Source organism: Engystomops pustulosus, chromosome 2, assembly GCF_040894005.1.
Source record: "Engystomops pustulosus chromosome 2, aEngPut4.maternal, whole genome shotgun sequence".
In the NCBI taxonomy this organism is placed as follows: domain Eukaryota; kingdom Metazoa; phylum Chordata; class Amphibia; order Anura; family Leptodactylidae; genus Engystomops; species Engystomops pustulosus.
The window spans coordinates 33,462,521-33,525,065 of record NC_092412.1 but is presented as its reverse complement, the minus strand read 5'-3'; the positions used below and the strand labels follow the sequence as shown (position 1 = coordinate 33,525,065).

The window sequence follows — 62,545 nt, the reverse complement described above, 5'->3', positions numbered from 1 at the left end:
TGAATGGACCGGGTAAGTAAATCTGCCCCATTGTGTCCCACCGAGGGGTCCAGTAATTATCCAAGTTCTGGTGTTCCTTGTGTAACCAGCTGCAAGTAAATCTGGATTTTTTTTCTGCCTCATCACCCTCAGTCGAATGGACAAGTAGAAAGGTCGAATCAGACTTTGGGCTATTACATCCGGCACTCCGTCTCAGCCCCTCAAGATAACTGGACTGATCTGCTACCATGGACTGAGTTTTCCTATAACACACTGGACTCTAGGTCTGCTGGAGCAGCTCCGTTCTTTATTGTCAACGGACGAATTACCTGACCTCCTCGCCCACCGTCCACTCCCTCTTATGTCCCTGCGGTAGAGGACCTGGTGCAGGAGCTCAAATTCATTTGGAAACAAACCCGCCAGTCTCTCATCCGAGCCACTGATCACACCAAGACCCAGGCTGATAAGAAGCGTAGGACTCCTCCTGTCTTCTCTCCAGATGACAGATACGTCCACCTGAAGATACCTAGCTACAAGCTTGGTCCCTGATTCCTTGGTCCCAAGTAATGCCTTCCTCTATCTATGCGCATCCCGAACTCCTTCCGTGTCTCCCTCCTGAAACCATCTTGAACCAGTTCTCTCAACATTCTCCTTCTCCTGCTCGTGAGGGTGACTCTACTGATGTCTACGAAGTCAAGGAGGTATTGGACATGAAGACCGTAGACCATGTAGACTGGAAGGGTTTCAGGTCTGGGGAGATATCCTGGGAGCCCAAAGAGAATATCTTGGATCAAAGTCTCCTCCAGAGGTTTCTTGGAACCAAGAAGAATGGTAGGCCGAAGGGGAGTACTGTCACGGGTGCCTCTGTGATCCGTCATGAATGGTGGGCACCCTTGTGCCCCTCTCTGTGGCGCTGCCCTGGTCCCCACTCCTAACTCACTTCTCCACGTGCCCATTTTTGTTCTCCAGGACGCGCGCGGTGGCACTCGGAAGTTTAAAGGGCCAGCCCACCACTTCTGGGTTTCCCATGAAGACTAGCGGCTCCCTTCACTCCCCGCAGGATCTTTGCACTCATTAGCCCTAGAGAAAGCTCCCCTGTGTGTTCCTGCGTTCCTAGTCCCTGTTTCCAGTTTCCTGCCTTTCCTGATTTCCTGTTGTGACCTCGGGCCTGACCTGTGACCTTGCATCTCTGCCGCCAGCCCTGACTACGTGCCTGTACCTGACTGTGAGCCTGAACACTGACTCTGTACCTCGACATTGGCTGCCACCCTGGGCTAGTCGCACCTGTGGAAGGACCTGGTGGCCCTCTGCCGCACAAGACCATCCCACTTTGCGGCGGGCTCTGTTGAAGACCAGGTGCCACTTAGATTCTGGTCCCAGGTGTCGGCTAGTATCATCTCCCGCGGTGGTCCAGCGGGTTCACTGACCCCGAACCCTGACAGTCAGACAAAAAAATGGTGCAGGGGCTTTATTAAATGTGGGCCAATGTTGCCCAGCAACAGCTCAAACACGTGAAAGATCTGGAGAAGATTTGTATGGAGGCATGGGTAAAAACACAGCTATAAGAACTACCTGGGATGTCTCATCCCTCTTAACTGACAAGTAATCTGGCAGCATAAATTGATTATCATAAACCTCAAGCAGTATGTTGTGAAGCCACTAAACACTTTCTAGAACATTTTTCTTTGATGGTCCAGAGATCATACAGAATTTAAAGTGCAATGTAAACTGGTTGCATAACATCAAAGAGGATGAGAGATTAGCACTAAAGTCACGCTACCCCTGCCTCAGAATACCTCATTTACCATCTGATGCCTCCAGGACCATCAGTAACCGTCTCTCCAGAAGTCTACCACACGATAATCACAACAGAAGAGGCATTCTGAGGCAGGGAGAGCTGAACTTCAGTGCTATACTCTCCAACCCTCCATGCTTTTGTACAACTAATTTACACCTCATTTTATAGTTGATATTCTTGTTGATTCCAACATGCTAGAGTGTGAAAGAAACATCATCTTTACAACATACTGATAGTGGTTTATTAGGTCCATTTATGTTGATAGGTTTCTTTTTATCTATTTTATTAATAAATAATAAAATGCTAATTCTTCAAAAATCATACAATGTGATTTTTTGGACTTTCTATATTCTTTGAGGGGAGAAAAAATGTATCACATGCTAATTTTCTCCTCTGTACATATTCTCTATAAATGTAGGTGATATGGTCATCATAACAATCAGTCCCTTTGGCGGAGATTAGTTAAAAGTGTCTGTGAGCAAGATTATTCCCATTGTCCATGGCAACCAATCAGAGCTCAGCTTTCATTTCTTGCAGCAGTTTATAAAATTAAAGCTGAGCTCTGATTGGTTGCTTTGAACAGTTTTAATAGTGTCATAGTATATAAGGCTGGAAAAAGATGCAAGTCCATCAAATCCAACCTATATGAATTAAATAAATGTTTTTTTCCCATAACCTGTGATATTTTTTCTCTCCAGAAAGGCATCCAGGCCTCTCCTGAACATGTCCATAGAGTCTGCCATTACAACCTTCTGTGCCAGAGAGTTCCATAGTCTCACTGCACTTAAGACTGCTCATCCCGACCCCTCTCCTTAGAGGAACAGGGTGCACGTTGCCCCCATTGCTGTCTATGGAGGACTTATATATGTCCCCCATACAGCAGTGTCAATGCAGCCTCAAGTTAAGAATCCCTATCTATGGCGATGGTTTTTCTCTCAGACACTTTTGATAAATGAGGCCCATTGTGTACTTTTCAAGGTTTATTTTACAAAATTATTTTAAATAAACATTCCTGAACTATACTGATATTAGCTATACGATTATATTTTTAATTTAAAAATGGCAATTGATTTATTATTATTCCAGGTATTAAAACTTGTCTGCAAAAATGCCTTCCTGTATAATCAAAGGCTGTCAGCATACATGGAAACAAAAAGATGCAAATGTAATTATGCATGTGTGTCCTAAAGAGAAGACCACTATTAGACGTTGGCTTTCTCAAGCACCAGAGAATTTTCATAATCTTGAAGAATTGTTTGACTTATTCCATGCCAACAAGGCAAAGCATTTTTCAGACGACCAATATTTTCATAAAAATATCAAACGTCGACTGCGTCCAAATGCTGTGCCATCGATATTCCCAATAAAAGTCACCTGAGTTAGATGAAGATGTTTTAAATAAAAGAGCATTAAAACACAATTGGATACATTATTACTAGAGATGGGCAATTGTTTCAAAAATTAGATTTGCTGAGTTCGCCGAATTTTGCGCTAAAATTAGTTTTGAACCAAATCGAATCATGTTGAATCATGACAGGCTGCAGAGAGCTTATAGGGTGTTGTAGAACGTTGTGCCATGCTCAATTATGCATTGGGAGCGTGGTTTGGTCTTCAAACAATGCTGTGTTTTAGTAGGACATGCACATGGCAGCCGCCACCCTTAGAATCACTTCACTCTTCAATTCCATGGGCAGCTAAAGGTAAGTGAAGTGACCAAATATGTGAAGCGGGAATGCAGCCTGACAAGGTAACGTCTGTGCCAGCTCCAAAGGACCGAGCTGAGGGCCAAAATCCCACTATAACATCAAAGAGTGCACTCCTTTTACACTGACATCAGATGATTTCATAGATTACGACAGAACCTGTTCTGTTAAACGCAGATACATGTAGAAACCCCCCAAAAGAGTGGAGAGGGTATCGACAGTAATTTTACATTGACGTCACTGATCATTTTGCACTTCTTTTCAACCGTCAAACAGGAGTTGATCCAAAACAGAGATGACCAGTAAATGGGATATTTGCATGTCCTCTGTATCCACTCCTGCTTTTGGCTATCAATCCTGAAGCTTTTTAATCCTTCTGACAGATGAAATGAAGGGAAAAACCAATCATAGTGGCAACATCATAGAGTGGTGGGAGGTGAAAACAGCATTATGGAAATCACAGGGTGTTCCAGGGGGACAGCGGTCAGTTGGCAGCACCATGAGTAGGCTGCAGAGTGACGCAATGACAAATTATGGAGGTAGCATAATGAGTGTGGAGGTGGTGGCAGCAGCAGGAGGATACGAGAGTGGCACAATGACAGCTTCTGGAGGTGGCAGCAACATGGTTTGCCACAGAGTGGCACGATGACAAATTGTGGAGGTGGCAGCAACATGGTATGCCATAAAGTGGCACAATGACAGAGTGTGGAGGTGGGTGACAATTCCAGTCCTTGGTTAAGATGGTGGGAGGCAGATGTGTGGCATCAGGCAGATGGCAGCATCAGAATAGTGGCTGAGGCAGGTAGTTAGAATCCAGACTCATTTCTCAACATTTGGAGGAGGCGTCATGGCTGATCTAATCTGATGCATAAGGCATTAGTGTGTTGAAATCCTGGCTGATCCACGCCTGATTCATCTTGACAAAGGTTAGTCTTGCCACATTATGGCTGGACAAGCAGGTTCTCCTTGGGTAACTATGGCCCCCGCTGCACTGAACACCCACTCTGATGCCACACTACGGACAGGACAGCTTCTCTACTGCAAACTCCGCAAGTTGCATCGACACATAAAGTTTGGTTGCCCAGTAGTCAAGGGAATCCTCTACCTGGGGTGGTAGAGTCCTGTCCAAGTAAGCCACCACCTGCTGATGCAGGATCTGCTGCATGTCCTGCTGCTGCTGGTAGCGGCTACCCTCCTTACTAGGCAGGTGAAGGAAGCTGCTCATTAAGGACTCCAGACTTAAGCTGTTGCTGATGGAGCTGCTACTGCTCCTACCCCCCCCCCCCATCTCCCTACAGCAGCCGTGGCAGTAGTACATAAGCGATGACTCCAGGAATCACCTGGTCAGACCTGACAGAGGATGGACAATGGCGGACATAGGCAGCTGCCAACTGTCTGCACAGTATTTCTCTATAGTATGGCAGTTGTTGCTCCCTCTCAGCAGCAGCAGCAAAAAAGGCACCCATTTTGGACCGGTAGCGAGCGTTGTAGAGGGTGGAGAGCCAAAAGTAATCCCTATGGCGGATGTTGACTATTCGGCTGTCACTAGTTAGGCTAAGCAGCATGCTGCGGGCCATCTGCACAAGTGACTCTGAGGGACTCCCGCCCTCCATCTCCAATCTGTCTTCTACCTCCTCCGAATGCTCCTGCTCCTCCTCTCCTTTCATCTGAGTAAACAAAACATTAATTTCACTAGACTCTGCTTGTGCTCCAATGTCCTCCTCCTCCAGTTCAGCCTCCACTGGACTCATGTGGCCATGAGATGTAGTCGCCACTTCTCCAGTGCCCTGACTAGACAGATTTTGCTGCATCTGTTCCAGGACATGAAGCAGTGGATGACATTATTCATCCCGTAGTCCTGGTGACAAATAATATGGCTTCTTCAAAGGACCTGTGCAAACTGCAGGTGTAAGGCATGAGCAGCTAGTGGCTGACATCTAAGTTACACGGGGGAGTACTCCTGTCCGCTTTCATCATCAAAAAATCATTAATGGCTTTTCTCTGTTCTGGTGTCTTAACAAAAAACTGCCACACCACCGAGTAGGTATTTTTTTCGCCAACACTATGCACTGAGTGACTACTAACACCGCTGCTTTGCTGAGCCCCTGTGCCATTCCTTACTTCAATCTGTGAAGCGGGTTTTGTACCCCACGGCCCTTTGGCTCCCATCCTTGCACTGCTGCCACCCTGCTGACTCACGTCCACAGTAGCGACTTTCTGACTACCTCGCTGCCTGACGCTCAAGCTGAAACCCTCTTCTCCTGACGTTGTTGATGAAGCCCTGGCTTCACCCGGCTCCCAAGTGCGATTGGCTACATCATCATCGATTTGTGTTTCCCTGTCACTGCTATTCTCTTCAACGGTCTCAGTAGGCACAGCCTGACTACATGCAAGTGCAACATAACTTCCTGTACCGCTCTCCACATCTCTACTTTCCTGCCTACTGCACGAAGCAGCAGATGTCTGCCCCACCTCTTCACATTTAAGCAGCTGCTGACTGTCCTCAAAGAATTTGTCCTCACTGTATAGTGGGGCTGAGCCCAGACCACCTAGTAGATCTCTGACTGAGGGAAATGCACAGGATAGAGGCTGGTTGAGGACAGGTGAGGACCACTGAACTGCTCCTTGTCCATGCCAACTAAGGATTGTATCTGCCGAACCCACGGACTCTAGGCTGGGGTTGTCATGTTTGGGAGGAAGTGGATGACCTAGTCAACCAATCGAGAACCTTTGGGTGGTTAATCAACACACTGCCGCTAGATGACACCCGCAGTTCTGGCCTCACAGAGTCATCCCTTCTGCGACTTCCCCTTACTGTGCTGTGACCTATGGCTGCTCCACCTGCCACCTCTCTGTCTGACATACTGGTTAATCAACTGTGTTGATTTGACACTGATTTCTTGATATCTACTTTATCAACAAAAAAACACTTGAAATTTGGGTAATTCAGAACCCCAAAAACTGACACCGTGGACTTTGAGAAAAAATTACTCTAGCAACTATGTGGAGTTGACACGGATTTCTTGATATCTACTTTATCAACAAAAAACACTTGAAATTTGGGGAATACAGAATCCCAAAAGCTGACACCCTGAACTTTGAGAAAAAAAACACTCAGGCAACTATGTGGATATGACATGGATTTCTTGATATCTACTTTATCGACAAAAACACTTGAAATTTGGGGAATACAGAACCCCAAAAACTGACACCCTGGCTTTTGAGAAAAAACACCAGAGCAACTATGTTGATTTGACACAGATTACTTGATATCTACTGTATCAACAAAAAACACTCAAAATTTGGGGAATACAGAACCCCAAAAACTGACACCCTGGACTTTGAGAAAAAATCGCTCCAGCAGCTACGGAGTACAAGAAGCTAGACACTGGAAACAGATATAGAAAAAAAGAGTCGATACGGGCGCCGCAATGTGTGAAAAGTGTTTAACAGTAAAAACAAGGTGTTTTTAGAATGGTGCTCACCTTTCTATGTTGTACGATCGGTACAACACGTTTGAGCGCAGTCTTTGGTTGAGTTTTTTCGGCGGCCGTCCTGGGTAACGAGGTGGGGAGTCCTCACCCCGTTCGGTTTATCAGTTGGTTGTGGTGTGTTCCAGGTTGGTCATCGGCGCCAATAACTCCGTTTAGTAGTATTATTAATACAATTAGTTTTATTGTTAAGCTGTGTAAAACGCGTTTCGAGCCTGTACTAGGCTCTTCATCAGTTACATATAGCTTCAGAGTAGTGGAAGAACATATGGTTTATAAAGGTAATTTTTGGCGCGAGATGCTGATGCTCTGACGTCAAAGATGTAAACATAAACATTGTAGTATTGTGGTTCATTCATAAAATCATTACTAGGGTTCTATGGCTACACTTAAAATACATTTGGTTCTACATGTGGTTGTTTTTTTAAAACACAGGTCAGTTTTAAAAAAACAACCACATTGACTGTATCTTGTAGTTTTTATGTATTTTTTATTCATCGTCTTTTAATATATCTTACTTGCTGTAACTTATAAAATCCCCTTTTCCCCTTTCCCTCAACTTTATTATACTAACGTTATTAAATGAACTAATAGAACTGTATTTTATAGAACCAAATGTATTTTAAGTGTAGCTGATTGGCTTACATGTCTGCACATGTGATCAAGGGTGTTCCTTTCACCTTCCCAGAGTTCTCTGCCTTGTGCTCGCGGACATTTTGCTAATTTAGGTGAAAAAAAATATTCACACGAATCACCGTAAATTTTGGATTTGTGCATAACTGAAGTTTTCCTGAATTTCTAAATGAATTCTGATTAGTTAGAATTAGAGATGAGCGAACATACTCGTCCGAACTTGATGCTCGTTCGAGCATTAGCGTACTCGAAACTGCTCGTTGCTCGGGTAAATACTTCGCCCGCTCGAAAAAATGAAAATTCTGCCTGACACAGCTCGTTTGATAAGGGGATGATGTGCTGCATATCCTCTCGTGTTCCAGCGTCTGGGGTATAGAGAGTTGAAATGAGACATTGGTGGACGCTGTAGAGGATCGTGGAGGCAAAATGGACGGGGACTCGTGGTAGAGCACTGTTGAGGCCAGAACAGTGCGAAGAGGTGATGTCGTGGATTGCGGACAATGCTTCTAGCCATTTGTCCACCAGTCAGTCTTCCACGCAGTCCACCCATGTCACCGAAATCAGCACTCCTCCAGCTCCTCCACCTCAGCCTCCTTCCCCCCAGTCTGCCCCCTCCCAACAAAATTTGGCATTTGAACCGGCATACTCTGAGGAACTGTTTTCTGGACCCTTCCCACAGTCACAAACCACTTGTCCGGTTGCTGCTGAGCTATTTTCCGATGCCCAGGTTTTCCACCGGTCGCAGTCTGTGGGTGATGATGACATTATTGACGTAGTGGAAGAAGTGTGTAAAGAGGTGTCGGGCGATGAGGAGACACGGTTGTCAGACAGTGGTGAAGTTGTTGTCAGGGCAGGAAGTCCGAGGGGGGAGCAGACTGAGGGATCGGAGCATGATGAGGTGACAGACCCAAGCTGGGTTGAGAGGCCGGGTGAACACAGTGCTTCTGAGACGGAGGCGAGTCCTATAGCAGAACAGGTTGGAAGAGGCAGTGGTGGGGCCAGACGGAGAGGCAGGGCCAGAGCTGGTGCATCAGTGCCAAATGTTTCCCGTAGTCAAGCTCTCGTGGCGAGGGCTAGATTTTCAGAAGTCTGGAGGTTCTTTAAAGAAACACCGGATGACCGACGGACTGTGGTGTGCAACCTGTGCCAAACCAGGATCAGCAGGGGTTCCACCACTACTAGCTTAACTACCACCAGTATGCGCAGGCACGTGGACGAGTGCTGCCGGGCAGGGCCACTATATATCGCTGACGGCACATTGGGTTAACTTGGTGGAGGCTGGGACCGAGTCTGACCCTGAGGCTGGTCATATACTGCCGACGCCGAGGATTGCGGGGCCTACCTCGGTCCAGGTCTCAAAGGCCTACTATGCCTCCTCCTCCTCCCACCCCTCCTCCACCTCCTCCTCCGAATTACCATCCGTGGGCATGGCGCCATCAGTCGGTAGCTCTAGGCACAGCAGCAGTGCCGTCGCTAAGCGACAGCAGGCAGTGCTCAAACTGCTGAGCCTAGGCGATAAAAGGCACACCGCCCAAGAGCTATTACAGGGCATCATGGCGTAGACTGATCTGTGGCTGGCACCACTGAACCTGAAGCCAGGCATGGTTGTGTGTGACAACGGCCGTAACCTGGTGGCGGCTCTGCAACTCGGCAGACTGACATATGTGCCATGCCTGGCCCATGTGTTAAATCTCATAGTTCAGCGTTTCCTCAAGACATACCCCAATCTGTCTGATTTGCTCACGAAGGTGCGCCGCATCTGTGCGCATTTCAGGAAGTCCAGCACAGATGCTGCCATTTTCAGGGCATAGCAGCGCCGCCTCCAACTGCCCGCTCACCGACTGTTGTGCGACGTGCCCACAAGGTGGAATTTAACATTAACCATGTTATCCAGAGTTTACCAGCAGCGCAGAGCGATTGTAGAATTCCAGATGTCAACTTCCTCCAGAACTGGTAGTCAGGTCAGTCAGCTTCCTCAAGTCTACAATGAGGAGTGGACGTGGATGTCTGATATCTGTCAGGTGCTTTGAGGAGTCAACACAGATGGTCAGTGGCGATGCCGCCATCATCAGCCTCACCATCCCGCTGCTTGGTCTGTTGAAAAACTCTCTGGTCAGCATGAAGTCGGAAGCTTTGCGCTCGTCACAAGAGACGGGGGGAAGAAGATTCCCTTGTTGATAGCCAAAGCACCCTCAGGTCTGTTTCTCAGCGCATATCAGAGGAGGTGGAGGAGGTGGAGGAGGATGAGGAGGAAGAGGAGGAGAATGTTGGCGAGACACAAGAGGGGACCATTGTTCAGTCCTTCACTGTTCAGCGTGTATGGGCAGAAGAAGAGGAGTTGGAGGAGGAGGGGAGTGAATTCTTGCGCGTTGGTACTCTGGCGCATATGGCAGATTTCATGCTAGGCTGCCTATCCCGTGACCCTCGCGTTCAAAGAATTTATTCCAGCACCGATTACTGGGTATTCACTCTCCTGGACCCACGGTACAAGCAAAATCTTTCCACTCTCATCCCTGGAGAGGAAAGGAGTGTGAGAATGCATGAATACCAGCAGGCCCTGGTGCACAAGCTGAAACAGTATTTCCCTTCTGACAGCGCTAGCGGCAGAGGGCGTACTTCTGCGGGACAAGTAGCGAGGGAGAGTAGGCGAGCAGGCAGCTTGCCCAGCACTGGCAGGGGTACGCTTTACAAGGCCTTTGCCAGTTTTATGTCACCCCAGCAAGACACTGTCACCTGTCCCCAGTCTCGGCAGAGTATGGCTGATCTTTACAGAAAGATGGTGAGGGAGTATGTAGCTGTCCATACCATCGTCCTAAATGATCACACAGCTCCCTACTACTACTGGGTTTCAAAGCTGGACATGTGGCACGAACTGGCGCTGTACGCCTTGGAGGTTCTTGCCTGCCCTGCCGCTAGCGTGTTGTCCGAGCGGGTTTTCAGTGCAGCTGGTGGCATCATCACCAATAAGCGTACATGCCTGTCGACTGACGGCGCTGACAGGCTGACGCTTATCGAGATGAATAAAGCCTGGATTTCTCCGGATTTTCATTCTCCACCAGGTGAAAGAAGCTCAACCTGAATAATGTATGCACTCCTCCTCATTGTCCTCCTTCTCCTCCTCTTTGTACACTAAAGCATAGGAAACTGGCTATTTTTTTCCAGGGCCAACTGGCTCTAGCTATAGTACTCTATGTATTTAATTTTTCTGGAGGGCCACTTACCCGGTCCTCTGTTTTAAGCAATTTTTGGGAGTGCCACATACAGGCACTCAATCTATTTAATTTTTCTGGAGGACCACCTACCTGCTCCTCTGGTTTGAAAACTTTTTTGGACTGCCACATACAGGCACTATCCAAATTAAATTGTCTCCATAGCAGCCTCCACACGTCGTCTTTTTAGCTGCCTCCACACGTTGTCTCCATTGCTACCTCCACACGTCATCGCCATAGCTGCCTCCAAAAGTCGTCCATATAGCTGCCTCCATACATGGTCCCCTTATCAAACGAGCTGTGTCAGGAGGAATTTTGGGTTGTTTTCATGGCTTCCACATCAAACTTGTTAACTTTGTCGCCACCCTGCTGTGTAATTCACAAAATATACTGGCAAACTTTTATCATTTACCAATATTATTTCAGCGCTTCTCGCGCATCTGTTTACATTCCCCTCACCCGCCATAACCCAAACTTATAAGAATACTACTACACTTGATCTTATACAGGTTCTTAGAGGTGCTGTTTGGGGAGGAGCCGAGAGACAGGGGCTTGGATTGGCGAAAGCTCGCCTGGCAGCGGAGCGCCAGCTCCATACCAAGATCCAACTAACATAGTTTTAACTGCAGCACCTTTAATCTACTACTAGTTCACTGCCTCCATACATTTTCAGGTGTTTCACCAGATACATAGTGGAACTTGGCCCATCTGTCGCCGCCATGCTGGAGAACTGAAGTTGCAATAATAGCAGCGCAATATGGATGCCCCATACTGTAGCTCTTAATCATGGAACCATTACCGAAAAAACTATTAAAAATAGAACCACTATGCTATTCCATTATTCCTAGGTGAAATATTCAAACGACCCGGCCTGCTTTGAAAATTATATTTTTTTCTAAGTAAACACTTCTGGCCCCCAGGCCAATTTTGGGTGGGGAGGAGCCGAGAGACAGGGGCTTGGACAGGCGAAAGCTCGCCTGGCAGCGGACCGCCAGCTCCATCCCAAGATTAGGCAGCCTCAGAGGCATCCATGCATGCTGCCCCTGCTGTTTCCTGTCCATTTCGCCTCCACGATCCTCCACAGCGTCCACCAATGTCTCCATGTGCAACTTTCAACTGTCTATACCCCAGACGCTGGAGCACGAGAGGATATGCAGCACATCATCCCCTTATCAAACGAGCTGTGTCAGGCAGAATTTTCAGGTGTTTCACCAGATACATAGTGGAACTCGGCCCATCTGTCGCCGCCATGCTGGCGACCTGAAGTTGCAATCATAGCAGCGCAATATGGATGCCCCATACTGTCGCTTTTAATCATGGAACCATTTCCGAAAAACAATTAAAAATAGAACCACTATGCTATTCCATTATTCCTAGGTGAAATATTCAAACGACCCCGCATGCTTTGAAAATTATAATTTTTTCAAGGTAAACGCTTCTGGCCCCCAGGCCCATTTTGGGTGGGGAGGAGCCGAGAGACAGAGGCTTGGACAGGCGAAAGTTCGCCTGGCAGCGGACCGCCAGCTCCATCCCAAGATTAGGCAGCCTCAGAGGCATCCATGCATGCTGCCCCTGCTGTTTCCTGTCCATTTGGCCTCCACGATCCTCCACAGCGTCCACCAATGTCTCCATGTGCAACTTTCAACTCTCTATACCCCAGACGCTGGAGCACGAGAGGATATGCAGCACATCATCCCCTTATCAAACGAGCTGTGTCAGGCAGAATTTTCAGGTGTTTCACCAGATACATAATGGAACTCGGCCCATCTGTCGCCGCCATGCTGGAGACCTGAAGTTTCAATCATAGAAGCAATATGGATGCCCCATAAGTCACTCTTAATCATGGAAGTCATCTCCATGGCTGCCTCCACATGTCGTCCCCTTATCAAACGAGCTGTGTCAGGCGCATTTTTCGGGTGTTTCATCAGATACGTTATGAAACTTGGTCACTATGTCGCCACCATGCTGTGTTATCGACTAAATATACCGTCAGCCTTTTGTTCACAGAGGAAATCATTTCAGCGCTTCTTGCTCACCTCCTTTGGTTCCTCTCTGCCACCCATTGGTTTGAAGCCTGAGTCCATTTAGGGTATGTCGCCATGCCACTCTCTAGCCTGCCGCTGCTGCCGCTGCCTCTGCATGCCGTCCCCTATAGTGTCAGGGTCAATTATTGGATGTTTTAGATGCTATCTAGCCTCATTCAGTCACTCTGTCATGGCCATGCTGTTGCCCATAATTTTGGCATAATGGTGCGTTTAAGCAGCCTCAGAGGCATCCATGCATGCTGCCCCTGCTGTTTCCTGTCCATTTCGCCTCCACGATCCTCCACAGCGTCCACCAATGTCTCCATGTGCAACTTTCAACTGTCTATACCCCAGACGCTGGAGCACGAGAGGATATGCAGCACATCATCCCCTTATCAAACGAGCTGTGTCAGGCAGAATTTTCAGGTGTTTCCCCAGATACATAATGGAACTCGGCCCATCTGTCGCCGCCATGCTGGAGACCTGAAGTTTCAATCATAGAAGCAATATGGATGCCCCAGTAGTCACTCTTAATCATGGAAGTCATCTCCATGGCTGCCTCCACATGTCGTCCCCTTATCAAACGAGCTGTGTCAGGCGCATTTTTCGGGTGTTTCACCAGATACGTTATGGAACTTGGTCACTATGTCGCCACTATGCTGTGTTATCGACTAAATATACTGTCAGCCTTTTGTTCACAGAGGAAATCATTTGAGCGCTTCTTGCTCACCTCCTTTGGTTCCTCTCTGCCACCCATTGGTTTGAAGCCTGAGTCCATTTAGGGTATGTTGCCATGCCACTCTCTAGCCTGCCGCTGCTGCCGCTGCCTCTGCATGCCGTCCCCTATAGTGTCAGGGTCAATTATTGGATGTTTTAGATGCTATCTAGCCTCATTCTGTCACTCTGTCATGGCCATGCTGTTGCCCATAATTTTGGCATAATGGTGCGTTTAAGCAGCCTCAGAGGCATCCATGCATGCTGCCCCTGCTGTTTCCTGTCCATTTCTGTGGTGTTTCCATCCTTTTCTGAGGTTCCCAGGTGTTTGGCCAAGCTTCCCTGTGCAGAGCCTTGGTCCCCTTGAAAAATGCTCGAGTCTCCCATTGACTTCAAGACGAGCACTCGAGCATCGGGAAAAGTTTGTCTTGAATATTAGTGCTCGCTCATCTCTAGTTAGAATCGATTCGCCAATCTCTAATTATTACCAGAAAAGGTAGAAGTCACCAAAAGACACAGATTCATGCAGCAGCGTTGGTGAGAGCAGAGAGGTAGCAGATGATGCAACATATTTAGAAGACTCTGAGCTGGAAGACGAAGTTTCCCAGGAATCTTCATCCGATGAAGAAGATATACACCATCATTTGCTAACAGAAAAATCTAAAGTAATAGAAAGCTTGAGAAATACACCTGCCTAGTGGGTGATGGCCAGGCAGACAGTCCAGGATTTTGTGTAAAATACTACACTTATACGATGATAGAGGCAAATTCCAACAAAATTGTTGGTTTTAATGTGCAACAAATTATTCCCCCAATTACATCTGTTTGGCTTGAAAAAATTGCCTTCTAAAAAACTTTAGAGGACAAACTATGAGAAAATGTGAACGTTAGGATTGTGGCTATTGATCGTCACATGAGCATACGAAAATTAATAAGGGAAGAGTACAGTCATATTTTGCACCAGTTCGACATATGGCACGTTGCTAAATCTGTTGGTCAAAAAGTTTTGTGTGCCTCAAAGTTAAAAAACTGCCACTAACTGGCAAATTGGGTTGCACCTGTCAAGAATCATCTTTGGTTGTGTGCGAAACATTGCAATAAGGATGCTAATATGCTTGTGGCCCAGTGGCATTCTGCAAAGTACCATGTGGTTAACGTTCACGAGTGGCCTAATAATGGTGTTGTAGCACAAAATATATGTCTCTGTGCTGGGACACAATAAATACATATATATATAATATTCTGTATATACTCGCGTGTAAGCGGTGCGGCCGTATGGATGAGGAAAGCTCTATCTTTTTCCTCTTTGTGTTACGGTTTGCTGGGCAATACATCCATTCAAATCAAAGGACGTGTTGGCCATTGAAATGAATGTGGCTGTATGCTACCTGCATGCATGCAACCGAAATAAAAAGGTTTTGTGAAAGAAGCCTCCCCATGTTACATGTCTGTATCCACGGATACAAGGCGGAATGTTCAGATAGAGTGTTCTATGATGTAACAATCATAGATAGAACTAGTCTTCAGCTAAGCTGATTTCTGATCAGTCTGCACTAGACAGTGGATGAGTGTACATGTATTTGTAGCTTGCTCCATTTAGGCGATTTATTTAAAGTTTTCTTTGGCTTGGCCACTCGTGGCCTAAGCCACTTGTGGGACTGTTCGACAGGTAAGATACAGATTTTATGATTAGGATTTATTACCGTATTTTCCGGATTATAAGGCGCACTTAAAAGCCTTGGATTTCCTATATGAGGGCAGCGGACCCTACTTACATAGGTCCCCGCTACTGGAGACAGCAGATCTCCAGCGGGAACTGCAGACCACGCGGCACGAACAACTTCTGCCGCGTGGTCTGCAGTTCCCGCTGGAGATCTGCTGTCTCCGGTAGCGGGGACCTATGTAAGTATTCCATTCTCCACCTCCCCCTCACCTTCCCCGTTCACCTTCCCCGCGTTCCGCGTCTCTTCTCGGCGCCGCGTCCCGTCGGGTCTCCGCTCCGCCCCCGGACCTCCGCCACGCCCCCGACCCTGCGCCTTATAGTCCGATGCGCCTTATATATGGAATTATTACATATATAAGGCGCATCGGACTGTTGCGCCTTATATTCCGGTGCGCCTAATGGCCCGGAAAATACGGTAGCTATAATGTGAATTTTAATGATTATACATGCTACTGCCTACATGGCATATAAATCATGTAAAGATGTTATTTCCAGATTATTTCCTATTTTTGTTCTTGTTATTTTGTTTTGATGTTAAATTAAGAGTTTCCAAAAAAGATGACATAGAGTTTCAAATAAGGCAAGAATAATACATGACCCGTGGACTGGCAGGTATAAGTAACTACCTCACTACAGCTATAAGTCTGTAAAAGGAACTGGTGATTGGGAGGTTTAGAGAATTTGTCTCTTTGCTGCCAATTTCTGATGGATTTCCCTTTTCTGATTATTATCTGTATTTATATAATTAAGCAGATACAGTATAGCCATTTACCACACTCTATTTTTTCTCTGTATTGGCATTTATACACTCGGTTATCTTATCCCAGTAAGTTACTATTATCTGAATATGTAATAAGCCTGGTTTGTCCTCTCCATTTTAGGGTATTTAGCCGGATTCTTTAACTTTACAATCAGGAGGTTATATGGATTATACACTTTAATAATAATTTTCAATTGCTGTTCTGTTCAGATCTAAGATGTAATTACTTTTCTTATAGTTCTTAAACCTTCTAATAATCTATAATCTTATATATTAGCTGCACTTAACTCTGTGTTTATTTCAATTTTCCATCTCTTTTCACTGTTATAATCTGTAGTTAGGTTCCTTAAAGGGAACCTGTCACCAGGATCCTCATTTTCACTAAAGACAGTTTGCAGAAGCCCATTACAGGCGCATTACAAATATGTAGTCTGCCTATTTACATTACAATATAATTGTGTGTTTAAACTTACCTTGCACCCTGACAAAATCATGTTCTGAGTCCCAGTTTTGAATTTGCTTGGATGCATTTAAAAAAAAAAAAAACATGTTACTTGTCTGTGCTGCCGACTCCTCAGCCTTCAGCCCCCACCCTTGTACTCCTGTACAGCTCCTCTCTCCTGCTTCTTCCTTGTTATAGGGCCTAAGTCTTCATGAATTAAATCTATAAGAGTGTAACCTGGGAGTAGTATTTGTGGACAAGCTCTATGTTTTTCCTGTTCAACATATGTTATACTGGGCAATACCAACATTTAAATGGATGGACAGATTGCCCATTGAAATACATGTGGCTGTATACTTTCGGTACGGTATAGGTAGCATACAACTGAAAAAAAAAATAGTGTAAAAGAGGCCTATCAACGTCTCTTTGTTACACATCTGTAGCCATGGATACACGGCGGAATGTTCAGATAGAATGTTCTATGATGTAACAATCATAGATAGAACTAGTCTTCAGCTAAGCTGATTTCTGATCAGTTTGCACTAGACAGTGGATGAGTGTACATGTATTTGTAGCTTGCTCCATTTAGGCGATTTATTTAAAGTTTTCTTTGGCTCGGCCACTCGTGGCCTAAGCCACTCGTGGGACTGTTCAACAGGTAAGGTGCAGATTTTATGATTATGATTTATTAGCTATAATGTGAATTTTAATGATTATACATGTGAGCAGCACAGACACGTCACATATTTTTTTAATGCCTCCAAACCAAAACAACCCTGGGACTCAGGACATGATTCTGGCAGGGTACAAGCTAAGTTTTAACACACAATTATATTGTGGTTCCCGGTAACAGGTTCCCTTTAAAGATTTACATTTTTTATACATATGAGATATTTTTGCAGATGTCACACTGCTAAATACTGATTCTAAACTAGTACTCTGAATTAATTTAATTAATTTAGTTTTTTTATGGTATTTTATTTTCTAAGTTTTTTATAAACTGCTCATAGTTTAAAAAGTTTGTTTTGGGGATCTTAAAATATTTGGTTATTTCTGTTAAAGTTCATTTTTTACTGTTTTTTAATTTATAAAACTTATAGATTTGGTCCAATCCTGTGGATTCCCATATTCCCATTATTTTATTAGGTATTTTTCCAGATATAGTAGAAGCACTTTAAAAACCTGTGACCAATCACTTATTTATCACATATTTTTCTCCAAGTTTTTAATGTGAGTGTAACCTGGGAATAGTATTTGTGGGCAAGCTCTATATTTTTCCTGTGCAAGATATGTTACATTGGGCAATACGTACATTCAAATGGATGGACGTATTGCCCATTGAAATGCATGTGGCTGATGCTTTCGGTATGGTACGAGTAGCATACAGCCAAAAAAAAAGTTAGTGTGAAAGAGGCCTATCAGCGTCTCTTTGTTACACGTCTGTATCCATGGATACACGGCGGAATGTTCAGATAGAATGTTCTATGATGTAACAATCATAGATAGAACTAGTCTTCAGATAAGCTGATTTCTGATCAGTCTGCACTAGACAGTGGATGAGTGTACATGTATTTGTAGCTTGCTCCATTTAGGCGATTTATTTAAACTTTTCTTTGGCTCGGCCACTCGTGGCTAAAGCCACTTGTGGGACTGTTCAACAGGTAAGGTGCAGATTTTTTGATTCATGAGCTAGAATGTGAATTTTAATGATATTACATGTTACTGCATTGATGGCATATAGATCATGTAGAGATGTTATTTCAAGATTACTGGTGATTGGCAATACTTTCCAGAAAACATGTACATTTCTTCTAAATTCACCTCCCAGATGCTGTGGCCTGAACATGGCATATGAGTGTGGCTGGTTTTAAGCTCATATCATTAAAGGAGATGTCCACTTAGCAAACAATTGATGTGATTCTGTAATGAAAAGTTATACAATCTTCCAATATATTTTCTGTATGAATTTTTCAGTTTTGTAGATCTCTGCTTGTTTTCTACAGAAAGCTTTATTGTTTAACTGTGAGGAAATTATACAAAAAGTACATTGGAAATTGTATAGCTTTTCATTCCACAAATAATATCAATTATTCTGCTATATATATTTTTATATACAGTCACTGTTGATGTCATACAATCAGTGTATCAGGGAGGTAACAGCGGTTCTCCCATCCGGGGCCTGTTCACAACGAACAAGTCCTCCTGAAGTGTCTGTAATGTCTTCTCATGATGTGCAGTTGTTTTATTATATCTAAATATTACATTATTTTTTATTTCTTCAGCCACCATGGAGAATTCAGGAAATTATGATCATCCTGATGAGGTAAAGTATCTTATCCTTTTTATCTAGATATTTGTTGGTTATGGAAATGTCTGCATATAATCAGGGGATCTGGATTTGGAAGCAGATGCCAGTCTGCCTGGTGTCAGGTGTAAATTGTGTTCTATATCAGGCCCCTTACTGCATAATATCCCTCTAAATGGCAAAGAAAGGAGTCTATTGCTTCCTAAAAAAGAAATAACCTAAATAAAATAACACAAAATCACCCATTCCCTATACATATTTCTATTTTAAATAAAAACGCACCCCAGACCCCACAACTATACAACTTTTACATAATGTTCTACCATGTTCTCTTTCAGATTGTGCCACAAGCACCTGATTTTATGTTACCAGGACAGTGCCCTGACCGCCCTGCAGAGGTAAGATTGCCATTTATAAGCACATTACTGATATCTATTTTAACACTGCATTTGTTATATTCACAATTGCACCAGGAGGTTCTTTCATATCTTCTTATCTACTATCCACAATGTTTTACTACAAAATGATCTTTGCTTATAACATAATGGTGGCCTGATGGACTTCTCATGTCATTATTCTGCTCATTATGCTGCATTTTGAGCCGAAACCTGGAGTGGGTCCTTCAGGTAACGTATAATAGAAAGATATTCCAGATATCTTCTGTGTCTAGGATCTATTTCTTATTTTGGCTTCCTAATACGGATTTATAATACTGAGTAGAAAGTTGTGTCACTGGCCTCATAGACCAGGAGTTCTTCAGACATGGTTCAGCTGTTCATAATAGAAGTTGAAGTGGAAAATGTTTAAAATATGCTCATAAATCTCTATATGAACAGACCATACCAAGAGGTTTGTGGATTTTACACTGTTCTTATATAGATCTAGATGACAAATTATTGAAAAATATCTGATCAGAAGCTTCTATAGATATTAATAACACTCAGTAATGCTCTCATTACAGGATCCTCCAAGAGTCACCGCACAGTTAGGAGATTATTATGAGGTATCTATCTATCTATCTATCTATCTATCTATCTATCTATCTGTCTGTCTGTCTGTCTGTCTGTCTTAAATATATCTATTACATTTGTGGCTTCCTTCTCACTCTCCAACACAAAACCTCAGCTTCCTCTTCCTAATAGATATCTTTTCTGATGGTTGTGTTCTCTCTCTTGACTATAGGAGGATACAGTGGGACCGCTTTCCCCTACTGCAGGATTCAAGGACCAGGATGATGTCTCAGAGGTTTGTTAAATGGGCTAAGCTGTAATACAGGACTGGGGCTATGTTGGTTTTATTGTGTTTCTCATTGGATACCATTCAGGGTTGGTACCTCCAAACAGACAGATCTGCTTAGATTTTCACTTATATTTCTCTTCAATTCCCCAAATCGTTAGAATCAAAGCTATGGCCATGGGAATGCCCGGACATCGCCCTTTTGTGGCAAGTAACTTTTGATGCTATCAACATCTTATTACATTGCCATCTCCATTGTCCCTCACAATTGGCCTTACTATTAATAGCTATGGATTCTCATTACACATCACAGAATTGTGGTTGCTCATCTCCTGATGGCAACTAAATTGGTAATTACTCAGCATTGGAGGAAACCTAACTTTCTACATTTAATGAAATTATCACCTTCTCGCCAGTTAATGGGGGTGCAGCCGGTGGGGAGGGGATCGGTGCGGGTGGTCCTGTCACCTGCCTGCGCACTCGCTGCAGCCAGTGAATTTTCATATGTGAAAATTTACAGACTGTGTTTATTTCTATGTCATGCAGGGCCTGGCGTATAGATGATCACTGCACAGAAAGCTGCCGGATACATCAGGAGACCTTAGCGTTTTGATGTATCCGGTTGTGCCAGCGCAGCGGCGGGCTATCATAAATAACCTCCGATCTTTACAGCAGAATGAATACCAAAGATTCTCAGAGTCATGGACTTCATGGTGAACAAGCTCATTCTGCCCCACCTGAATAACCATGGCCGGGCTTCTATGACTAGAACAACTCCTTGGGTTGATCACATATTTCTCTATTTACCTGTCATTTACATGTTAGGAATTCTATAAAGTTCTTTCTGGATTGTTTTATCCCCTTTACAAGTCAAAAAGCTCCTGTCATCCAAGGCTTGTGAGTATGTTACCAACACTTCTCAGCCGGGAACCCTCAAGCTAATGGATGCATATGCAGACCTCCTACTTATCACCCATCTCTCTATTTATGTATAAGAGCAGCCTTAGTGTGTGCTATTGTATCCCTTTATCTTATTGATGTATAAGAGCAGCCTTAGTGTGTGCTATTGTATCCCTTTATCTTATTGATGTATGGTGTAGGCTTATGGTAATTTTTTTACTAAATGCAACTCTATAGGCATCTAGTTCATAAAACCAGTCACCAGTCCACTCTCTTCATGGACATAACAGAATAGAACATGTTTCCATGTGTTTAGTCCACCTACTTTATTATATAGACAGTATCCCTTACCACAATAATATTATAATAACATAACTCTAACCATCACTCCCTCCATTGTCTTTTTACTTTCAGAGTTCTGAAGAATCTTCTGACACAGACTCGAGTCTACCACCAAGTCCATTTTATGTGGTAATATAATCTTTTATTTCTCTTTATCCCCTTTACACTTCTGGGTCTGTACTTTTAGGCTCATGAAACTCTATGGGGGTAACTGATGATTGCTCCTGCGCTTTCGACACATTCATGAAGGCCATTAGTCCATTTTTTTGGCTGTTTTTCAACTTGTCCGACAAAGGGCAGCGGCCTTGGGAAAGGGCGTGGTTTTGGAGAAAGGGGCTTGTGGATATTACATAATTCTCATATAGATATAGATGACAAATAATCGAAGAATATCTGATCAGAAGCTTCTATAGATTATAATAACACTCACTAATGCTTTCATTACAGGATCCTCCAAGAGTCACCGCACGGCTAGAAGATTATGATGAGGTACCTATCTATATCTCCTATCAATCTACCTACCTATCTATCTATTGATCTATCTATATCTCCTATCTATGTATCTATCTATCTATATATGTAAAATAGAAAAATAGGCGGCACTCCAATGTTGTGGGGATAAATCAAGTGGTTTTTATTCCCAAGTTGCTACGTTTCAGCCTCGTCCGAAGCCTTTCTCAAGCTTGAGAAAGGCTTCGGACGAGGCTGAAACGTAGCAACTTGGGAATAAAAACCACTTGATTTATCCCCACAACATTGGAGTGCCGCCTATTTTTCTATTTTATATGGACTGTGGGACCTAGCCGACCCGTTTGTGCGTGCACCCAGCCATATCTATTAAGCAGTGCCGCTGTGAACTCTCTTTTTTCTTATCTATCTATCTATCTATCTATCTCTCATATCTATCTATCTATCTATATATGTATCTATGTATACAAAATAGGAAAAATCGGGCAGCAAATGTGGCTTGTTCCACCTGTTCTAATAAAAATCACCTACGTTTGATCAAGAACTTTGGAGTGCTGCCCGCTTTTTCCTATTTTGTATACTGAAGTAAGGACCTGGCCAGGACCTTTGGGGGCGCTACACCCCTCCTTCTAAGGAGTCTTAACTGTGCGAACTTGAATTTTATTTTTTCTATCTATCTATCTATCTATCTATCTATCTCCTATCTATCTGTCTATCTGTCTATCTATCTATCTATCTATCTATCTATCTATCTATCTCATATCTATCTATCTATCTATCTATCTATCTATCTATCTATCTATCTATCTATCTATCTATCTATCTATGTATCTATCTAAAACAATCACATGTGAAACAGGTACATATACAGGTCATTAGAACCAGTGTTGCCATCATTACTATGGACAGGATTACGGCACATATCTTATGTTGGATAATGAATTGAATATAAAATACATGACACATTCTGAGCTTTTGGCTAAATGTAACTCTATTCATAAAACCAGTCACCAGTCCACTCTCTTCATGGACATAACAGAATAGAACATGTTTCCATGTGTTTAGTCCACCTACTTTATTATATAGACAGTATCCCTTGCCACAATAATATTATAATAACATAACTCTAACCATCACTCCCTCCATTGTCTTTTTATTCTCAGAGTTCTGAAGAATCTTCTGACACAGACTCGAGTCTACCACCAAGTCCATTTTATGTGGTAATATAATCTTTTATTTCTCTTTATCCCCTTTACACTTCTTGATGTCTGTCCTTTTAGGCTCATGAAACTCTATGGGGGTAATTCATGATTGCTCCTGCGCTCTGAAAATGATATTTTGCACCAAAAAAGTCTAAAATGCCTTTTGACACATTCATGAAGGCCATTAGTCAATTTTTGTGGCTGTTTTTCAACTTGTCCTGCAAAGGGCCGTGGCCTTGGAAAAGGACGTGGTTTTGGAGAAAAGGGGGCTTGTCGAATGGAAATTAGCCCATGTGCCCAAAAATCAAGGAGGGTGTGCCAAAAAGAGGCAGACGGTTTAGACGAGCTAAAAGCAGGTCTAAAAGTAGAACTCAGTCCAAATTAATTATCACAATAATGAATGTGGTGCAGCACAAGACTAGTGGTGACCAGCTGTGCCCTGTCACACCCCGAGACACAATAATGAATCTCCCCTATATGAACAGACCCTAGCAAGAGGTTTGTGGATTTTACACAATTCTCGTATAGATCTGGATGACAAATAGTTGAAGAATATCTGATCAGAAGCTTCTATAGATATTAATAAGACTCACTAATGCTTTCATTACAGGATGCTCCAAGAGTCAGCGCACAGGAAGAAGATTATGATAAGGTACAAATCTATATCTCTTATCTATGTATCTATCTAAAATATACCACACGTCAAACAGGTACATATACAGGTGATTAGAACCAGTGTTGCCATCATTACTATGGACAGGATTACGGCACATATCTTATGTTGGATAATGAATTGAATATGAAATACTTGACACATTCTGAGCTTTTGGCTAAATGTAACTCTATAGGCATCTATTCATAAAACCAGTCACCAGTACACTCTCTTCATGGACATAACAGAATAGAACATGTTCCCATGTCTTTAGTCCACCTACTTTATTATATAGACAGTATTCCTTACCACAATAATATTATAATAACATAACTCTAACCATCACTCCCTCCATTGTCTTTATATTCTCAGAGTTCTGAAGAATCTTCTACCTCAGACGCGAGTCTACCAATAAGTCCATTTATTGCGGTAATATAATCTTTTTTTTCTCCTTTACACTTCTGTGTCTGTACTTTTAGGCTTTGTGTTTAATTGGTTGATTTTGTCTCAACAGACCCCCTACAACTCACCAGACCTGTCTTATCCAGGAGAAACACCAACTGATAGAGAGTCACCTATGAATATATTTCAGGTTTGCTCTTCCTTTCCTTACATATATTACCGTACAAGTGAAAAATCCTAATGTACACACATATATTTATAATTGGATTAATATATGGATAAACCACTCATCTACCAATAATTCCCAGTTGGGCAGTTTTTGGCATCCTCCCACATGAAAATGGTTGTTTTGTTACATGGATTTAGCAGGTTTCTGGGGGTACAGCGTGGGGTTAGACCGCATGGCAGGCCCGTTTGTTGAACCTCCATTTGAGGATTTGTGGGTGTCATCATTGGGGATGGTCCCCAAAAAAGAGCTGAACAAGTTTCAGCTTATTCATCACCTCTCTTATTCAATGAGCTCGTCGGTAAATGACGAGATCCTGGAGGAGTTGTGTTGTGTTTTCTATACGCCATTTGATTCGGTGCGTCGCTACGGTGCGGCTGCCCTTATGACCAAGATTGACGTGGAAGCAGTGTTTCGTCTGTTGCCAGTTCACCGGATAGTTTTGTTTATCTGGGTTGTAAGTGGGAGGGGCAATATTTTGTGGATCTTTGTATGCCGGTGGGTTGCTCCATATCTTGTTCATACTTTTAGATGTTAGTAGATCTGTGGAATGGGTCGTCCAGTGGGAGGAGTTAGATGACTCAGTTTTACATTAGGCTACGTGGGCCTGTTCGCAGTTGTTGCACACCATGGAACTGGTTGCAGGAAGTTTTGGGATCCCCTTAGCCCGGGAGAAGACGGAGGGTCAATGCAATTATTAAGTTTTTTGGGTATGATGATCGTTTCCAACAGAATGAAGTGAAGGCTGCCAGAAGACAAGCTACAGGAGATGCGCGTGGTGTTCTGTGGGGCAGGAAGGTCTCGCAAGATGTAGCTGCGGGATTTGCAGTCCCTCATAGGAAGGATGATTGGCTTGCAGGGTGATGCCTGAGTTACAGGATGATCTGAAGATGTGGGAGTAATTGTTCGATCAATACAATAATTTGGAAAGGTTTACAGATGCAGCTAGGAGAGGTGGTTTGAGTTGTTCTGGATTATGGTGGCTACTAAAATATGGGGTGACAGGCTGCGGGCCATTTAATTGTGATCACTTGGATGTGATTCAAGTAGCCATTAATAAACAGTTGGCTAGTTCCCCTCCTGTTGTCCACTTATTACGTCACCGGGTCTTGCGACAGTTATTGCTGATCGCTTATTTTGTGGCTGTACATTTTCCCGGTGTTAAGAACGAAGTGGCTGATCCTTTGTCCAATGGAGGCAGTTTTAGGAGCTGTCGCCAAGAGTGGCCGAATGTCAGGTGACTAGTGCTCTGTGAGGGCTCCTGAGTGCACCCGTGGCATCATGGGTACTAATGGCAGTCTATGTGATGCCCTGTGTCCTGGCAGGCATCACTGTTATTTTCCCCAACTCTGCATTTTGAAAAGGAAAACTTTTTTCTGAGGAGCTAAGAGAGGAGGCTGCTATGGGGTCAGTTAGGAAATTAAGTGTTTTATAAAAAGACATTGTGCAATCCCCTGTGGGACAGGAAAGCGTTATTTAGGGTTTTTTTTTTCAATTAAGTGCTGCTTACCCTTTAAGCTTTTAAATACTGAGGTCACAGCATGTGCCTCCACCATAATGTATGAAATCAGGTTAAAAATTAGAATCACCCACCATTTTCATTTAACACACATATTAATAAATAAATAAAATCATAAACATTTTTGGTAACCTATAATCCCTAAATGCCTGTCTACTGCAATCAGATCTGCAATTTCTCTTCTGGTTCAAAAGCTATCAACATAGAAAGTAGCAACAACAACCAGGAACATTCCCTGTGATGCACAGCTATGTGATGTGTTTCCCATGGTGCTGAACACAGCGCTGAGAGTGCTGGATGCAACCTCTATGAATCTTCATCTCATCTCTGGATATATTGCAAATCTAATAGTGGAAATCAATTTTAGAGACATTTTTGGTGTTTTTTGATATACTACATGACCACCTCTGCCTTTGATTCCAAAGAGTAATCTTTTCGACATAACCTCAATTTCCTTAAAGATAGGCTTCCTCACCAATTACTTGGTGTTACAGATGAGGGGCTTTGACTCATCCTGTAGTATGACAATGTGTCCCTTAAAAGAGTTCAGGCTCTTCACATTAAATTCTTGAATTTTGCCTCAGCAGCGCCCTGGATCACCAACAGAGGGAACCCGTCCCGGACAGATACCAGATAACATTGCTCAGGTTTGATCCCCGTTTCCTTTTCCATCTATGTCTTATATACCGTTTATACTCGAATATAAGCCAAGGTTTTTTAATTTTACCACCAAAAACTGGGAAAGCCTATTGACTCAAATATAAGCCGAGGATGGGAAATGCATTGGCCACAGCCTCCCAGTATATAGCCAGCAAGTCCCCTGTAGTATATAGCCTTACAGCCCCCTGTAGTAAATAGCCTTACCCCAGTAGTATATAGCCTGCCAGCCTCTGTAGTATATAGCCTGCCAGCCTCTGTAGTATATAGCATCCCAGCCCCTGTAGTACATAGCCTGTCAGCCCCTGTAGTATATAGCCTGCCAGCCCCTTGTAGTATATATCCTGCCAGCCCCCGTAGTGTATAACCTTCCAACCCCCTGTAGTACAAAGCCAGCTAGCCACCTGTATTATATAGCCAGCTAGCCCCCTGTAGTATATAGCCTATCAGCCCCCAGTAGTATATAGCCAGCCAGCTCCCAGTAGTATATAGCCAGCCAGCCCCCAGTGGCATAGAGCCAGCCAGCCCCCTTAAGTATATAGCCAGCCTGTATAAAAAAATAAACTTACATACTCACCTTCCGGCATCCCTGATGCTTGTCGCGGCTTCCAGATGCTTGTCGTGGGTCCTCTTCTGTCTTCTTTCCACTGTAACAGCCGTCAGAGACGCGTCCATGCAATCTGCCGGACGGAGCATACTATGACGTTCAAAAGATTCTCCAGAGTTGCATAGAAAGTTGCAACAACAACCACGAACATTCCCTGTGATGCACAGCTATGTGATGTGTTTTCCATGGTGCTGAACACAGCGGTGAGAGTGCTGGATGTAACCACTATGAATATTAATCTCCTCTCTGGAGAATCTTTTGAACCACACATTATATTGCAAATCTAATAGAGGGAATCAATTTCGGAGACATTTCTGGTGTTCTATGATATACTACATGACTACCTCTGCCTTTAATTCCAAAAGAGTTTAGGTTCTTCACATTAAATTCTTGAATTTTGTCTCAGCAGAGCCCTGATTCCACACCAGATGTAATCCTGCCTGGACAGATACCGGATAACATTGCTCAGGTATGATCCCCGTTTCCTTTTCCATCTATGTCCTATATACCGTATATACCGAGTATAAGCCGACCTGAGTATAAGCCAAGGCCCCTTATTTTACCACCAAAAACTGGGAAAACCTATTGACTCGAGTATCAGCCGAGGATGGGAAATGCATTGGCCACAACCTCCCAGTATATAGGAAGCATGTCACCTGTAGTATATAGCCTGCCAGCCCCCTGTAGTAAATAGCCAACCCCCAGCAGTATATAGCCTGCCAGCTCCCTGTAGTAAATAGCCAGCCCCCAGTAGTATATAGCTTTCCAGCCGCCTGTAGTATATAGCCTGCCAGCGCCTGTAGTATATAGCCTGCCAGACACCTGTAGTATATAGCCTGCCAGCCTCCTGTAGTGTATAGCCTGCCAGCCGCCTGTAGTATATAGCCTGCCAGCCCCCTAAGTATACAGCCAGCCATCTAGTCCCATTAAGTATACAGCCAGCCAGCCCCCTTTAGTATATAGCCAGCCTGTTAAAAAAAAAATAAACTTACCTACTCACCTTCTGTCGTCCCCGATGCTCATTGGGGTTTCCCGATACTTTTCTCGGGATCCTCTTCTGTAACAGCCGTCAGAGACACGTCCGTGCGATCTTCTGGCCAGTGCATACTATGACTGGCAGATCACATGGCCGCAGCTCTGCTGGCTGTTGCAGCGGAAAAAAAGACAAAAGAGGATCCGCGACGAGCATCGGGAAGCCGCAACGAGCATCGGGAACGTGGAAGGTGAGTATGTAAGTTTATTTTTTTAATGACTCATGTATAAGCCGAGGTGAGATTTTTCTGCACATTTTTTGTGCTGAAAAACTCGGCTTATACACCAATATATACAGTAAATATATATATATTACTTTTGTACGATTCTAACATTCATATATGGGATTGAATCAAGAATCATTTGAAGGCTTTTATTATTCACAGACAACAATGTCCCAGATCTGTGTATATTGGTATCTACAAAGAATAGGTTCAGCAGCCTTGCCACAAGAAGCCCTGCATAGTGGCCCTCGCTATTCCACACAGTATACAGAGCCAGAAGGAGAGGCCACACTGCACAGTATACAACTGACTGGTGCAAGGACAACAATGTGATTCCCCAATATGTATAATGTCAGAGATTTCCTATAACATTTTCCATGTTCTCTTTTCAGATGCCACCAATATATTCTAGGATGTACCCTGGATTTGTCCTTCCACAGGTCAGTTTCTTCTTATAATGCTACCATGTAAAGTAATAATAATATGATATATTTCTGTAATCTGTGTATCTTCTGCTTGCTGTTGTATTAGGAGTGGTTTATACCCCCGGAATTCCCACCACTAATAAGATCAGCTAATAATATTTCGGAAGACTGGATCAGAGAAAACCGTGAGGTAGGTACCATACAGGTACATATAGGTAACACAATATAACCTGTAGTGACTGGTATACTTAATGACAGTGAGTAATGGTTATATTATACATTTCACACAACACTGGAGACAGCAGTTATGTGCTCTAGCTGTACTGTGCACATATAGATGCAGAATAAGAGTAGTAGTACTGTGCCCATATATACATGATATGAGTAGTAGTACTGAGTTTAAATATACAGTATAAGGCTACATGCACACTGCCGTGAGCCCGTCGCGCCTTAGCAGGGTGGGCACACGGCAGCGGGGGGAGAGGAGGAGGAGGTGAGCGAAGCTCACCCCCGCCCCTCTCCATAGTGATGTATGGCCGCGGCGACGTAATACGGGAAAAGATAGGACATGTCCTATCTTTTCCCGGGCTACGGAGCGGTACGGTGCTGCACGTGTGCTGCACCGTACTGCTCCCGTAGGGTGCCGCGAGCCCATAGAAGTGTATGGGGGGGCGTATATCGGCCGCATATACGTCGGCCGTATATACATCCCCCATACTGTAGTGTGAATGCAGCCTTAGAGTAGAAATACTGCGCAATATATACATAATAAGAGTATTGTTGTGTCACCTATAGCCACATCTCCTGCTCCATGAAGCCAGTAATCACAGTCCCTACCTCAGTAGCCAGTAAACATGGAGCCGGACCCCAGTAGCCTGCAGTCACAGAGCCTACCCCAAGTAGCCTGCAGTTACAGAGCCTGCCCCCACTAGCTGCTTGTCACAGAGCCTGCCCCCAGTAGCCTACAGTCACAGAGCCTGCCCCCACTAGCTGCTTGTCACAGAGCCTGCCCCCAGTAGCTGCTAGTCACAGATCCTGCCCCCAGTAGCCTGCAGTCACAGATCCTGCCCCCAGTAGCCTGCAGTCACAGAGCTTACCCCCAGTAGCCTGCAGTTACAGAGCCTGCCCCCACTAGCTGCTTGTCACAGATCCTGCCCCCAGTAGCTGCTAGTCACAGATCCTGCCCCCAGTAGCCTGCAGTCACAGATCCTGCCCCCAGTAGCCTGCAGTCACAGAGCCTACCCCCAGGAGCCTGCAGTCACAGAGCCTGCCCCCAGTAGCCTGCAGTCAGAGCTTAATCCCAGTAGCTGCTAGCCACAGAGCCTTCCCCCAGTAGCTGCTAGTCACAGAGCCTGCCCCCAGTATCTACTTGTCACAGATCCTGCCCCCAGTAGCTGCTAGTCACAGAGCCTGCCCCCAGTAGCTGCTAGTCATAGAGCCTGCCCACAGTAGCCTGCAGTCACAGAGCCTGCCCCCAGTAGCTGCTAGTCACAGAGCCTGTAGCTGCTAGTCACAGAGCCTTCTCCTAGTAGCCAGTACTCATAGAGCCTGCCCTTGTCACTGGTAGTCACTGTGCCTGTCCTCAGTAGCACAAGTGCCTGACCCCAGTACCCAGTAGTTAATGCGCTTGCCCCAGTAGTCACAGTGTCTCCCACTACTAGCCAGTAGTAAGAGTGCTTGCCCCTCCTTGCCAGTAGTAAGAGTGCTTGCCCCCCTTGCCAGTAGTAAGAGTAGTTACCCAAGTAGCCAGTAGTCACCGTGCCCCATTCCCCCTTCTGTAAGTCCTGATGTGTAAGACTATATACCATAGTTCCATACTCTTACAGTTTTCCTGACTGTATGTATATGCACCCTGACCTGCAATGTGATAATGGCATGTAAACACCATAGTAATATATAACACTTTATCCATTACAGGCCTACAGAGGATTTAATAACAGCCAAGCAGTTGTGCCCCATATCCCAAGTAACCGGATGGACACGCCTGATGACATTACATGCACAAACACGTGCACATGTACAATATCCTCAAAAACCCTCAGACGCGCCTCCAGGGCAGTGAGATCCCTAGTCCTAAGAATTGTAAGAAGAATTAGGGGTGCCTTCCGTCGCACCCGCAATTGACAATGCAGGTACAGTATATTTCTTATGTTTCTACACTAACACACAGTTTTCTAAATATGTCACTTATATAGCGACTCCTGGGTCATAATGTCAATTCTGTACTAAAGTTCTTTGTTGTTTATATTAATATATAGAATAAGAGGGTATGAATATAAGGTATTATGTAGAGTACCAGCTGAGCAAATGTCAGCCCTACAATCAGCAGACTTTATATCACAAAGTATAGCACGCAAGGGCACTCCAGGTGTAACCAAGTGTCCATCTACCATGTTACCCCCCATTTTCGATGCAGATAGAGGGACACAAGATGCAGTGCCATAGAAAATGTTCATGCCCTAAGCACATCCTTCTGTCTGCTCCTTATACCACCTCCTATTATCCCCATAATACCCAAATCAATGCCCCCCCCCCACACCGTAAAGTCACCGTACACCTGCTGGCCTGTGGCCCAAACTGCATAACAACCCCCTGTGCACCCCATATATAATACCCCCTAATGTGGCCCAGTAACATATGATACCCTCCAACTTTCATTTTGTTTTGCTTCCTAATTAGAGCTTTGATTTAACCCCTCCCAGATTGTGGTCCCTCTTTCATACTAAGACCCCACATCTCATATTATGTCCTCCGATAACAATTCGGCCCATCTCTCATACTAAGACCCCTATCTCACATTTTGCCCCCCTATAACAATGTAGCCCCTCTCTCATACTAAGAGACCCATCTCACATTAAGCCCCATCTAACAATGTGGCCCCTCTCTCATACTAAGAGACCCATCTCACATTAAGCTCCATCTAACAATGTGGTCCCTCTCTCATACTGAGACCCCTATCTAACATTGTGCTCCCCTATAACAATGCTGCCCCTCTCTCGTACTAAGACTTCCATCACACATTGTGGCCCCCTCTAACTATGTGGCCCCTCTCTCAGACTGAGACCCCTATCTCACATTGTGCCACCCTCTCTCATACTGAGACCCCTATCTCACATTGTCCCCCCTATTACAATGTGTTTCCTCTCTCATACTAAGACCCCCATCACAAATTGTGCCTCCCTCTAACAATCTGGCCTCTTTCTTAAACTAAGACCCCATCTCACCTTGTGCTCCCTTCTCAAATTGTGGCCCCATTCTCATACTATAGACCCCCATCTCACATTGTGCCCTACCTCACAATCAGTGGCAAGTGGGCCTTTTTTTAGGTACAGGGCGTTAGTCAGATGAGATAGGCCACTTCCTCAGTGTCATGGTGTAAGTAGTACACTTAACCCACCGTAATATCAAAATTCTTAATATGCTGTGAATGCAAATCCCCTGATTAGCCAATATTTCTTGGCGAAAAATGCCATGTCGGGTTTGTTTGCTTAAATGCTTAAAGAAAACTTGTTACCAGGAATGTCATTTTTAGCAAGTGACAGGCTGTAATAGCCTATTCTATGCTGATTTTAAAATTGCCTGAATTCTGAATCATTTCAGAGGTAAAGGTTTTATTCACATTTCCTGGCTCCCTGCCAGCATCAGGTGGTGAGTCCCTGGGAAGGGGCAGCTGCCGCTTGTTTGTCCCTGTGTCTCCTCATGCATTCTTCCTCTCCTCCACACCAGCAACCTCCCCCTCATGCCTGCTCAATCCACATGACAGGGAGAGGGGCTGGATGAGTGAGGAGAAGACTGGAGCAGGCACACAGGCTATAGCTGCCCCTCCCCTGTGACTCACCACATGCTGCTGGCCGGAAGCCAGGTAATGTGCATTAAACTGAAATTATTCAGAATGCTCACAGAGGCATTTTTAAGATCAGCATAGCATAGGCTACAGGAACCTGTCTCCAGTTAAATATTCCTGGTGGCAGGTTCACTACTTTAAGATGGAATTTATGATTAGGCAGGACCCAGATTAGGGATCAGGGTGGCAGTAGATTAGGGCTGCCGCTCTGAAGGTAGTATAAGGGTAAGTTAGGTTACCATAGGGCCATAATAGAGACTAGTCGGGTCCCTCAATTATATCCACGTTTCTCTATCCCATTTATGTTTACAACAGTTGAGACGCAAGAATAAGAAAGGAAAGCTGGTCCACCGGCTACCCACCGTATATACAGCCACACAAAGCCTTTCCTTCACCCTACTGCATTGGATAACGGATTGAAAGCTATACATGCATCTGAGCGGTAAGTTCCCATTGGGTCCTGGTTATATTCTTTTTTTCAGTTTAAAATGCTCAAGAAGTATAATGAGTAAAAAAATCTTCCATCATAATCCATTATGATAAACACTTACTCATAGATCAAGGCTGTGTGACTGTGGTAATTGTCTTATATTTGTTATCCATGGCCATCTTTCTCCTAAAAGAAACTTTTCAAATTCTTGCTCGTTAGCATAATTTTAAAAGTTGATATGAGAAGGAAGTAGGCCATGGATAAGAAATATAAGAAGACCGCCACAGTCACGGTGCCTGGATCTATGAGTAAGTGTCCCTGTCTGTTTAAAATATATCTATTACATTTGTGGCTTCCTTCTCATTCTCCAACATAAAACCTCAGCTTCCTCTTCCTAATAGATATCTTTTCTGATGGTTGTGTTCTCTCTCTTCACTATAGGAGGATACAGTGGGACCGCTCTACCCTACTGCAGGATTCAAGGACCAGGATGATGAGGTTTGTTAAATGGACTGAGCTGTAATACAGGACTGGGGCTATGACTGTTTTGTTGTGTTTCTCATTGGATAACATTCAGGGCTGGTACCTCCAAAAAGACAGATCTGCTTAGATTTTCACTTATATTTCCCTTCAATTCCCCAAATTTTTGGAACCAAAAGTACAACTCTTCATATACTATGGGAATGCCCGGCCATCGCTCTTTTGTGGCAAGCAACCTCTGATACTATCGACATCATATTAGATTGAATATAAAATACATGACGTATTCATAAAACCAGTCACCAGTCCACTCTCTTCATGGACATAACAGAATAGAACATGTTTCCATATCTTTAGTCCACCTACTTTATTATATAGACAGTATCCCTTACCACATTAATATTATAATAACATAACTCTAACCATCACTCCCTCCATTGTCTTTATATTCTCAGAGTTCTGAAGAATCTTCTACCTCAGACGCGAGTCTACCACCAAGTCCATTTATTGCGGTAATATAATCTTTTTTTTTCTCCTTTACACTTCTGGGTGTCTGTACTTTTAGGCTTTGTGTTTAATTGGTTGATTTTGTCTCAACAGACCCCCTACAACTCACCAGACCTGTCTTATCCAGGAGAAACACCACCTGATATAGAGTCACCTATGAATATATTTCAGGTTTGCTCTTCCTTTCCTTACATATATTACTGTATAAGTGAAAAATCCTAATTTACACACATATATTTATAAAGTAGTTTATGGATTCTGTCCCATATCTGAATTTCATGGCCCCATGCAGGCCGATGTTGTGCCCCCCCAATCCCATTGCTTTACAGTAAATTATAGTTTACTATCATACAAACATATGATACTGGAAGATTAGTAAGTGATTACAGTACTGATCAGACTCAGACAGTAACTAGCTACTTACATCTCCTGACAATGACTTATTGGGGCAGATTTACTTACCCGGTCCATTCGCGATCCAGCGGCGCGTTCTCTGCGGTGGATTCGGGTCCGGCCGGGATTCACTAAGGTAGTTCCTCCGACGTCCACCAGGTGGCGCTGCTGCGCTGAAGTCCGCCTAAATGCACTCAAGTTCACCGGCCTATTCCTAGTGAAGGTAAGTGCAAGTTTAGCAACTCTTTTTTTTTTAAAATGCGGCGGTTTTTCCGAATCCGTCGGGTTTTCGTTCGGCCACTGCCCCCCGATTTCCGTCGCGTGCATGCCAGCGCCGATGCACCACAATCCGATCGCGTGCACCAAAATCCCGGGACAATTCAGGGGAAATCGGCGCAAATCGGAAATATTCAAGTAACACGTCGGGAAAACGTGAATCGGGCCCTTAGTAAATGACCCCAATTATCTTTTGTATTCATTTCCAGGGGCGTAACTTGAGCGGGTGCAGAGGTTGCGGTCCCACCAGGCCCCAAAAGGTTTAGGGGGCCCTTATGGTGTCACTTTCTCATATGAGAAGACTATTACTATAAACCCTACATTATAGTCGGGGCCTGGCACAGACTTTGCACAGACTTTGCATATATATATATTCAGATCCCCACTTCCTTCATTTTAGTACAGTGGGTTAATCATGTATTGAATGTGTGGTCAATTTTTCAACACCTGTGGTTCAGCAGCCTTGCCACAAGAAGCGCTGCATAGTGGCCCACGCTATTCCACACAGTATACAGAGCCAGAAGGAGAGGCCACACTGCACAGTATACAACTGATTGGTGCAAGGCCAACAATGTGATGCCCCAATATGTATAATGTCACAGATTTCCTATAACATTTTCTATGTTCTCTTTTCAGATGCCACCAATATATTCTAGGATGTACCCTGGATTTGTCCTTCCACAGGTCAGTTTCTTCTTATACTGCTACCATGTAAAGTAATAATAATATGATATATTTCTGTAATCTGTGTATCTTCTGCTTGTTGTTGTATTAGGAGTGGTTTATACCCCCGGAATTCCCACCACTAATAAGACCAGATAATAATTTATTGGAAGACTGGATCAGAGAAAACCGTGAGGTAGGTACCATACAGGTACATATAGGCACCGCAATATAACCTGTAGTGACTGGTATACTTAATGACAGTGAGTAATGGTTATATTATACATTTCACACAACACAGCACATATAGATGCAGAATAAGAGTAGTAGTACTGTGCCCATATATACATGATATGAGTAGTAGTACTGAGTTTAAATATACAGTATAAGGCTACATTCACACGAACGTATGGGGGATATATATACGTCCCCTTACACTTCAATGGACTTGCGGCGCACATAGGACAAGTCCTATCTTTCTAGGGAATACGGCGCCGTGGGCTGTGTATTCCTATGGAGAGGGGCGAGGGTGAGCAGCTCTCTTCCCTTCGTCCTCTCCCCCGGGGCCGACATATGCCCGCCGTACCGTATGATTTCTCCTGTCCTGTATTGTCCATATATGCGGGTCGTTTTTCATCCGTATGTGCACGTATGTTACCGTATCTTTACTGTGTCTGTATAAAATGACAAATAATGACAAATGATGACAAAAGCTTGCCCAACCCCAAATTTAGTCACCTGACCGGCACAGACTCCATTTTCTCTTTTTTGAGAGCGAGGTTAGACTCCATTGCTGCTTCTTGCTGTGGTTTCTAATGTCACCTCTCGCGATGTCGTACCATCCTGTAGATGATCTGCTCCTGTACTGGGCCCTTGTGATAGGAGCTGCAGAGGACTAGGCGGTTTTGGGTTCATTCCATTTTCTCTGAGCGGCCTAGGAGGGGTCATTTCAGTAACTTGTACGATGATCTGCGGCAGCATCCGGACAAGTTTCACTATGTTCGGATGACTGTCACCGCGTTTGACCGTCTTTTGGAGTAACTGCAATCGGGGCTCCGATAACACGATACCAACATGAGGTGGTCCGTCACACCTGAGGAATGGCTCATGGTGACACTGCGGTAGGCTTTTTGCTAGTATATACATTTTATAATTTCAAGTTATAATGTTTCTTTAAATAATTTTTTTTTCCATTATCTTTTTTAGGTTTCTTGCCACTGGTAACTCGTTTGCTTTGATACGACCTGGGAGCGAATGAGAGCTATCCCCCTGGACAACATTCTCCAAAGACGACCCGGAGCAGCTGGACTGTTTGTTCATCAGGGTGCAGTTCCCTGGCAGATGGATGCTATCAGTGGACATGGGGGTTTTGGACTATTAGATTAGTTTTTTATTATTTTTTACCTTTTTTGTTTTGGTAGTTAGTGTAGGGGCTCGCAAGAGATGGGGCCCCTTGACGCGGGTTGTGAGCTTAATACTTCTTTGACCCCTTTTTAATTTGTTGATTCTGCGCAACAAAATAAAAAGGAGTCAAAGGAGTTAACCAAGACCTCATCATTTGGTGAAAACTTTAAATAAATGTATTTTAAAAATGTGTGTATCGTGTTTTGTCGGGTGTGGGGGTGGAGAATGAGGGATTATTTCAATGTACACACAAGGGTGTGCAGGTTGTGTATCCTTGCAGTATGATTGCTCAATGACACGGGCGGCACAGACTGGTGGGGTTGCAACTCACTGCATTATACATATATATTATGCAGGGACAATTCCCCTGTTCCCCAATCAGACTTGCCAGAATTGCATAGTTGAATAATCCCGGCCCGGTTCATAGTCTGGTAAGGGGAATGTCTCTGCAATATATTTCTGTATGACAAAGGAACTCGCTACCACCGAACTGTGCACAACCAGTAGTATTGCACCACTGCTCCGGAATGGCTAAACACAGTTCTGTAAAGCTATATGTTTTGTCTGTTCTATAATGGGGTTTTCCCCTCAATCCAAGTTCGACCCAATCCACAGTATGACGCCTAACTTGATGAACGTTGGCGGTGTCAGTGCTTAGATTCCTACAGATAATGCAAAGAATGGGTCTAATTGGGTATAGAGGTACTTCAGACCCGTTCAGAACCATTTCTCGCATGTTCTGTAGGCGTCTCATCAAGTTAGGCCCATTACTGTGCATTGGGCTGAACTTGGATTTGGGGGTAAACCCAAGTATAATCAAGGTGTAGATTTCATGTACTTTTCAAATAACTATTTCCAAAATAAAACAAAGTAGACTTTTAATTTTTTTAAACTTTTAATTAACAGAAATTTTAAAACTATATACATAAAGGAAAAAGACTCCCTAGATATTCCCCCTGTGATGGGCCTTCAAAACTGTGGTAGAATCTAGAAGACCGTGGAGGGCTGGGTGGTAGTAGGCCTCCAACACGCCCACGGTGCCGGTCCAGGAATAGACCCACCTAATTTTTGTATTGTTAATCAGTTTTTTTGAAGATTTGCAAAATGGCAAAAAGTGCCGCCTTGCAATTAGCGTGATCTTCATCAGCAATTTTTTTAGCAGCAGTGCCCTTAATTACACGTACTCTGCGGAGTCTTCCCTCTGGCGCAATTGCTCAAAGACTTCTATTAAAGCAGAATTCTCGATTGTTGTCTTCCGCTGTGGTGGCCTGCGCTGCCGTCTCTGCAGGGGTGTGGGATATTGTCGTGGCGGTGGTGTTGGAGGAGCAAGAAATCAATCAATTTTTTCATCACCTCTTCCCACTTTTTAACTTTTATCCTGCTCATCCCACAAAATGGGATTCGCCTGAACTATGGCAAGTAGCCGCTCCATAGACAGAAATGCCAGGACAGGAAGGTCTGAATCCCCTGATTCTGGTCACCTTGGATACATATATACGGCAGCTTACGGTGCACAACCTAATGCAGCACGTATATAGGCCGTATTTATACGTTCCCATTGAATTCTATTGAGCGTACGGGACCGATCTACGGCAGAAAATAGGACATGCTCTATACTTTTTTACGGCCAGTATAGGTACGGTTCTAACAAAGGCAATATAAATGGTTGGACGTATTGTCCATAGAAATGCATGTGGCCCCATGAAGCCAATAGTCACAGTACCTACCTCAGTAGCCAGTAAACACTGAGCCTGCCTCCGGTAGCCTGCAGTCACAGAGCCTGCCCCCAGTAGCTTCAGCCACACCCTTCTCCCAGTAGCTGCAACACAAAGCCTTCTCCCAGTAGCCAGTAGTCACAGAGCCTGTCTTCAGTAGCATAAGTGCCTGCCAAAAGTGTCCAGTAATACCCCCAGTAGCCATAGAGCCTGTCCTCAGTAGCCAGCAGTCACAATGCCTGTCTGCAGTTGCCACAATGCCTTCCGCAGTAACAAGGTCACGGTTAAAAACCGCTACCTCCTGCCGTTGATTACACAGCTCTTTGACCGTCTGCTCGGTTCCAATGTGTCCTCCAAGCTGGATCGCCGTAGGGCCTACAACCTTGTCCATATCCGCAAGGGAGACTAATGAAAAAACGGCGTTCAACATCCGTGATGGACACTTTGAATATATAGTGATGCCATTCAGACTCTGTAATGCCATTGCTGTCTTTCAGGAGTTTGTGAATGACAATTTTAGAGACCTTATCTATACGTGTGTTGAAGTCTACCTGGACGACATCTTGGTGTATTCTGCAGACCTTGAGACCCATTAATGACACGTATGTGAAGTTCTTGGCTGGCTACGGGCTAATCATCTCTACGCCAAGCTTGAAAAATGTCAGTTTCACCAGCGGAGCCTTCCTTTCCTCGCCAAATTATTTCTGATAGAGGCCTGCAGAGGGATCATGCTAAACTGTCTGCAGTTCTTCAGTGACCAGAAGGTCTACGAGCCATACAAAGGTTCCTGGGTTTTTCTAACTATTATCCGCATTTTTCCACTCCCATCGTGGCACTTACCAAGAAAGGTGCCAATCCCCATGCCTGGCCCTCTGAAGCTGAAGAGGCCTTCTCTAGGTTGAAGTCCGCCTTTGCCTCGCCTCCTGTTTTCACTAGGCTCTCAGACTCTGAGAAACCCTTTTATCTTGAGGTGGATGCATCCTCCGTGGGAGCTGGATCAGTTCTCATCCAAAAAGGTGCCTAAGGGCCGTACTCTCGCTTGCAGTTTCTTTTCCAGGACTTTTTATCCTGCAGAGAGAAATTATTCTATTGATGACAGAGAACTACTAGCCATCAAACTTGCTCTGGAGGAGTGGTGGTATCTATTGAAGGGGGCTCTCCATCCCGTTTGTGTGTACACAGACCACAAGAACATAGTGTACCTCCAGACAGCCCAGCGCCTGAATCCCAGGCAAGCCTGTTGGTCGTTGTTCTTCTCACACTTCAGCCTGTTAATCCACTTCCATCCTGCGGAAAAGAATTTAAAGGCTGATGCCCTGTCCCATGCTTCGGATGTCATTGATGAGGAGCCAGTTCTTCGTCATATCATCTCTCCTGAACAACTTGTTGTTGCAGCTCCGGTGGATCTTCGGCAGCTACCTCCCGGCAAAACGTATATCAGACCTGCTCTACCAGAAGAGAATTCTGATTTGGGGACATTCTTCGCGATTGGGTCGGCACCCAGGGGTGCAATGTTCTGTGGCCCTCATCTCACGCTACTACTGGAGGCCAGACTTGGTCAAAAACTTCAGGTATTTTGTGGGATACTGCTCCTCCTGTGCAGTCCAGCCTCTTGTCTAAAACCGGCTGGACTGTTACTTTCATTACTGGTACCATGGTCTCTCTTGGCTATGAACTTTGTCACTGATCTTTCTCTCTTCTCCTGAAATACTGTCATCTGGGTGGTGACTGACCGGTTTTCCAAAATGTCCCATTTTGTTTCCCTTCCAGGTCTTTTGACTTCTCCACGGCTTGCCAATTTGTTCTTCCAACATATCTTCCGACTTCATGGACTTCCGCAACACATTGGGGGTCATTTACTAAGGGCCCGATTTGCGTTTTCCCGACGTGTTACCCGAATATTTCCGATTTGCGACGATTTCCCCTGAATTGCCCCTGGATTTTGGCGCACGCGATCGGATTGTGGTGCATCGGCGCTGGCATGCACACAACGGAAATCGGGGGGTGTGGCTGAACGAAAACCTGACGGATTTGGTAAAACCGCCGCATTTAAAAAAATAAATCTGTCGCGGAACTTGCACTTACCTTCACTCAGCCCAGCAGCGCCACCTGGTGGACGGCGGAGGAGCTACCTTAATGAATCCCGGCCGGACCCGAATCCAGCGCAGAGAACGCGCCGCTGGATCGTGAATGGACCGGGTAAGTAAATCTGCCCCATTGTGTCCCACCGAGGGGTCCAGTAATTATCCAAGTTCTGGTGTTCCTTGTGTAACCAGCTGCAAGTAAATCTGGATTTTTTTTCTGCCTCATCACCCTCAGTCGAATGGACAAGTAGAAAGGTCGAATCAGACTTTGGGCTATTACATCCGGCACTCCGTCTCAGCCCCTCAAGATAACTGGACTGATCTGCTACCATGTGTTTTCCTATAACACACTGGACTCTAGGTCTGCTGGAGCAGCTCCGTTCTTTATTGTCAACGGACGAATTACCTGACCTCCTCGCCCACCGTCCACTCCCTCTTATGTCCCTGCGGTAGAGGACCTGGTGCAGGAGCTCAAATTCATTTGGAAACAAACCCGCCAGTCTCTCATCCGAGCCACTGATCACACCAAGACCCAGGCTGATAAGAAGCGTAGGACTCCTCCTGTCTTCTCTCCAGATGACAGATACGTCCACCTGAAGATACCTAGCTACAAGCTTGGTCCCTGATTCCTTGGTCCCAAGTAATGCCTTCCTCTATCTATGCGCATCCCGAACTCCTTCCGTGTCTCCCTCCTGAAACCATCTTGAACCAGTTCTCTCAACATTCTCCTTCTCCTGCTCGTGAGGGTGACTCTACTGATGTCTACGAAGTCAAGGAGGTATTGGACATGAAGACCGTGAGGGGTAAACAGTTCTTCCATGTAGACTGGAAGGGTTTCAGGTCTGGGGAGATATCCTGGGAGCCCAAAGAGAATATCTTGGATCGAAGTCTCCTCCAGAGGTTTCTTGGAACCAAGAAGAATGGTAGGCCGAAGGGGAGTACTGTCACGGGTGCCTCTGTGATCCGTCATGAATGGTGGGCACCCTTGTGCCCCTCTCTGTGGCGCTGCCCTGGTCCCCACTCCTAACTCACTTCTCCACGTGCCCATTTTTGTTCTCCAGGACGCGCGCGGTGGCACTCGGAGGTTTAAAGGGCCAGCCCACCACTTCTGGGTTTCCCATGAAGACTAGCGGCTCCCTTCACTCCCCGCAGGATCTTTGCACTCATTAGCCCTAGAGAAAGCTCCCCTGTGTGTTCCTGCGTTCCTAGTCCCTGTTTCCCGTTTCCTGCCTTTCCTGATTTCCTGTTGTGACCTCGGGCCTGACCTGTGACCTTGCATCTCTGCCGCCAGCCCTGACTACGTGCCTGTACCTGACTGTGAGCCTGAACACTGACTCTGTACCTCGACATTGGCTGCCACCCTGGGCTAGTCGCACCTGTGGAAGGACCTGGTGGCCCTCTGCCGCACAAGACCATCCCACTTTGCGGCGGGCTCTGTTGAAGACCAGGTGCCACTTAGATTCTGGTCCCAGGTGTCGGCTAGTATCATCTCCCGAGGTGGTCCAGCGGGTTCACTGACCCCGAACCCTGACAGTCAGACAAAAAAATGGTGCAGGGGCTTTATTAAATGTGGGCCAATGTTGCCCAGCAACAGCTCAAACACGTGAAAGATCTGGAGAAGATTTGTATGGAGGCATGGGTAAAAACACAGCTATAAGAACTACCTGGGATGTCTCATCCCTCTTAACTGACAAGTAATCTGGCAGCATAAATTGATTATCATAAACCTCAAGCAGTATGTTGTGAAGCCACTAAACACTTTCTAGAACATTTTTCTTTGATGGTCCAGAGATCATACAGAATTTAAAGTGCAATGTAAACTGGTTGCATAACATCAAAGAGGATGAGAGATTAGCACTAAAGTCACGCTACCCCTGCCTCAGAATACCTCATTTACCATCTGATGCCTCCAGGACCATCAGTAACCGTCTCTCCAGAAGTCTACCACACGATAATCACAACAGAAGAGGCGTTCTGAGGCAGGGAGAGCTGAACTTCAATGCTACACACTCCAACCCTCCATGCTTTTGTACAACTAATTTACACCTCATTTTATAGTTGATATTCTTGTTGATTCCAACATGCTAGAGTGTGAAAGAAACATCATCTTTACAACATACTGATAGTGGTTTATTAGGTCCATTTATGTTGATAGGTTTCTTTTTATCTATTTTATTAATAAATAATAAAATGCTAATTCTTCAAAAATCATACAATGTGATTTTTTGGACTTTCTATATTCTTTGAGGGGAGAAAAAATGTATCACATGCTAATTTTCTCCTCTGTACATATTCTCTATAAATGTAGGTGATATGGTCATCATAACAATCAGTCCCTTTGGCGGAGATTAGTTAAAAGTGTCTGTGAGCAAGATTATTCCCATTGTCCATGGCAACCAATCAGAGCTCAGCTTTCATTTCTTGCAGCAGTTTATAAAATTAAAGCTGAGCTCTGATTGGTTGCTTTGAACAGTTTTAATAGTGTCATAGTATATAAGGCTGGAAAAAGATGCAAGTCCATCAAGTCCAACCTATATGAATTAAATAAATGTTTTTTTCCCATAACCTGTGATATTTTTTCTCTCCAGAAAGGCATCCAGGCCTCTCCTGAACATGTCCATAGAGTCTGCCATTATAACCTTCTGTGGCAATTGATTTATTATTATTCCAGGTATTAAAACTTGTCTGCAAAAATGCCTTCCTGTATAATCAAAGGCTGTCAGCATACATGGAAACAAAAAGATGCAAATGTCATTATGCATGTGTGTCCTAAAGAGAAGACCACTATTAGACGTTGGCTTTCTCAAGCACCAGAGAATTTTCATAATCTTGAAGAATTGTTTGACTTATTCCATGCCAACAAGGCAAAGCATTTTTCAGACGACCAATATTTTCATAAAAATATCAAACGTCGACTGCGTCCAAATGCTGTGCCATCGATATTCCCAATAAAAGTCACCTGAGTTAGATGAAGATGTTTTAAATAAAAGATCATTAAAACACAATTGGATACATTATTACTAGAGATGGGCAATTGTTTCAAAAATTAGATTTGCTGAGTTCGCCGAATTTTGCGCTAAAATTAGTTTTGAACCAAATCGAATCATGTAGAATCATGACAGGCTGCAGAGAGCTTATAGGGTGTTGTAGAACGTTGTGCCATGCTCAATTATGCATTGGGAGCGTGGTTTCGTCTTCAAACAATGCTGTGTTTTAGTAGGACATGCACATGGCAGCCGCCACCCTTACAATCACTTCACTCTTCAATTCCATGGGCACCTAAAGGTAAGTGAAGTGACCAAATATGTGAAGCGGGAATGCAGCCTGACAAGGTAACGTCTGTGCCAGCTCCAAAGGACCGAGCTGAGGGCCAAAATCCCACTATAACATCAAAGAGTGCACTCCTTTTACACTGACATCAGATGATTTCATAGATTACGACAGAACCTGTTCTGTTAAACGCAGATACATGTAGAAACCCCCCAAAAGAGTGGAGAGGGTATCGACAGTAATTTTACATTGACGTCACTGATCATTTTGCACTTCTTTTCAACCGTCAAACAGGAGTTGATCCAAAATAGAGATGACCAGTAAATGGGATATTTGCATGTCCTCTGTATCCACTCCTGCTTTTGGCTATCAATCCTGAAGCTTTTTAATCCTTCTGACAGATGAAATGAAGGGAAAAACCAATCATAGTGGCAACATCATAGAGTGGTGGGAGGTGAAAACAGCATTATGGAAATCACAGGGTGTTCCAGGGGGACAGCGGTCAGTTGGCAGCACCATGAGTAGGCTGCAGAGTGACGCAATGACAAATTATGGCGGTAGCATAATGAGTGTGGAGGTGGTGGCAGCAGCAGGAGGATACGAGAGTGGCACAATGACAGCTTCTGGAGGTGGCAGCAACATGGTTGGCCAGAGTGGCACGATGACAAATTGTGGAGGTGGCAGCAACATGGTATGCCATAAAGTGGCACAATGACAGAGTGTGGAGGTGGGTGACAATTCCAGTCCCTGGTTAAGATGGTGGGAGGCAGATGTGTGGCATCAGGCAGATGGCAGCATCAGAATAGTGGCTGAGGCAGGTAGTTAGAATCCAGACTCATTTCTCAACATTTGGAGGAGGCGTCATGGCTGATCTAATCTGATGCATAAGGCATTAGTGTGTTGAAATCCTGGCTGATCCACGCCTGATTCATCTTGACAAAGGTTAGTCTTGCCACATTATGGCTGGACAAGCAGGTTCTCCTTGGGGTAACTATGGCCCCCGCTGCACTGAACACCCACTCTGATGCCACTACGGACAGGACAGCTTCTCTACTGCAAACTCCGCAAGTTGCATCGACACATAAAGTTTGGTTGCCCAGTAGTCAAGGGAATCCTCTACCTGGGGTGGTAGAGTCCTGTCCAAGTAAGCCACCACCTGCTGATGCAGGATCTGCTGCATGTCCTGCTGCTGCTGGTAGCGGCTACCCTCCTTACTAGGCAGGTGAAGGAAGCTGCTCATTAAGGACTCCAGACTTAAGCTGTTGCTGATGAAGCTGCTACTGCTCCTACCCCTCCCCCCATCTCCCTACAGCAGCCGTGGCAGTAGTACATAAGCGATGACTCCAGGAATCACCTGGTCAGACCTGACAGAGGATGGACAATGGCGGACATAGGCAGCTGCCAACTGTCTGCACAGTATTTCTCTATAGTATGGCAGTTGTTGCTCCCTCTCAGCAGCAGCAGCAAAAAAGGCACCCATTTTGGACCGGTAGCGAGCGTTGTAGAGGGTGGAGAGCCAAAAGTAATCCCTATGGCGGATGTTGACTATTCGGCTGTCACTAGTTAGGCTAAGCAGCATGCTGCGGGCCATCTGCACAAGAGACTCTGAGGGACTCCCGCCCTCCATCTCCAATCTGTCTTCTACCTCCTCCGAATGCTCCTGCTCCTCCTCTCCTTTCATCTGAGTAAACAAAACATTAATTTCACTAGACTCTGCTTGTGCTCCAATGTCCTCCTCCTCCAGTTCAGCCTCCACTGGACTCATGTGGCCATGAGATGTAGTCGCCACTTCTCCAGTGCCCTGACTAGACAGATTTTGCAGCATCTGTTCCAGGACATGAAGCAGTGGATGACATTATTCATCCCGTAGTCCTGGTGACAAATAATATGGCTTCTTCAAAGGACCTGTGCAAACTGCAGGTGTAAGGCATGAGCAGCTAGTGGCTGACATCTAAGTTACAAAAATCATTAATGGCTTTTCTCTGTTCTGGTGTCTTAACAAAAAACTGCCACACCACCGAGTAGGTATTTTTTTCGCCAACACTATGCACTGAGTGACTACTAACACCGCTGCTTTGCTGAGCCCCTGTGCCATTCCTTACTTCAATCTGTGAAGCGGGTTTTGTACCCCACGGCCCTTTGGCTCCCGTCCTTGCACTGCTGCCACCCTGCTGACTCACGTCCACAGTAGCGACTTTCTGACTACCTCGCTGCCTGACGCTCAAGCTGAAACCCTCTTCTCCTGACGTTGTTGATGAAGCCCTGGCTTCACCCGGCTCCCAAGTGCGATTGGCTACATCATCATCGATTTGTGTTTCCCTGTCACTGCTATTCTCTTCAACGGTCTCAGTAGGCACAGCCTGACTACATGCAAGTGCAACATAATTTCCCGTACCGCTCTCCACATCTCTACTTTCCTGCCTACTGCACGAAGCAGCAGATGTCTGCCCCACCTCTTCACATTTAAGCAGCTGCTGACTGTCCTCAAAGAATTCGTCCTCACTGTATAGTGGGGCTGAGCCCAGACCACCTAGTAGATCTCTGACTGAGGGAAATGCACAGGATAGAGGCTGGTTGAGGACAGGTGAGGACCACTGAACTGCTCCTTGTCCATGCCAACTAAGGATTGTATCTGCCGAACCCACGGACTCTAGGCTGGGGTTGTCATGTTTGGGAGGAAGTGGATGACCTAGTCAACCAATCGAGAACCTTTGGGTTGTTAATCAACACACTGCCGCTAGATGACACCCGCAGTTCTGGCCTCACAGAGTCATCCCTTCTGCGACTTCCCCTTACTGTGCTGTGACCTATGGCTGTTCCACCTGCCACCTCTCTGTCTGACATACTGGTTAATCAACTGTGTTGATTTGACACTGATTTCTTGATATCTACTTTATCAACAAAAAAACACTTGAAATTTGGGTAATTCAGAACCCCAAAAACTGACACCGTGGACTTTGAGAAAAAATTACTCTAGCAACTATGTGGAGTTGACACGGATTTCTTGATATCTATTTTATCAACAAAAAACACTTGAAATTTGGGGAATACAGAATCCCAAAAGCTGACACCCTGAACTTTAAGAAAAAAATCACTCAGGCAACTATGTGGATATGACATGGATTTCTTGATATCTACTTTATCGACAAAAACACTTGAAATTTGGGGAATACAGAACCCCAAAAACTGACACCCTGGCTTTTGAGAAAAAACACCAGAGCAACTATGTTGATTTGACACAGATTACTTGATATCTACTGTATCAACAAAAAACACTCAAAATTTGGGGAATACAGAACCCCAAAAACTGACACCCTGGACTTTGAGAAAAAATCGCTCCAGCAGCTACGGAGTACAAGAAGCTAGACACTGGAAACAGATATAGAAAAAAAGAGTCGATACGGGCGCCGCAATGTGTGAAAAACGTTTTAACAGTAAAAACAAGGTGTTTTTAGAATGGTGCTCACCTTTCTATGTTGTACGATCGGTACAACACGTTTGAGCGCGGCCGTCCTGGGTAACGAGGTGGGGAGTCCTCACCCCGTTCGGTTTATCAGTTGGTTGTGGTGTGTTCCAGGTTGGTCATCGGTGCCAATAACTCCGTTTAGTAGTATTATTAATACAATTAGTTTTATTGTTAAGCTGTGTAAAACGCGTTTCGAGCCTGTACTAGGCTCTTCATCAGTTACATATAGCTTCAGAGTAGTGGAAGAACATATGGTTTATAAAGGTAATTTTTGGCGCGAGATGCTGATGCTCTGACGTCAAAGATGTAAACATAAACATTGTAGTATTGTGGTTCATTCATAAAATCATTACTAGGGTTCTATGGCTACACTTAAAATACATTTGGTTCTACATGTGGTTGTTTTTTTAAAACACAGGTCAGTTTTAAAAAAACAACCACATTGACTGTATCTTGTTGTTTTTATGTATTTTTTATTCATCGTCTTTTAATATATCTTACTTGCTGTAACTTATAAAATCCCCTTTTCCCCTTTCCCTCAACTTTATTATACTAACGTTATTAAATGAACTAATAGAACTGTATTTTATAGAACCAAATGTATTTTAAGTGTAGCTGATTGGCTTACATGTCTGCACATGTGATCAAGGGTGTTCCTTTCACCTTCCCAGAGTTCTCTGCCTTGTGCTCGCGGACATTTTGCTAATTTAGGTGAAAAAAAATATTCACACGAATCACCGTAAATTTTGGATTTGTGCATAACTGAAGTTTTCCTGAATTTCTAAATGAATTCTGATTAGTTAGAATTAGAGATGAGCGAACATACTCGTCCGAACTTGATGCTCGTTCGAGCATTAGCGTACTCGAAACTGCTCGTTGCTCGGGTAAATACTTCGCCCGCTCGAGAAAATGGCATCTCCCGCCGTTGTGATTTTTGGCGGCCAGAAACAGAGCCAATCACAAGCCAGGAGACTCTGCACTCCACCCAGCATGACGTGGTACCCTTACACGTCGATAGCAGTGGTTGGCTGGCCTGATCAGGTGACCCTGGAATAGACTAGCCCCTGCCCGCGCTGCTCGCATCATTCTCTGTCTGGATGCCGCTAGGGAGAGAGCTGCTGCTGGTCAGGGAAAGCGTTAGGCTGTTCTATTAGATAGTGCTAGGCAGGAGTGATTCTACAAGAACCCAACAGCCCTTCTTAGGGCTACAATAACGTTTTATTTTACTTTTTTTTGGTTTGCCTGTGGCTGGGCTTGCTGCCATTAGTAGTGCAGCTAGTACTAGAGATGAGCGAGCACTAAAATGCTCGGGTACTTGTTATTCGAGACGAACTTTTCCCGATGCTCGAGTGCTCGTCTCGAATAATGAGCCCCATTGAAGTCAATGGGAGACTCGAGCATTTTTCAAGGGGACCAAGGCTCTGCACAGGGAAGCTTGGCCAAACACCTGGGAACCTCAGAAAAGGATGGAAACACCACGGAAATGGACAGGAAACAGCAGGGGCAGCATGCATGGATGCCTCTGAGGCTGCTTAATCGCACCATTATGCCAAAATTATGGGCAACAGCATGGCCATGACAGAGTGACCGAATGAGGCTAGATAGCATCTAAAACATCCAATAATTGACCCTGACACTATAGGGGACGGCATGCAGAGGCAGCGGCAGCAGTGGCAGGCTAGAGAGTCTCATGGCGACATACCCTAAATGGACTCAGGTTTCACCAAAGGAGGTGAAATGATTTCCTATGTGAACAAAAGGTTGACGGTATATTTAGTCGATAACACAGCATGGTGGCGACATAGTGACCAAGTTCCATAACGTATCTGGTGAAACACCCGAAAAATGAGCCTGACACAGCTCTTTTGATAAGGGGACGACATGTGGCGGCAGCCATGGAGGCGACTTCCATGATTAAGAGCGACAGTATGGGGCATTCATATTGCGCTGCTATGATTGCAACTTCAGGTCTCCAGCATGGCGGCGACAGATGGGCCGAGTTCCACTATGTATCTGGTGAAACACCTGAAAATTCTGCCTGACACAGCTCGTTTGATAAGGGGATGATGTGCTGCATATCCTCTCGTGCTCCAGCGTCTGGGGTATAGAGAGTTGAAATGAGACATTTTTGGACGCTGTGGAGGATCGTGGAGGCAAAATGGACAGGAAACAGCAGGGGCAGCATGCATGGATGCCTCTGAGGCTGCCTAATCTTGGGATGGAGCTGGCGGTCCACTGCCAGGCGAGCTTTCGCCTGTCCAAGCCCCTGTCTCTCGGCTCCTCCCCAACCAAAATGGGCCTGGGGGCCAGAAGCGTTTACTTTGAAAAAATTATAATTTTCAAAGCAGGACGGGTCGTTTGAATATTTCACCTAGGAATAATGGAATAGCATAGTGGTTCTATTTTTAATTGTTTTTACGGAAATGGTTCCATGATTAAGAGCGACAGAATGGGGCATCCATATTGCGCTGCTATGATTGCATTTTCAGGTCTCCAGCATGGCGGCGACAGATGGGCCGAGTTCCACTATGTATCTGGTGAAACACCTGAAAATTCTGCCTGACACAGCTCGTTTGATAAGGGGATGATGTGCTGCATATCCTCTCGTGCTCCAGTGTCTGGGGTATAGAGAGTTGAAATGAGACATTGGTGGACGCTGTGGAGGATCGTGGAGGCAAAATGGACGGGGACTCGTGGTAGAGCACTGTTGAGGCCAGAACAGTGCGAAGAGGTGATGTCGTGGATTGCGGACAATGCTTCTAGCCATTTGTCCACCAGTCAGTCTTCCACGCAGTCCACCCATGTCACCGAAATCAGCACTCCTCCAGCTCCTCCACCTCAGCCTCCTTCCCCCCAGTCTGATCCCTCCCAACAAAATTTGGCATTTGAACCGGCATACTCTGAGGAACTGTTTTCTGGACCCTTCCCACAGTCACAAACCACTTGTCCGGTTGCTGCTGAGCTATTTTCCGATGCCCAGGTTTTCCACCGGTCGCAGTCTGTGGGTGATGATGACATTATTGACGTAGTGGAAGAAGTGTGTAAAGAGGTGTCGGACGATGAGGAGACACGGTTGTCAGATAGTGGTGAAGTTGTTGTCAGGGCAGGAAGTCCGAGGGGGGAGCAGACTGAGGGATCGGAGCATGATGAGGTGACAGACCCAAGCTGGGTTGAGAGGCCGGGTGAACACAGTTCTTCTGAGACGGAGGCGAGTCCTATAGCAGAACAGGTTGGAAGAGGCAGTGGTGGGGCCAGACGGAGAGGCAGGGCCAGAGCTGGTGCATCAGTGCCAAATGTTTCCCGTAGTCAAGCTCCCGTGGCGAGGGCTAGATTTTCAGAAGTCTGGAGGTTCTTTAAAGAAACACCGGATGACCGACGGACTGTGGTGTGCAACCTGTGCCAAACCAGGATCAGCAGGGGTTCCACCACTACTAGCTTAACTACCACCAGTATGCGCAGGCACGTGGACGAGTGCTGCCGGGCAGGGCCACTATATATCGCTGACGGCACATTGGGTTAACTTGGTGGAGGCTGGGACCGAGTCTGACCCTGAGGCTGGTCATATACTGCCGACGCCGAGGATTGCGGGGCTTACCTCGGTCCAGGTCTCAAAGGCCTACTATGCCTCCTCCTCCTCCCACCCCTCCTCCACCTCCTCCTCCGAATTACCATCCGTGGGCATGGCGCCATCAGTCGGTAGCTCTAGGCACAGCAGCAGTGCCGTCGCTAAGCGACAGCAGGCAGTGCTCAAACTGCTGAGCCTAGGCGATAAAAGGCACACCGCCCAAGAGCTATTACAGGGCATCATGGCGCAGACTGATCTGTGGCTGGCACCACTGAACCTGAAGCCAGGCATGGTTGTGTGTGACAACGGCCGTAACCTGGTGGCGGCTCTGCAACTCGGCAGACTGACATATGTGCCATGCCTGGCCCATGTGTTAAATCTCATAGTTCAGCGTTTCCTCAAGACATACCCCAATCTGTCTGATTTGCTCACGAAGGTGCGCCGCATCTGTGCGCATTTCAGGAAGTCCAGCACAGATGCTGCCATTTTCAGGGCATAGCAGCGCCTCCAACTGCCCGCTCACCGACTGTTGTGCGACGTGCCCACAAGGTGGAATTTAACATTAACCATGTTATCCAGAGTTTACCAGCAGCGCAGAGCGATTGTAGAATGCCAGATGTCAACTTCCTCCAGAACTGGTAGTCAGGTCAGTCAGCTTCCTCAAGTCTACAATGAGGAGTGGACGTGGATGTCTGATATCTGTCAGGTGCTTTGAGGAGTCAACACAGATGGTCAGTGGCGATGCCGCCATCATCAGCCTCACCATCCCGCTGCTTGGTCTGTTGAAAAACTCTCTGGTCAGCATGAAGTCGGAAGCTTTGCGCTCGTCACAAGAGACGGGGGGAAGAAGATTCCCTTGTTGATAGCCAAAGCACCCTCAGGTCTGTTTCTCAGCGCATATCGGAGGAGGTGGAGGTGGAGGAGGATGAGGAGGAAGAGGAGGAGAATGTTGGCGAGACACAAGAGGGGACCATTGTTCAGTCCTTCACTGTTCAGCGTGTATGGGCAGAAGAAGAGGAGTTGGAGGAGTTGGAGGAGGAGGGGAGTGAATTCTTGCGCGTTGGTACTCTGGCGCATATGGCAGATTTCATGCTAGGCTGCCTATCCCGTGACCCTCGCGTTCAAAGAATTTATTCCAGCACCGATTACTGGGTATTCACTCTCCTGGACCCACGGTACAAGCAAAATCTTTCCACTCTCATCCCTGGAGAGGAAAGGAGTGTGAGAATGCATGAATACCAGCAGGCCCTGGTGCACAAGCTGAAACAGTATTTCCCTTCTGACAGCGCTAGCGGCAGAGGGCGTACTTCTGCGGGACAAGTAGCGAGGGAGAGTAGGCGAGCAGGCAGCTTGCCCAGCACTGGCAGGGGTACGCTTTACAAGGCCTTTGCCAGTTTTATGTCACCCCAGCAAGACACTGTCACCTGTCCCCAGTCTCGGCAGAGTAGGGCTGATCTTTACAGAAAGATGGTGAGGGAGTATGTAGCTGTCCATACCATCGTCCTAAATGATCACACAGCTCCCTACTACTACTGGGTTTCAAAGCTGGACATGTGGCACGAACTGGCGCTGTACGCCTTGGAGGTTCTTGCCTGCCCTGCCGCTAGCGTGTTGTCCGAGCGGGTTTTCAGTGCAGCTGGTGGCATCATCACCGATAAGCGTACACGCCTGTCGACTGACGGCGCTGACAGGCTGACGCTTATCGAGATGAATAAAGCCTGGATTTCTCCGGATTTTCATTCTCCACCAGGTGAAAGAAGCTCAACCTGAATAATGTATGCACTCCTCCTCCTCATTGTCCTCCTTCTCCTCCTCTTTGTACACTAAAGCATAGGAAACTGGCTATTTTTTTCCAGGGCCAACTGGCTCTAGCTATAGTACTCTATGTATTTAATTTTTCTGGAGGGCCACTTACCCGGTCCTCTGTTTTAAGCAATTTTTGGGAGTGCCACATACAGGCACTCAATCTATTTAATTTTTCTGGAGGACCACCTACCTGCTCCTCTGGTTTGAAAACTTTTTTGGACTGCCACATACAGGCACTATCCAAATTAAATTGTCTCCATAGCAGCCTCCACACGTCGTCTTTTTAGCTGCCTCCACACGTTGTCTCCATTGCTACCTCCACACGTCATCGCCATAGCTGCCTCCAAAAGTCGTCCATATAGCTGCCTCCATACATGGTCCCCTTATCAAACGAGCTGTGTCAGGAGGAATTTTGGGTTGTTTTCATGGCTTCCACATCAAACTTGTTAACTTTGTCGCCACCCTGCTGTGTAATCCACAAAATATACTGGCAAACTTTTATCATTTACCAATATTATTTCAGCGCTTCTTGCGCATCTGTTTACATTCCCCTCACCCGCCATAATCCAAACTTATAAGAATACTACTACACTTGATCTTATACAAAAGGTTCTTAGAGGTGCTGTTTGGGGAGGAGCCGAGAGACAGGGGCTTGGATTGGCGAAAGCTCGCCTGGCAGCGGAGCGCCAGCTCCATACCAAGATCCAACTAACATAGTTTTAACTGCAGCACCTTTAATCTACTACTAGTTCACTGCCTCCATACATGGTCCCCTTATCAAACAAGCTGTGTCAGGCAGAATTTTCAGGTGTTTCACCAGATACATAGTGGAACTTGCCCATCTGTCGCCGCCATGCTGGAGAACTGAAGTTGCAATAATAGCAGCGCAATATGGATGCCCCATACTGTAGCTCTTAATCATGGAACCATTACCGAAAAAACAATTAAAAATAGAACCACTATGCTATTCCATTATTCCTAGGTGAAATATTCAAACGACCCGGCCTGCTTTGAAAATTATATTTTTTTCTAAGTAAACGCTTCTGGCCCCCAGGCCAATTTTGGGTGGGGAGGAGCCGAGAGACAGGGGCTTGGACAAGCGAAAGCTCGCCTGGCAGCGGACCGCCAGCTCCATCCCAAGATTAGGCAGCCTCAGAGGCATCCATGCATGCTGCCCCTGCTGTTTCCTGTCCATTTCGCCTCCACGATCCTCCACAGCGTCCACCAATGTCTCCATGTGCAACTTTCAACTGTCTATACCCCAGACGCTGGAGCACGAGAGGATATGCAGCACATCATCCCCTTATCAAACGAGCTGTGTCAGGCAGAATTTTCAGGTGTTTCACCAGATACATAGTGGAACTCGGCCCATCTGTCGCCGCCATGCTGGCGACCTGAAGTTGCAATCATAGCAGCGCAATATGGATGCCCCATAAGGTCGCTTTTAATCATGGAACCATTTCCGAAAAACAATTAAAAATAGAACCACTATGCTATTCCATTATTCCTAGGTGAAATATTCAAACGACCCCGCATGCTTTGAAAATTATAATTTTTTCAAGGTAAACGCTTCTGGCCCCCAGTCCCATTTTGGGTGGGGAGGAGCCGAGAGACAGGGGCTTGGACAGGCGAGAGTTCGCCTGGCAGCGGACCGCCAGCTCCATCCCAAGATTAGGCAGCCTCAGAGGCATCCATGCATGCTTCCCCTGCTGTTTCCTGTCCATTTGGCCTCCACGATCCTCCACAGCGTCCACCAATGTCTCCATGTGCAACTTTCAACTCTCTATACCCCAGACGCTGGAGCACGAGAGGATATGCAGCACATCATCCCCTTATCAAACGAGCTGTGTCAGGCAGAATTTTCAGGTGTTTCCCCAGATACATAATGGAACTCGGCCCATCTGTCGCCGCCATGCTGGAGACCTGAAGTTTCAATCATAGAAGCAATATGGATGCCCCAGTAGTCACTCTTAATCATGGAAGTCATCTCCATGGCTGCCTCCACATGTCGTCCCCTTATCAAACGAGCTGTGTCAGGCGCATATTTCGGGTTTTTAACCAGATACGTTATGAAACTTGGTCACTATGTCGCCACCATGCTGTGTTATCGACTAAATATACCGTCAGTAGAGATGAGCGAGCACTAAAATGCTCGGGTACTCGTTATTCGAGACGAACTTTTCCCGATGCTCGAGTGCTCGTCTCGAATAACGAACCCCATTGAAGTCAATGGGAGACTCGAGCATTTTTCAAGGGGACCAAGGCTCTGCACAGGGAAGCTTGGCCAAACACCTGGGAACCTCAGAAAAGGATGGAAACACCACGGAAATGGACAGGAAACAGCAGGGGCAGCATGCATGGATGCCTCTGAGGCTGCTTAATCGCACCATTATGCCAAAATTATGGGCAACAGCATGGCCATGACAGAGTGACAGAATGAAGCTAGATAGCATCTAAAACATGCAATAATTGACCCTGACACTATAGGGGACGGCATGCAGAGGCAGCGGCAGCAGGCTAGAGAGTGGCATGGCGACATACCCTAAATGGACTCAGGCTTCAAACCAATGGGTGGCAGAGAGGAACCAAAGGAGGTGAGCAAGAAGCGCTCAAATAATATCGGTACATGATAAAAGTTTGCCAGTATATTTTGTGGATTACACAGCAGGGTGGCGACAAAGTTAACATGGAAGCCATGAAAACAACCCAAAATTCTGCCTGACACAGCTCGTTTGATAAGGGGACCATGTATGGAGGCAGTGAACTAGTAGTAGATTAAAGGTGCTGCAGTTAAAACTATGTTAGTTGGATCTTGGCATGGAGTTGGCGCTCCGCTGCCAGGCGAGCTTTCGCCAATCCAAGCCCCTGTCTCTAGGCTACTCCCCAAACAGCACTTCTAAGAACCTTTTGTAAAAGATCAAGTGTAGTAGCGTTCTTATAAGTTTAGGATATGGCGGGTGAGGGGAATGTAAACAGATGCGCAAGAAGCGCTGAAATAATATTGGTAAATGATAAAAGTTTATTAGTATATTTTGTGGATAACACAGCTGGGTGGCGACAAAGTTAACAACTTTGATGTGGAATCCATGAAAACAACCCAAATTTCTGCCTGACACACCTCGTTTGATAAAGGGACGATGTATGGAGGCAGCTATATGGACGACTTTTGGAGGTAGCAATGGAGACAACGTGTGGAGGCTGCTATGGAGACAATTTAATTTGGATAGTGCCTGTATGTGGCAGTCCCAAAAATTTTTCAAACCAGAGGAGCAGGTAGGTGGCCCTCCAGAAAAATAGAATAGATTGAGTGCCTGTATGTGGCAGTCCCAAAAAGTTTTCAAACCAGAGGAGCAGGTAGGTGGCCCTCCAGAAAAATTGAATAGATTGAGTGCCTGTATGTGGCAGTCCCAAAAAGTTTTCAAACCAGAGGAGCAGGTAGGTGGCCCTCCAGAAAAATTGAATAGATTGAGTGCCTGTATGTGGCAGTCCCAAAAAGTTTTCAAACCAGAGGAGCAGGTAGGTGGCCCTCCAGAAAAATTGAATAGATTGAGTGCCTGTATGTGGCAGTCCCAAAAAGTTTTCAAACCAGAGGAGCAGGTAGGTGGCCCTCCAGAAAAATTGAATAGATTGAGTGCCTGTATGTGGCAGTCCCAAAAAGTTTTCAAACCAGAGGAGCAGGTAGGTGGCCCTCCAGAAAAATAGAATAGATTGAGTGCCTGTATGTGGCAGTCCCAAAAAGTTTTCAAACCAGAGGAGCAGGTAGGTGGCCCTCCAGAAAAATGGAATCGATTGAGTGCCTGTATGTGGCAGTCCCAAAAAGTTTTCAAACCAGAGGAGCAGGTAGGTGGCCCTCCAGAAAAATAGAATAGATTGAGTGCCTGTATGTGGCAGTCCCAAAAATTGTTTAAAACAGAGGAACGGGTCGGTGGCCCTTCAGAAAAATTGAATAGATTGAGTGCCTGTATGTGGCACTCCCAAAAATTGTTTAAAACAGAGGACCGGGTCGGTGGCCCTCCAGAAAAATTAAATGCATAAAGTACTATAGCAAGAGCCAGTGGGCCCTGTCAAAAAATAGCCAGTTTCCTCTGCTTTACTGTACAAAGAGGAGGAGAAGGAGGAAAATGAGGAGGAGGAGGAGTGGATCAATTATTCAGGTTGAGCTTCCTTCACCTGGTGGAGATTGGAAATTATGAGAAATCCAGGCTTTATTCATCTTAATAAGCGTCAGCCTGTCAGCGCTGTCAGTCGACAGGCGTGTACGCTTATCGGTGATGATGCCACCAGCTGCACTGAAAACCCGCTCGGACAACACGCTAGCGGCAGGGCAGGCAAGAACCTCCAAGGCGTACAGCGCCAGTTCGTGCCACATGTCCAGCTTTGAAACCCAGTAGTTGTAGGGAGCTGTGTGATCATTTAGGACGATGGTATGGTCAGCTACGTACTCCCTCACCATCTTTCTGTAAAGATCAGCCCTACTCTGCCGAGACTGGGGACAGGTGACAGTGTCTTGCTGGGGTGACATAAAGCTGGCAAAAGCCTTGTAAAGCGTACCCTTGCCAGTGCTGGACAAGCTGCCTGCTCGCCTACTCTCCCTCGCTACTTGTCCCGCAGAACTACGCACTCTGCCGCTAGCGCTGTCAGAAGGGAAATACTGTTTCAGCTTGTGCACCAGGGCCTGCTGGTATTCATGCATTCTCACACTCCTTTCCTCTGCAGGGATGAGAGTGGAAAGATTTTGCTTGTACCGTGGGTCCAGGAGAGTGAACACCCAGTAATCGGTGCTGGAATAAATTCTTTGAACGCGAGGGTCACGGGATAGGCAGCCTAGCATGAAATCTGCCATATGCGCCAGAGTACCAACGCGTAAGAATTCACTCCCCTCACTGGCCTGACTGTCCATTTCCTCCTCCTCCAACTCCTCCAACTCCTCTTCTTCTGCCCATACACGCTGAACAGTAAAGGACTCAACAATGGTCCCCTCTTGTGTCTCGCCAACATTCTCCTCCTCTTCCTCCTCATCCTCCTCCACCTCCACCTCCTCCGATATGCGCTGAGAAACAGACCTAAGGGTGCTTTGGCTATCAACAAGGGAATCTTCTTCCCCCGTCTCTTGTGACGAGCGCAAAGCTTCCGACTTCATGCTGATCAGAGAGTTTTTCAACAGGCCAAGCAGCGGGATGGTGAGGCTGATGATGGCGGCATCGCCACTGACCATCTGTGTTGACTCCTCAAAGTTACTCAGCACCTGACAGATATCAGACATCCACGTCCACTCCTCATTGTAGACTTGAGGAAGCTGACTGACCTGACTACCAGTTCTGGTGGAAGTTGACATCTGGCAGTCTACAATGGCTCGGCGCTGCTGGTAAACTCTGGATAACTTGGTCAGTGTTGAATTCCACCTCGTGGGCACGTCGCACAACAGTCGGTGAGCGGGCAGTTGGAGGCGGCGCTGCGCTGCCCTGAGAGTGGCAGCATCTGTGCTGGACTTCCTGAAATGCGCACAGATGCGGCGCACCTTCGTGAGCAAATCTGACAGATTGGGGTATGTCTTGAGGAAACGCTGAACTATCAGATTTAACACATGGGCCAGGCATGGCACATGTGTCAGTCTGCCGAGTTGCAGAGCCGCCACCAGGTTACGGCCGTTGTCACACACAACCATGCCTGTCTTCAGGTTCAGCGGTGCCAGCCACAGATCAGTCTGCGCCGTGATGCCCTGTAATAGCTCTTGGGCGGTGTGCCTTTTATCGCCTAGGCTCAGTAGTTTGAGCACCGCCTGCTGTCGCTAGAGCTACCGACTGATGGCGCCGTGCCCACGGATGGTAGTTCGGAGGAGGAGGTGGAGGAGGGGTGGGAGGAGGAGGAGGCATAGTAGGCCTGAAACACCTGGACCGAGGTAGGCCCCGCAATCCTCGGCGTCGGCAGTATATGACCAGCCCCAGGGTCAGACTCGGTCCCAGCCTCCACCAAGTTAACCCAATGTGCCGTCAGCGATATATAGTGGCCCTGCCCGGCAGCACTCGTCCACGTGTCCGTGGTCAGGTGGACCTTGTCAGAAACGGCGTTGGTCAGGGCACGGGTGATGTTGTCTGACACGTGCTGGTGCAGGGCTGGGACGGCACATCGGGAAAAGTAGTGGCGGCTGGGGACCGAATACCGAGGGGCGGACGCCGCCATGAGGTTGCGAAAGGCCTCGGTCTCTACTAGCCTATAGGGCAGCATCTCCAGGCTAAGCAATCTGGAGATGTGCACATTAAGGGCTTGGGCGTGCGGGTGGGTTGCACTATATTTGCGTTTCCGCTCCAGCGTCTGGGGTATGGAGAGCTGAACGCTGGTGGATGCTGTGGAGGATCGTGGAGGCGACGATGGGGTTTTTGTGGCAGGGTCCAGGGCAGGGGGCTGACTATCAGCTGACACAGGGGAAGGAGCAGTGGTGTGCACGGCCGGAGGTGAACGGGCTTGTTGCCACTGAGTGGGGTGTTTAGCATTCATATGCCTGCGCATACTGGTGGTAGTTAAGCTAGTAGTGGTGGAACCCCTGCTGAGCCTGGTTTGGCAAATGTTGCACACCACAGTCCGTCGGTCATCCGGTGTTTCCTTAAAGAACCTCCAGACTTCTGAAGATCTAGCCCTCGCCGCAAGAGCCCTCGCCACGGGAGCTTCACTAGTTGACACATTTGGCGCCGATGCACCAGCTCTGGCCCTGCCTCTCCGTCTGGCCCCACCACTGCCTCTTCCAACCTGTTCTGGTCGAGGACTCTCCTCCGTCTCAGAAGCACTGTGTTCACCCGGCCTCTCAACCCAGCTTGGGTCTGTCACCTCATCATCCTCCGATCCCTCAGTCTGCTCCCCCCTCGGACTTCCTGCCCTGACAACAACTTCCCCACTGTCTAACAACCGTGTCTCCTCATCGTCGGACACCTCTTTACACACTTCCACTACGTCAAGAAGGTCATCATCACCCACAGACTGTGACTGGTGGAAAACCTGGGCATCGGAAAATTGCTCAGCAGCAACCGGACAAGTGGTTTGTGACTGTGGGAAGGGTCCAGAAAACAGTTCCTCAGAGTATGCCGGTTCAAATGCCAAATTTTCCTGGGAGGGGGCAGACTGGGGGGGAGGAGGCTGAGGTGCAGGAGCTGGAGGAGTGGCGATTTCGGTGACATGGGTGGACTGCGTGGAAGACTGACTGGTGGACAAATTGCTCGAAGCATTGTCAGCAATCCACGACATCACCTGTTCGCACTGTTCTGGCCTCAACAGTGCTCTACCACGAGTCCCAGTAACTTCAGACATGAACCTAGGGAGTGTAGCTCTGCGGCGTTCCCCTGCTCCCTCATAAGCAGGTGGTGTCTCACCCCGGCCAGGACCACGGCCTCTGACCCCTGCAGTAGTTGGACGCCCACGTCCCCGCCCTCGTCCTCTACCCCTAGCCCTCGGGTTAAACATTTTTAAAATGAGAGTTATAGCTTTAATTTTTTTTTTACTTTTTTTTGTGTTTTTTTTTTTTTTGTGTTTTTGAGTTTTTAAAACCAAACAATGCTATCCTATTGCTATGGCTATTTTCTAGCCAAGTATGAAAGCACACTACTATGCCAGATGAGATGACACCGAGTTATTAAACAAAATAAACGTAAAATAAAAAAGGACAAATGGCAGACTGTGCCTAATTGAAATCCAACCCCTACTAAATTTTCCCACTTCGGTCTTTGCAATGGATATGTGCGTCACTAAGCGCAAAACACAGCGGTCGCAAGTCTCACTACAAATTGCTGACAATTGGCTAGTAGATGCACTGCAGCAAGTACAGCCACCAGCAGATCAACCAGAAATCAAATATATAACGCTACTGTAGGCGTAAGCCGTTTGGATTCTCCTATGGCTATTTTCTAGCCAAGTATGAAAGCACACTACTATGCCAGATGAGATGACGCTGAGTTATTAAACAAAATAAACGTAAAATAAAAAAGGACAAATGGCAGACTGTGCCTAATTGAAATCCAACCCCTACTAAATTTTCCCACTTCGGTCTTTGCAATGGATATGTGCGTCACTAAGCGCAAAACACAGCGGTCGCAAGTCTCACTACAAATTGCTGACAATTGGCTAGTAGATGCACTGCAGCAAGTACAGCCACCAGCAGATCAACCAGAAATCAAATATATAACGCTACTGTAGGCGTAAGCCGTTTGGATTCTCCTATGGCTATTTTCTAGCCAAGTATGAAAGCACACTACTATGCCAGATGAGATGACGCTGAGTTATTAAACAAAATAAACGTAAAATAAAAAAGGACAAATGGCAGACTGTGCCTAATTGAAATCCAACCCCTACTAAATTTTCCCACTTCGGTCTTTGCAATGGATATGTGCGTCACTAAGCGCAAAACACAGCGGTCGCAAGTCTCACTACAAATTGCTGACAATTGGCTAGTAGATGCACTGCAGCAAGTACAGCCACCAGCAGATCAACCAGAAATCAAATATATAACGCTACTGTAGGCGTAAGCCGTTTGGATTCTCCTATGGCTATTTTCTAGCCAAGTATGAAAGCACACTACTATGCCAGATGAGATGACGCTGAGTTATTAAAAAAAATAAACGTAAAATAAAAAAGGACAAATGGCAGACTGTGCCTAATTGAAATCCAACCCCTACTAAATTTTCCCACTTCGGTCTTTGCAATGGATATGTGCGTCACTAAGCGCAAAACACAGCGGTCGCAAGTCTCACTACAAATTGCTGACAATTGGCTAGTAGATGCACTGCAGCAAGTACAGCCACCAGCAGATCAACCAGAAATCAAATATATAACGCTACTGTAGGCGTAAGCCGTTTGGATTCTCCTATGGCTATTTTCTAGCCAAGTATGAAAGCACACTACTATGCCAGATGAGATGACGCTGAGTTATTAAACAAAATAAACGTAAAATAAAAAAGGACAAATGGCAGACTGTGCCTAATTGAAATCCAACCCCTACTAAATTTTCCCACTTCGGTCTTTGCAATGGATATGTGCGTCACTAAGCGCAAAACACAGCGGTCGCAAGTCTCACTACAAATTGCTGACAATTGGCTAGTAGATGCACTGCAGCAAGTACAGCCACCAGCAGATCAACCAGAAATCAAATATATAACGCTACTGTAGGCGTAAGCCGTTTGGATTCTCCTATGGCTATTTTCTAGCCAAGTATGAAAGCACACTACTATGCCAGATGAGATGACGCTGAGTTATTAAACAAAATAAACGTAAAATAAAAAAGGACAAATGGCAGACTGTGCCTAATTGAAATCCAACCCCTACTAAATTTTCCCACTTCGGTCTTTGCAATGGATATGTGCGTCACTAAGCGCAAAACACAGCGGTCGCAAGTCCCCCTGCTAATTCCTCACAAAATGGTACTAGATGCAAATAAAAAAAAAAAAAAGTAGAACGTTATTGTAGCCCTAAGAAGGGCTGTTGGGTTCTTGGAGAATCACTCCTGCCTAACAGTAAGCTAATAGAACACCCTAACGCTTTCCCTGACCAGCAGCAGCTCTCTCCCTAGCGGCATCCAGACACAGAATGATCCGAGCAGCGCGGGCAGCGGCTAGTCTATCCCAGGGTCACCTGATCTGGCCAGCCAACCACTGCTATCGACGTGTAAGGGTACCACGTCATGCTGGGTGGAGTGCAGAGTCTCCTGGCTTGTGATTGGCTCTGTTTCTGGCCGCCAAAAAGCAAAACGGCGGGAGCTGCCATTTTCTCGAGCGGGCGAAGTATTCGTCCGAGCAACGAGCAGTTTCGAGTACGCTAATGCTCGAACGAGCATCAAGCTCGGACGAGCATGTTCGCTCATCTCTAACCGTCAGCCTTTTGTTCACAGAGGAAATCATTTCAGCGCTTCTTGCTCACCTCCTTTGGTTCCTCTCTGCCACCCATTGGTTTGAAGCCTGAGTCCATTTAGGGTATGTCGCCATGCCACTC

At 45.8% G+C, this 62,545-nt stretch overlaps 1 protein-coding gene and 2 long non-coding RNA genes across 3 annotated transcripts; all 3 read left to right on the top strand.

The window, feature by feature from the left end:
- The first annotated feature begins 19,961 nt into the window (after positions 1-19,961).
- LOC140116448 (uncharacterized) lies at positions 19,962-22,948 on the top strand. The gene is made up of 4 exons (XR_011852759.1): positions 19,962-20,026; positions 21,332-21,388; positions 21,707-21,748; positions 22,891-22,948. It is a non-coding gene; the product is annotated as an uncharacterized lncRNA (long non-coding RNA).
- A 258-nt stretch (positions 22,949-23,206) lies between these two features.
- On the top strand, positions 23,207-30,799 carry LOC140117023 (uncharacterized). Its single transcript, XM_072133456.1, has 9 exons — positions 23,207-23,293; positions 23,540-23,581; positions 23,954-24,010; positions 24,096-24,173; positions 26,316-26,375; positions 27,402-27,461; positions 28,641-28,688; positions 28,780-28,863; positions 30,591-30,799. Exons 1-9 carry the CDS (start codon positions 23,207-23,209, stop codon positions 30,795-30,797), a joined length of 723 nt encoding a protein of 240 aa, XP_071989557.1. The 3' UTR covers positions 30,798-30,799.
- A 3,081-nt stretch (positions 30,800-33,880) lies between these two features.
- On the top strand, positions 33,881-36,773 carry LOC140116447 (uncharacterized). Its single transcript, XR_011852758.1, has 5 exons — positions 33,881-33,939; positions 34,028-34,105; positions 35,240-35,287; positions 35,379-35,462; positions 36,473-36,773. It is a non-coding gene; the product is annotated as an uncharacterized lncRNA (long non-coding RNA).
- Positions 36,774-62,545: the final 25,772 nt, after the last annotated feature.

What these genes read in the sequence shown, in the direction of transcription:
- LOC140117023 (XM_072133456.1), top strand. Translation starts at nt 23,207, where the DNA reads ATGGAAATTAGCCCATGTGCCCAAAAATCAAGGAGGGTGTGCCAAAAA. An exon ending in CTGGATTTGTCCTTCCACAG is followed by an intron (nt 28,689 to 28,779) that starts GTCAGTTTCTTC and finishes CTGTTGTATTAG; the next exon opens with GAGTGGTTTATACCCCCGGA. An exon ending in GGATCAGAGAAAACCGTGAG is followed by an intron (nt 28,864 to 30,590) that starts GTAGGTACCATA and finishes TATCCATTACAG; the next exon opens with GCCTACAGAGGATTTAATAA.